The 70,520-nt window shown below is 44.9% G+C and overlaps 5 protein-coding genes and 2 long non-coding RNA genes across 9 annotated transcripts; 1 reads left to right on the forward strand and 6 right to left on the reverse strand.

Annotated features, from left to right (window-relative positions):
- Positions 1–5,616: 5,616 nt before the first annotated feature.
- Positions 5,617–11,570, reverse strand: LOC127302843 (F-box/LRR-repeat protein At3g48880). Its single transcript, XM_051333489.2, has 3 exons — positions 11,341–11,570; positions 6,915–7,282; positions 5,617–6,500 (listed from the first exon to the last, which is right to left on the reverse strand). The coding sequence occupies exons 1-3, from the start codon at positions 11,497–11,499 to the stop codon at positions 5,891–5,893; spliced, it is 1,137 nt and encodes a 378-aa protein (XP_051189449.1). The 5' UTR covers positions 11,500–11,570; the 3' UTR covers positions 5,617–5,890.
- A 2,338-nt stretch (positions 11,571–13,908) lies between these two features.
- On the forward strand, positions 13,909–18,275 carry LOC127302848 (uncharacterized). 3 transcript variants are annotated; one of them, XR_011742572.1, is made up of 5 exons: positions 13,909–14,380; positions 14,578–15,092; positions 15,162–16,403; positions 17,080–17,195; positions 17,871–18,275. It is a non-coding gene; the product is annotated as an uncharacterized lncRNA (long non-coding RNA). The 3 variants fall into 3 exon arrangements; XR_011742570.1 differs by having other exon boundaries at positions 14,578–16,403; XR_011742571.1 differs by having other exon boundaries at positions 14,578–16,403; positions 17,080–17,138.
- A 659-nt stretch (positions 18,276–18,934) lies between these two features.
- On the reverse strand, positions 18,935–19,533 carry LOC127302856 (uncharacterized). Its single transcript, XR_007853134.2, has 2 exons — positions 19,362–19,533; positions 18,935–19,251 (listed from the first exon to the last, which is right to left on the reverse strand). It is a non-coding gene; the product is annotated as an uncharacterized lncRNA (long non-coding RNA).
- A 1,012-nt stretch (positions 19,534–20,545) lies between these two features.
- On the reverse strand, positions 20,546–23,282 carry LOC127302851 (LIM domain-containing protein PLIM2b). The gene is made up of 7 exons (XM_051333535.2): positions 23,142–23,282; positions 22,979–23,063; positions 21,969–22,126; positions 21,792–21,891; positions 21,684–21,706; positions 21,219–21,308; positions 20,546–20,992 (listed from the first exon to the last, which is right to left on the reverse strand). The coding sequence occupies exons 2-7, from the start codon at positions 22,983–22,985 to the stop codon at positions 20,723–20,725; spliced, it is 648 nt and encodes a 215-aa protein (XP_051189495.1). The 5' UTR covers positions 22,986–23,063; positions 23,142–23,282; the 3' UTR covers positions 20,546–20,722.
- On the reverse strand, positions 23,260–29,102 carry LOC127302849 (folylpolyglutamate synthase). The gene is made up of 16 exons (XM_051333519.2): positions 28,821–29,102; positions 28,593–28,720; positions 28,439–28,504; positions 27,854–27,963; positions 27,588–27,648; positions 27,330–27,413; positions 26,849–26,905; positions 26,332–26,392; positions 26,197–26,243; positions 25,971–26,048; positions 25,686–25,850; positions 25,253–25,504; positions 25,091–25,169; positions 24,522–24,677; positions 24,317–24,426; positions 23,260–23,644 (listed from the first exon to the last, which is right to left on the reverse strand). Exons 1-16 carry the CDS (start codon positions 29,077–29,079, stop codon positions 23,585–23,587), a joined length of 1,773 nt encoding a protein of 590 aa, XP_051189479.1. The 5' UTR covers positions 29,080–29,102; the 3' UTR covers positions 23,260–23,584.
- Positions 29,103–35,806: 6,704 nt separating this feature from the next.
- Positions 35,807–37,662, reverse strand: LOC139829797 (benzyl alcohol O-benzoyltransferase-like). Its single transcript, XM_051333592.2, has 2 exons — positions 37,115–37,662; positions 35,807–37,037 (listed from the first exon to the last, which is right to left on the reverse strand). Exons 1-2 carry the CDS (start codon positions 37,559–37,561, stop codon positions 36,096–36,098), a joined length of 1,389 nt encoding a protein of 462 aa, XP_051189552.1. The 5' UTR covers positions 37,562–37,662; the 3' UTR covers positions 35,807–36,095.
- Positions 37,663–46,080: 8,418 nt separating this feature from the next.
- On the reverse strand, positions 46,081–47,960 carry LOC127302869 (benzyl alcohol O-benzoyltransferase). Its single transcript, XM_051333582.2, has 2 exons — positions 47,384–47,960; positions 46,081–47,273 (listed from the first exon to the last, which is right to left on the reverse strand). The coding sequence occupies exons 1-2, from the start codon at positions 47,828–47,830 to the stop codon at positions 46,332–46,334; spliced, it is 1,389 nt and encodes a 462-aa protein (XP_051189542.1). The 5' UTR covers positions 47,831–47,960; the 3' UTR covers positions 46,081–46,331.
- Between the last annotated feature and the right edge of the window lie 22,560 nt (positions 47,961–70,520).

A 70,520-nucleotide genomic window follows, 5' to 3' on the forward strand; every position in this document is an offset into this window, starting at 1 on the left:
GCCGCCTTGTGGGGAGGGGGCCCACAGCCCCCCTGGCCTCCTCTCCTTCGCGTACATCTTCGCCCCGAAAACCTAAGCTCCAGAGGATAGTCGCGAGGAGTCACAGCCGCCTCTGCGGGGCGGAAAACACCAGAGAGAAAAGAGCTCTCCAGCAGGCTGAGATCCGCCGGGGAAATTCCCTCCCGGAGGGGGAAATCGACGCCATCGTCACCGTCATCGAGCTGGACATCATCTCCATCTCCATCACCATCACCATCATCTCCATCATCATCACCGCCGTCTCCACCGCTGCACCTCGTCACCGCTGTAACAATTTGGGTTGGATCTTGATTGTTTGATAGGGGAAACTCTCCCGGTATTGATTTCTACTTGTTATTGATGCTATTGAGTGAAACCATTGAACCAAGGTTTATATTCAGATTGTTATTCATCATCATATCACCTCTGATCATGTTCCATATGATGTCTCGTGAGTAGTTCGTTTAGTTCTTAAGGACATGGGTGAAGTCTAAATGTTAGTAGTGAACTATGGTTGAGTAGTATTCAATGTTATGATATTTAAGTTGTGGTGTTATTCTTCTAGTGGTGTCATGTGAACGTCGACTACATGATACTTCACCTTTATGGGCCTAGGGGAATACATCTTGTACTCGTTTGCCAATTGCGGGGTTGCCGGAGTGACAGAAACCTAAACCCCCGTTGGTATATCGATGCAGGAGGGATAGCAGGATCTCATAGTTTAAGGTTGTGCTTAGATTTATCTTAATTACTTTCTTGTAGTTGCGGATGCTTGCAAGGGGTATAATCACAAGTATGTATTAGTCCTAGGAAGGGCGGTGCATTAGCATAGGTTCACCCACACAACACTTATCAAAACAATGAAGATTAATTAGCTATATGAAGCGAAAGCACTAGACTAAATTCCCGTGTGTCCTCAAGAACGTTTGGTCATTATAATTAAACAAACCGGCTTGTCCTTTGTGCTAAAAAGGATTGGGCCACTCGCTGAAATTATTTCTCTCGCACTTTATTTACTCGTACTTTATTCAACTGCTACATCAAAACCCCCTGAATACTTGTCTGTGAGCATTTACAGTGATTTCTACATCGAAACTGCTTGTCAACACCTTCTGCTCCTCGTTGGGTTTGACACTCTTACTTATTGAAAATACTACGATACACCCCTATACTTGTGGGTCATCATTGCCCCTAAAAGTGAAAAGAGCCATGGAGGCCACCAAAAAGAGAAAAAGAAAAGAAATAAAAAAATAGAAAAGAAAAAGAAAAAGAAAAAAAGGAGAATAAAGAAAAAGGGGGCAGCATTACTATATTTTATCCATACTTGTGCTCATGTTTTAGCACCTGCAGTATTCATAGTCATCATTTGTGCTCATGTTTAGCACCTATATTCCATATGAGAGAGTTTTCATATTTTTACTAGTATAACTATGTGGGGAATTTACACTATACAACTTGGGTTGTATATTCCAATGATGAGCTTCCTCAAAAGTGCTCTAGGTCTTCGTGAGCAACCAAGTTTGATGCACCCCCACTAGTTCCATTGGAGAGCTTTCATACACATATATAGCTCTATGTGCATCCGTTGCATGGCAATCACTACTCCTTGCATAACTTCGATTATAAGACTTCCTCTTGTCTAATAATCACTTATAGCTTTGTAAGACTTTCTTCCATTTGGCCTTCCAAACCCCCATTAACGTTTTTTATGCCATAACATCCTGGTGCTAATACCAAATGCTTGCGCTCACCGGTTGAGTAGACTTCGAAACAGTTGATTCATAACGTTCATGTTTATGTTTACTTGACTGAATCCTTCTTATGTTGTGAAAATTTACTTGATGCTAGGAATGAAGGATAGAACTTCTACGCTGAATACTTAACACATCTTTAATGAACTTTGTACGGTTTCATGTCTCTGAAGCAATAGTTCATGAAAACTTATAGCTTGTTTAACTCTTGCATTATCATCTCTTATATCAATATAGACATTTGCTTTGAGTGATTTGATCTCAGTTCATATGCTTTACATTATTATTGGATCGAGATTATGTTGGAAGCATGTCACTTCAGAAATTATCTTCGTTATCGTTTACCTACTCAAGGACGAGTAGGAACTAAGCTTGGGGATGCTGATACGTCTCCAACGTATCGATAATTTCTTATGTTCCATGCTTGTTTTATGACAATACCTATATGTTTTGTTCACACTTTATATCGTTTTGATGCATTTTCCGGAACTAACATATTGACGAGATGCCGAAGCGCCAGTTCCTGTTTTCTGCTGTTTTTGGTTTCAGAAATCCTAGTAAGGAAATATTCTCGGAATTGGACGAAATCAACGCCCAGCATCTTATAATTCCACGAAGCTTCCAGAACACCCGAGAGGGACCAGAGGAGAGCCACAGGCCCACCACACAGGTGGCCAGCGCGGCCCAGGGGGGCGCGCCCCCCTATTGTGTGGCGGCTCCGTAGCCCTTCCGACTCCGCCTCTTCGCCTATAAGAAGCCCCTGACCTAAATCTTCGATACGGAAAAGCCACGGTACGAGAAACCTTCCAGAGCCACCGCCATCGCGAAGCCAAGATCCGGGGGACAGAAGTCTCTGTTCCGGCACGCCGCCGGGACGGGGAAGTGCCCCCAGAAGGCATCTCCATCGACACCACCGCCATCTTCATCAACGCTGCTGTCTCCCATGAGGAGGGAGTAGTTCTCCATCGAGGCTAAGGGCTGTACTGGTAGCTATGTGGTTAATCTCTCTCCCATGTACTTCAATACAATGATCTCATGAGCTGCCTTACATGATTGAGATTCATATGAGCTTTGTATCACTATTAATCTATGTGCTACTCTAGTGATGTTATTAAAGTACTCTATTCCTCCTGCATGATGTAATGGTGACAGTGTGTGCATCATGTAGTACTTGGCGTAGTTTATGATTGTGATCTCTTGTAGATTATGAAGTTAACTATTACTATGATGGTATTGATGTGATCTATTCCTCCTTTCATAGTATGATGGTGACAGTGTGCATGCTATGTTAGTACTTGGTATAATTGCGTTGGTCTATCATGCACTCTAAGGTTATTTAAATATGAACATCGAATGTTGTGGAGCTTGTTAACTCCGGCATTGAGGTGCTCTTGTAGCCCTACATAATTAGTGGTGTTCATTATCCAACAAGAGAGTGTAGAGTGGTTTTATTATGTGATCAATGTTGAGAGTGTCCACTAGTGAAAGTATGATCCATAGGCCTTGTTTCCAAATACTGCAATCACTGCTTGTTTACTGTTTTACTGCATCTCTACTTCCTGCAATATCTCCCACGTCAACTGCACGCCAGCAAGTATTTTCTGGCGCCGTTACTACTGCTCATATTCATTCATACCACTTGTATTTCACTATCTCTCCGCCGAACTAGTGCACCTATACATCTGACAAGTGTATTGGGTGTGTTGGGGACACAAGAGACTTCTTGTATCGTGATTGCAGGGTTGTTTGAGAGGGATATCTTTGTCCTCTTCCTCCCTGAGTTCGATAAACCTTGGGTGATCCACTTAAGGGAAAACTTGCTGATGTTCTACAAACCTCTGCTCTTGGAGGCCCAACACTGTCTACAGGAAAAGAAACGTGAGTAGACATCACGGCCCGGGAGGAGGAAGCGGTGGAAGCAGAGGACGACGAGGCCCTCGACTGGTCCGACGACGGGCCTGACACGGAGGAGGGGCGACACAACAGAAGGCGACCCTCGAGTCCTTCGAGTCGTTTAAGAAGGTGGAGGATGACGCCCGTGCCCGCGAGGAGGACAACTAGGAACGGTGATGCCGCGTCGTTGACCTCTACATCGAGGCGGATTGTCGCTCTCGCCGAGCAGAAGCAACGGCTACTCGAGGACCGAGAGAGACGACCCGCGACGTATAAGAAGTGGGGGTGCGACAGGGCGGGGCCGTCCAACGCACCGCCGGATAGCTAGTAGGCTAGAAGTGTAGCAAACTTGTAATATATAACTAAAATGATTTTTTTATTTTAGCTACAAAAATATATCGGGCCGTTGTATTGGAAACACCGGTGTGGGAACCCGATCCCCAAGTGGAGGATTACGTGCATGCGTCTCGGATAGAGCTGTGTCGGCGCACCTGCCACCACCTATCCAGGGGACACCGGTGGAGATGCTCTTATGTATCAAGCGCTTTGTGCATTCCCTACCCCTCCCCCGTGAAGACCGATCTTGATTCTTGAGAGTAAATTCCATCGTGGCAAAGAAAACACCCGCTGGGACTGTAAGTTTTTTCCCATCCCAGTAGCGAAGAAGTGCTAGGATCTGTAAAAAAGAAGTTGGAAAATTCAACATGTACACCACGGTAAATTGTGCATTCATAATTTTTTTTTTGTAGCATGATGTGTTCAATTGTGTGCTTAACAACAAGAATGTAGTCAAAAGCAAGAATGTGAGGGAGAAAAAGCTTTTTGTTTCTTCGTGTGCCCCCTCTTACCATAAATCATCCGACTTACTCCTTCTATTTACAATGTAGTGCATAGTTTTCCTCTAACTCAAACTTTCTGAACTTTAACTGATTTTATACACAAAATATCACCATCTTTGACCATCATAAAATATATTTGTATAGTGTGCATATATATTTAATATGGTAGATAATGGTATTTTCTATACATTTATACACTTGATCAAACTTTACGAAGTTAAAAAGAACTAATATGCAATGTACAGTATTTTAAAGTACAAAAGTACCTGTTGTTTACATCGAAAATAATTGTTGCTATGTGGAGAAGAAATATGTTTCTTTTCAAATAGAAGGAGCACCTTCTATTTCTCTATGAGTGAATAATACTGAGATGAGCGCTTACGAAATAACAGGAAGACAAAAATCACGAGGGATTCTTAACTTTTTTACATAAACACTGAGTGTAACACGAAACCCTCACGATAGCATTCAGCATTGTACCTTCAGACTTGGTACTGACGGTGGCCAACGGCTGTGGTTAACAGAACCAATTAAAACTAGGTTACCCCCGCCAGTAGGTTCTCTCGCAGTGTTGTTCCTCCCTTTTCTCAATGACTATCAACCATGCTTTTGTGTGTTTTAAAGGAACTAGTGTACTTCCTCCATTCCACGAAGGTTGACTAAGATTTTTTTCAAAATCTGGATCTATCTAAACACTAAATAGCATCTAAATTTTGACAAATCTCAGACAACATTTATGGTACGGAGGGAGTACTTGTCGTAGTTGTAGTTTATTGATAGCGGTGGCCATTTTCTCATTTATTTATTTTCCGAAAGCAGGATGACATTTCATTAGCGTAAGATATCACAATTCAACAGCTCCATTGGCATAGCTTCGGACAGAAAGCAGGTAGAAAGATCACGACATGCTACCAGACAATAGGAATCTAGCTCAAACAATATAAAGAATCAGGAGAAAAATCTTCGACTCAACAAAGGCGCCAAAGGAAGTAGGACCAGTTGGAGCACATCTATTTCACAGGAATTTCTCAGGAAAAAAGACACATCTATCCCAGGGTTATTTTCCAACACAGCCCACCTGGGAATAAATAGCCAAAACCCCAAAAGCAACACCCTAAATCCACGTCCGACGCAAACATCAATTGAAAGCATATGGTTCTGAGTTTTACATTCTGGACCCCATAGAGATGCACAACACCTTCAAACAAAGACAGAATATCCATCAATTTACAAGATAAGCTACCCACACCACCATGCATGCACATTATTATTATGGAGTACCATTATTTCTCTACGGTTACAGCTTACCGATTCTTAGCTATATGATTGACTGGCTCGTCATCACAAGCGTCTAAAATGAGGAGGTAGGTTTTATTTCCCAATTAGCATCTAATCAACTGATGTCAACATCTCACACTGTGCACCAAACAGCCTCCCATAGTCCTTCAGATCAAGCGAGCTCACCTCATCCCGCCGCCAAAACCAATCCTCATATCTGTACCACCGCAAGATACCATCATCCAGCATCATCCGCTGACATGCGACGCATTGTCTGCTCTGGCAGTGGTGGAACTCTCGCAACTGGGAAGCTCTCTGAAGAGTGTTGTCATCTAGCTCATGAATCACTTGCCTCCGTCCATTCGTCGCGATCTCAAACAGCAGGCAGTGGGAAATATTGAGAACCTCAAGATGTTCCATCGAGTTAAGAACACATAGCAGGGCACCCATTGTCACTTTTGAGCAACGGAGGCTCAAGACTTTCAGCTTTGGAAGGTAGGTGGTAACTGCTGAAGCAAATAGGAGATCAAATGAACCCATGACCTTGAGTTCTTTAAAGTTCTTGCATTTCTTGGCTAACTCCTCCATGATATATGGAGGATAACCAATGCTAGGCATAGTTAAGGACTCTAGTTCCTCCCACCTTTGAATTGCCATGCATATTCCATCTTTTGAAATGCGGTTCCATGCTGGCATAACTAGTCGTTTTAGGTGAGGAGACCTGTTCATCACAGAGGACAATAACATCATAAAACGTAAGTGTCAAGACCATTGTCAAGATATGAGTAAAGATACCAAGAACAAGAATCCATTCAACTTAAAAAGTCTTCAAACAACATTCCTTGGACCTACAATAGATTGAACGGATTGAATGGCTATTATATAGCAGATATACTAGCGTGTAAAACTGATAGTGCATGGCATGCAGATTAAAAGTAATTTTTCCACCAACATAATGTCTTAAGGTTGCTTTAACTACAAAGGTCATTAAAAGCGACCGCTACAAGACATCTGCACGCAAAACCTTGACTAACGAGCTGAATGGCAGATTTAATACAGAGCTACATGTCATAAAACCATATGTACGAATACAGAAACAGAAGAGTCATAGGAGTAGCTAGCAAATAGTAGTTACCTTTGTGAGATGTAATTCAGGTGTTCATCTTTCATGTACAGATTGTAATGGAATATCATACAATTAACATTTCCACGGCTAATTGCCATTGCCAACCGTAGTATTTTTGAAAGTCTCTTGTCAGATCTATCATCAACCCAAATATATGGAGATGCTCTTGTTTGAATGAAGTTGGATATTAGCAGCCCAAAGTCAAGGGTGCCCCATATAAGTGGATCTGAACAGGCTAAACGCCATGAGCGACAAACTTGAGACACTGGTGATAGCTCAACCAAGTTTAGCTCCTTAAATATCTTCACGAGGACATCAGTTTCCATGTCCTCCCATATTTTTCCCATCGATTTGTTCTCTCCCATTATTATCAAATCCTGCAAGTTAACAAGAACACACCAGTTAGTGAAAAGCCAACTAACCAACTGGACTTCTGTAATACGAACACTTGAGCCCAACCATGAGTGTCCCTGAACAGTATGAATGAGTACACTCATGATGCAGCAAAATGAATTAGTTCACAAAAACCAACAGGAAATCGGTTTAATTAGGACATATGAATGAGTGAACTTAACTCGTTGCGATCGATGCAATAGCTAGTGAGCTGAAATATGGTGATCCTCAACATCCATACAAATATGGTCAAGTACTACATATAACGTGAGCCGACTAATTTATGACAAGCAATTGGCTCTCATTGTATCTCAGGTGTTGAATCCCTTCTAAAAACTACATGATAGATGTTAAAAAAAATCTACTAAAAATCCACAAAGATTACTACAGAGCTAAACCCCCAGTTGACGGATTACTTCTGATTCTGAGAAGACTCGGATACTTAGGTGTTTAACAGCAATAATCAGCTTCTCTGCCAAACCAAGTCTATTCTACTATTCCCAGGCCACTGCGACAACCCAACCGGTATGTTACTTCCAGGAAGGAGGGAACTACCTATTGCACTACTGGTAGATCCATACCATAATAGTTAGTGGAGTCATGACTTCAGTATCACCAACGAAACACGTCTAAGGTCCGTGTGAGATCTAATAAAAGGACCACCAGCCTAGATGTGAGGGAATGTGTTTTTTTTTTTTTGCCTTACCTGCATTTTTTTTTTTTGAGTTGTCTGATACCAATGTATGTATAGTTAGTGGAGCCGTGATATTCAAATAGGAACCCCCCACTACTTATTTCTCTCCACACATGCAGGCTATCCACGTCTGCACGTCTGCCACCTCGGTAAACATGTTCTGTCCGTGTTCGGTGCATTCGCTAACAAATCCACATGCAGGCTACAACCGTTCAAGTCAGGCCAAACTGCTGCATGGCAGTAGTACACCACGCGTATCTGCTAATTTGAGCCGGTGATCTGTGACTATATAGCTTCCCCTCCTAACTCTATTTGTGCCGCAAGGAACAAGCACTAAGCCCAAAACGCATCAACCCCAACTGACAATAAAGCACATCAACCCAGGGAAAATCTTCTTCCCAGAAACATAATTATGGAGGCATGTGAAAATTAATTTGGCCACCGCCATTGTTTCATGCTTCCCCTAATCCAAGTAAAGAAGGCGAAACAAAGGGAGCAGGGGCCTTTTAACTGGTGACCATGCGCCCAGTCGATTGGCTATTACAGTTGGCCCTTGGCCGGCTATTTATTATCCTCCATCTCCCCCTTTTTCCCACAAGTTCTTCTCCAGAGGACCACCGGTCCTGACTGATGAGGCGGGCGGTGGCAGTCACATGAAGGGGCGCGCAACTGGAATTGGCGGCTGATGGCGTCAGGGAAGGAGAAGCTCCCCGTGCATGACGGGCAAGGAGCAGATGACGACAACGGTGTATGGAGCGGTAAGCTCCCCTATCCTCTGTTCTCGACATAGCGATGCCAACGGCCACGGCTCGATGATGCAAGAGGGTTCAGGCGGCGGTTTTCTCGGTAATGAGATCGAAGCAGGCTGCGGGTGGGCATTCGTTCATGACCGATAATCGGTTTTTGTATTACGGTCTATTTAGAATTCGGTCATAAAAAAATGAAGACCGAAATATACTTGCTCATTTTACTACCCGACAAATTCGGGTACCTAATAATTCGGGTTCGGGTTCGGTCATGACCGAACATCATGGTCAATGTTTTCAACACAAATATTAGATATTATTTAGTAAAAGTTTAGCAACATTTTAGATCTATTTTGCACGTTTTTTCATTGCATATATTATTATCAGTTGACAGGAATAAACATTGAACAATTTAAACAAAAAATAAAAAATCCTACAGAAGTTTGATCAACATTCAAGAATACCACAACTCACGCACATCACACGATTCTAAAGATTGGGACAGTCTCACGTAAAATTCGGTCAGTTCGGTCTATTCGGTTACTTGGAATAAATAACCGAATTGACCAAACTAAATTCGGGCTATAAAATTTTCTACCCAATTTTTTATCGGTCATTTCGGTCTCGGTCTTTTCGGGTTCGGTCTCGGTCTTTTCGGTTTCGGTCTCGGTCTTTTCGGTTTCGGTCTTCGGTTATCGGTTTTTTTGCCCACCGTGAGAAGCAGCTACGATCGGGAGCAATCTTGGTAGCATTACTTGTATTGATTTCAACAACAAATGTGCTAAAACTGTGTTTGTCGTACTTTTGGTTTTGGTTACAGATTAGATTGAGGGGGCTTAGAAGGTTGCTTACTTTCAGGTATGAAAACTTGGTGTTGTCGGCCATGTCATCTGCCTCCCTTTTCCACCATAGGCAGCTAAGATTTATCTTTTTCCCCTTTATAGTACTCAATACTATACCTTTGTTTGAATGTTTCACTAATAGTGTTGAACCAGTAAAGCGTCTTTGGATTTGAGATTCGAGAGGTCAGAGGTAACATACTCCAGTTAGTTTTCTTTTGCACTGAATTTACCTTTTTAACATCTATTTCCTGATTTTTAAAGGTATATACATAATGGACTATGTACATAAGGAGATGGAAAAAAAAGTGAATGCTACAGATGATGACTCGATGAATACTTATTCAAGTTGGACTTTCCTATAGTCTTATAGGCATCAATTGACAAATTTTCAACCGACTCCACCCATCTTGATAGTATCTGTCTACCACATTGCTACAAACCTTACATATTTCTTTCAATAATTGGAAGTGTTCTGGATTTCAGGATTACCTAAGGCCAACCATTTGCTTCATAGAAATCCTGCAGCAATGTGCGGGGTATCCTCTAATTTCAGAAGTAACAGAGTTTGACATGGCATGAACAATTAAGGCATTCAGCTTATCAGCTATCCTAGATTCCAGACCATACTAGCCGACCAATATGAATCCAAAAGAAAACCTTAACTGAGCTCCCATCAATCAAATACGTCTAACCCAGTAGACTTTATTATGCAGTAGAACAAGTGTGTAGAGAGTAAGGAGAGAAGGTGCAGCTTTATTTACCAATCCTACAAACAAACCAAAAAAAAAATAACAAGAGAGATCCGCTCACAAGAGAATACAGCCTTTTCAATTAGCCAAACGGGAAATGTGCACTGAAGCAGCAAAGCACACAGCCAGCTTCAAGATCCCTCCACTAAATAACAGTGTTTGGCCGCGGAAACTGAAATGAAACAACAAAGCCGACAGCTCGAACTCATGCAGAAGCCTAGGAGCTGCCTCAAAGTCAGTGGCTACGGAAGGGGAAGGAAATGCACCCAGCTACAATTTCTTATTCATTCACAGCCGAGAAAAAGTAGTACAGGCTAAAAATGTCTTGAGAGAGAAGGGAGACAATTATTCCGAAAAGGTCGAATCTATCGCAAAGATCTCGTAGTAAGCCGCAATCAGTTTTGCAGCAACTGCAAAGCTTCTCTGGCAATGATCCCACAAAGTCCCCCTAGAGACAACACCCTATAAACGCAATACCTACTTAACATTCCGTGCGCTTGACAGGCTAGCCGCCCTAACTTAGGGTACAAAGCAGAGCAACCTAGCAATGGATGAATAAACCATGGTTTCCGATGAACATGCATAAAGAGAATTCCTACGGCGCGAGCAGGAATTACGAAAAAAAATACTAGGTGATAGTATCATTCTCCAGCGTTACATCCAACGGAAGGAGCAACGAACCGACAGGCGCCCAGCCGACAGGCATGAACATGAATCCCGAACAGTTCCGCTCCCCGTTCCAATATTCTCCAGAGACAATCCGTGACCACCAGACGACCACCACACCCGCGGGAACTCACGGGCACAGCCGTATCGGCCCCAAAATCGCGCGAGCAAACAGTAGCGAACTCATCTCACGGCTTGATCCAGCACCGGTAGTAACCGGACGCGGAGCCCTGCCCGCGACGCGCACGGCTCGGATCGGCTCCCCTAGGCGCGGATCAGCGGAGCGCGGACTCGATCGGGCCCAGGGACACCAAGGGAGGGAGGGGGAGAGAGAGATATCATTACCCGGACGGATCTCCTGGGGGAGGATGAACCCGGGGCGCCACCAGCTAGCGCGGCCGTCTCTGGCGGAGGAGGAGGAGGAGGAGGGGATCGAGGCGCGGAGCGAGCCGCCGGGCTGCTCCGGCGACGCGCGGGGTCGGGAATCGAGGGGGCGTCGGACATGGGCGCCTCGCACCCACCTCGACCGGGCGAAGTGGACGAAGAGGAGCCTAGTGCGTGCCGGTGGCGTCGTTAAGTACCGCCTCGGCGTGCTGCCTGCCTCGCTGGGAGGTTTAATTGGCCTGGGACTATTACGGGAAGGAAGTAATTGCTTAGGCGACGCTGCTAATGACATTCCCGTGATTAAATTTTTTGCGAATTTTTGTAAATTTAAACAGGTTTTCTGCAGGTTCGTGTCGTGGAGAGAGTCCACTCGCCACGTCTAGCAGGTCAACGGAGCCGGTGAACGAACGGATCGCCTGAACAAGGTTGCTGCACGCCACAGATAACCTCGACCGACAGGCAGCCAGAGACCCTGGGTTAATTAACCTTAATCTCCAACAGGCCTGGAACCCGTCTGAGACGATGCGAACCCCGGAAACTTTCCGGCGATCGTCGGAGCGTGCGGCGAACGCGGCTTTTTCCGGACGCCGACCGCGCTCCGGCAAGTGGGGGGTGGGGCGAATATGCCTCGCTGCTGCTTTTTCCCCCCTTTCTTTGCGCCCACGCGCGCGGCCGGCCGGCGAAAGGCTCACTATTCTTCTGCTCTCCGCAGAGAGCGAGTGCCCGCCTCAGCCGTCCCTCTCCGCGACGTCACCCTGCTGCCGTGTCTCCGAGCTCTCCGTCACGTCCGCTTTTCCGAGATCCTCCATAGATCTCATCTGCCTGACTGAGTGGCAGTGGTAACCCGTTTTTCCGAGCTTCTTTCTCTGCCAGATATCTGGTTGCTTCTGCGTGATGCGTTTGCTAACCTCGTACTCCCCTTCGTCTAGGCCAGCGTAGCTAGAACTGAATGGAAGGCTGGTTGCTTCTACTGTACGATTTTTAGAATATAGGAATAGAAAAATCTGCAGCATTAAAATGTAAATGTCGGGTTGAATTCTATAGGATTTGAAATCTATAGAAAGCTCCTTCAACTAGCTTTTGACTCCTAGAAAAAACAAAAGAATTGTAAATGAGGGTTGAGTGGAGGGAAATTTTCCTCCAAAACTCGGTGCAATACAATCCTATAGGAAAAAATCATATACATTTATAAGGATTTCAGTCCTACGAATCAAACAATACACATAAAAAAATATCTAAGGATGAAAATCCTACAACAAAAATTCTTTAGCATTCATTTGAATCAAACAAGCTTGAAAATCGTTCTTAGTTGTGTGTATGTGTTGAATATAATTGTCTAGTCTTCTTTCAATAGATCGATCTTTTGGTTGAACTGGCTAGAGCATGCAATTTCATATGGTATCAGAGCTACAAGGTCCTGAGTTTAAATCCTAGCCAACGCAGTATTTAAAATAAATATTTACGGTCTCCCTAAAAAAATCTAACGATACACGTCTAAAGCACGTGCGAGATGTAAAAAATGTCCCACCGGCCTAAACATGAGGGGACGTGTTGAATATAATTGCCTAATCTCTTCCAAGAGATCAGTCTTTTGGTTGAACTGGCTAGAGTATGCGATTCCACGGTACGAGTGTCCAACAAAATCTCCATCGACACGGTTAGACGCATGCCCAAACCAATGGGACAGGCTCCCTCATCAACACACGCCCAAATGTTGGTATATCAAGTCATCCTCCGAGTAGGAATCTTGGCTATAGTACTAACCATGTTGATACTCTAACAACTGTGCCCAACCGGTTAAATGTGGAAAATTCTTATATAGACTAAAACTTGGCATGATGTAACAATTTTGATTTTTGAGGTAAAATATATAGCACGGAATTTAAACCGGATAAGTAATATCACAAATATACAAACAAATAAGGGGTAGGAATTAGTTGTAAACTTTTTACCCGTTCTAGTCTCCTTGTTACATTTACAGCATGTCTTGTCACGCTCGGTGCTCCCAGGCTCTTTCGCTTGGTTGCACATGTCTTTACATATATATTTTTTATACAAGACATATTTTTTTTCATACGATATTAGTTTAGGTAACATTTTGCTGAGATTTCATATTACTTTGCCCGCAATTAATTGAGGTGACAGCATGTGCTTGAGCTCCAAGCAGAGTTTAAGTTCGATGAAACTAAAAAGACAATCAATATGTTTAAATTTCGTTTTCTGCTAGTACGTATATGTTTTCTTTAGTTTATCACTCCAAGCATGCTTTGCACGTGCACAATCAGTAGTCACTAGTTAAAAGACAACGCTTTCCTTTTTGGGAGGATAAGAGACAGCACTGTTCTAGTTTCAAAATGACAAGTAGGAGTCTATCAACCAATATTCCGATGAGAGGTTCGCAATGGTAGCATCCACACCCAACATATAAGTACTATATTAAACCTTAACAACTTCGTTTTTTCTTAATTTTCCTGATTTACTTTTTACCTATGTGATTTGCTGACACGTGTTTTGTTGTGCTATATTGATGTTTCGTGTGTATTTGTGGGGGTGCCTTTCCGTTTCAGTTTACTTTGACGTCACGTTGTTTTTCTCTCGTGTTTAATTCTGGGTGGACATAGTCTTTTCTTTGCTGCTGCCGCTGTTACATGGTTGGTCCCCACTGCATAGTAAAGCGGTGCGGTGGTGGGTTGTCGGCAGTCTTTTCTCGAGATTTCCTTTCCACCTCCGTCGTTTCCTTCCTTCTCTTCTTGGTTTCGGCCGCCAGCTCCTGTTCCAGCTCCTGTTCTTTGTTCGACTTCGATTTGTCTGTGATGGTGCCGGGATCAGCGCGTGGGTCTGCGCGGCCGTGCCTGTGCTCGAGTTCCTGCTGATTGAGGAGTCGTCGGTGGGAGGGCGCGTGCTGGTGGTTGAGGGGGTTGGCTGTGGGCGGGGCCTGTGGTGCGCTTTCTGCGCGCAGAGGCGGTGTTGATAGGCGACGCGGCGGCCAGTGCTTCTTCTGGTAATTTTATTTATTCTGCTGGTCTTATTTTGATTTCTTCTTCTTATTGTGTTGATTCTCGTGTTGCTCCCTTTTGGTTAAATTATTGATCTTCAGAGATTTGTCCCTTAGATTTCTCCTGTGGCCGGCGGAGATTGGTGCTGCCGTCTACATCCTCTTCTCCCTCACACTTTCGCCCTTCTCTTCGTCCCTGGCAGCCGGCGGCGCGGAGGAGCAGCTCGACTTTCCCGAGGCGACCCAGATCGCCGGCCTGTGCTACTTTCCCGACTGTTGCGACGGCCTCCCCGGGATTCCTCCAGCTCGGGCGCGTTCTCAAAAAAAAAATCTGATTATTTCAAGAGGCGTAACTCTCCTAGATGGGCACGCGGTCGATTCGGCTCGCCAGGCTGATGGTGGCGTGGTCGCAGATGAGCTAGGCCACCATGGGAAGGAAAAAAGAGGAGTCGCTGGCGGGCGGGGGCTTGGCCGATGGTGCCGGCTGCCGAAATCTACCGGAAGCCGGTCCCTGGATGGGAAGCCAAAAGCGGCAGGGCCTGCGAGGGGATTGCGACGTTGTTCCCGCTGGACGCTTCCTGCTGGTGTTTGCAGGGCTGGTGCTGGCGGGCACCATGCATGGTGTGCCTCGCGTTCGTCATGCCAGTCTTCCTGCTCTTCAGCCAGGTGCTGGTCCCGGTCACGCTCACCATTGGGATGGTCATGATGGGACTGACAGGTGAGAACTCCCTTTGGACACTGACAACTCCTTTCGCTAATGTCTTAAATCCATGTGCTGCTTCATCAGATTAGTTGCTGTTTGAGATCTGGATTTCCATGGCATCAGTATCATCTGGGATTTAGTATGGTTACAGTCTAAATTGGAGCTACTGAAATAAGGTCGTCTTGCTACTTTCTGTTTTTGGTTTGGTTCATCCAAATCCCTGTCATGTTAGATAAGTACTGGAGGACATGCTCTCTAAATTAAATTTATTTTTATCCTTTCTCTAAATTCCTACAGGTACATGATTTTATAATAGTGCACATTTTAAATCCTCGCTGCCTCCAGGTACCTGGGTGAGCTGGACCAATTACTCACACCACTCGCTTTCATAGGTTTACTTATTATTTTGTCCCGAAATATCTCATTTTTGTTTTGTTTTGATGCTAAAGCCTACAAGATATGTGATCAATGAATATTGTCTTTTGCATTATAGAGGAAAGTTGAACCACCAGGTCAAGCACTCATAAGGCAATGGTGGAACAAGCATTGTCTTACATGTTACACTGTTTGTGCAATAAGTTAGAAGTATCTCTTATTCTCAAATACTTTGATTGAGGGCTTATATTTTGTAAGAAATGAATCTTGAGATAAACAGTTAAAGGCGATTCTTACTGGAAATAGGTGGATCATTTCTTCTGGGTGTATTAATTCCATGTTTATTAAAAAATATTCCACTGTTGCCTCCGAGTGAAGTAAGACGCATTATGCATGCTTGACGAATTTACTCTTAAGGTTAAATTTAAACTCTTCCTGAGTAGAATTAAAGGCGAGTTCTCAACGGAGGTACATTTAGGATTTCTTTAAGGGCAAAAAGATCGGATGGTTCAGACTCTTTTGTTCTGCTATTTTTTCCCAATTCTGCTACCATGTATGAATTAAGCAAAGTTGCCACCAGGTCTTAGAACGGTTATGGAGAATTGTGGTGGTGGTGACTGAATTCCCTTGTTTTCCTTCCTTGCCATCGTGCCACTATTCTAAATATAGTTTTCGTGCTAGGTTAAAGCACACTGTGTCTAGCAAGTATTATGTATGCCACCATCATACATTTGTATCTCTCAACTGGATCTGCTGACTAAGTTGTGCACCTCCCATTTACTAACTTCTATCTGAGAAGTCTTTGTGGTGTTTTGTCTGCAGATATGTTATAGTGCTTATTTCTACTTCTTGCTGGTGATGTAATTAATTTCAAGAACGCCTCGATTGAGGAATTGACAATGTTACATTGCGCAAGAGCTAGGATCATCCACTTGCCGCTTTCTTCCAAAGGTAAAGATGAAAAGGATATTTCATTTCTATTCGTATGGCAAGCTCATAAGGTGAAGTAGTAATACATAATCTTCATGGGAAATTATATTTTCTTGCAAAGGTAACTTTTTTAGTCATTGCTTTGCAATAGATGTCCATTTTTTGTACTTCCTCTCTTACTTTTTGTAGGGTATTGAGGTGTTGAAACAGTAGCATATTGAGCTTCATAAGGGACTTATATCCAATGTTTGGTCGAATTTAAATTCCACAGCTTTACTAGGCTACTCATATGACATATTGTTTAGTAGTTGTATTTTTATATGTCCGGAACATTATCCATTATCAGCATTGGGTCTGCCTTCAGAATTGGCATGTTGAAGTTTTTCCATAGTATATAATCTTTCTTTCATTAGTTCAGAGTCATGAATAAGATTATCACATAGACAAAGGTTCAATATTGTCACAATCAAGCTCTCCTTAGAAGTGTGTTATCACATCCTTCTCTTTAAAAAATAGCTAATGAAGGATTTTGAGGGTTTGAGGGCCCAATATATCCTTTTCTCATTATTTCCAATTTGTGTTATATGTGACCCGAATTACTTATGTAGAATATGGTTTACGGTTAATTTTATTGGAGGGGTCCATACATAGATTTGCTGGTTAAACCCTGAATACATGCGTAATGGTTTTCCTTCAGGAAGCATGAAAAGGAGAAACACAGATACGAGTGTGCAGAGGGATGCGATGTATTGCACAGTACATTCCTTTTCTCATCAACTCTGTACTCTACATACATATAATACTTGCTTTCAGGTTCCTTGCACAGTCGACATTAATTAATTGAGATGCAAAATTATTTTGTAGTTCATTGAAGTAAAATTTGCCAACTCAGTTGTGCTAGCCCCCATATGATATCCTGTTACTCTGCCAGGTTGACATGTGTTGGCAATGTTTAGCTAAACAAGTTAGTAGTTCTCTTTGAGTGCTACAAAATAAATTAGCAATAGTCCTCTTCCAATGTCACAATTTTTTGTTATATTATACGCTACTCTGTTCGATGCATAGTAAGTGTCGTGGTTTTAGTTAAAAAAACGACCCAAGAATTTCCTCTCATGCACAGTATTCTATTCAGTGAAAGGTGACCAAGGAAAAGTGGTGTATTTCTGCACACGATTTGCAGAGAAATAGAAATAGTTAACCGAATGAAAGTGTCATATAAATTGTAAAGAACCCATTTTGAGATTTAAATGCTTATTTTAGAATTTTGGCTGTCATTCCTTCTCAGGTTTGCTGGTGATGCAGACCTATTCTACTCTTAGCGCATAGGCTGTATCTGGCAGCTACTCTTTCCTATAATAAAAGGAAAGTTGCAGGATACACCTATGAATGTTTTAAAATATACATGATTTGAGAAAAATAAATACTTAGACACTACTGCTTTTGCTTTGTGCCAATTTGATGATTTCTTTGTATGCAATATGATGATAGGCCCACAAACCCACAGAGACCACTTTGGATCACATTGAACGAATCAATGGCAAACTAAAGCATCGAAATTTCATGGAGAGCATTGATAAGATCGCCCACTTCATCAGTAAATATTACAGGATAAGGACCCAAGAAGATGAACCGGAACAAGCCAAGTGCACCACCGATGAGTCCATCCGGTCCGAACCTCTACAGTACCACCCAGGCAGCGACTGTGACGTTGCCTTCAGTTGTTTCTATGTACCGAAACTTACTATCCACAGTCAATGCCCTGCATATGCATATCAGTTGTACACATTGTATGAAAAAACAAAATGATCAGTTTCGTGCCTTAGATTTTCCCACAATACATAACAATGTATTTTTTAACGTATTGCTTATCGGCCATTTACTATTACACCTCCACATCACCATTGTATTTTAACAAGAAAACATCCTCCATTGTTCAACTCTTGGCTGGGCGCGGCGTGCCGCCGCGCCTGTCCTTGCTAGTCTGATACTACAAGGAACCCATCAGAGTGGAGTGCCAGTTTACATCTGTCGGTACGTGCAGCTCTCCTTTTTGTTCTGACTTTTGGAGATTGTTTCTTTGTCACTCATACGTTTTCCGACTCTTACTGGAAAGGAATAAAAAATGGGCACGTTACGATACTGCAGAAGAGCAGAGGATGGCGAATGTTCAGGACTTAAATTAGGCCAAACACGTGGAAATTCTGCTCTCATTCATGAGAAGATGGCGAAGGGAAACAAGATACATAAGGTTTCAAGCGGGGCGGGATGCGGCTGCTCGCTACAGAGCTCAGCGGGACAGCTCGTCGTGCGCGGGACAGCGCGGTGTGCCGCAAAAAACCGCTGCACCTAGCGCGGGACTGTACATATACGCAAATCATCCCGCAATATCCCGCTAGCTGCCTGATCGGCGTGATCGCTCGGCATACGAATCAGCGCGGGACTCGGCAGGGGATAGCTAGCTGCCTGATCGCTCTCATCGCTCGGAAGAGCTAGCTAGATAGCTGATTAGGAAGAACTAGTTAGCACTCTGATGTGTGCTTTGAATCATCAAGTTACAGAATTAAACAAAATGCTTAGCAGTACTTTACTACTGAATCATCAAGTTACAATTTAATTGATCAAACAAATGTTCAACTGAGACTCATGAAAAGCATCAGTATTACAGGCTGTAAGTTCACAACTGAATTTATTTGACCAAACAAATGTTCACAGATTGAAGGCACTCCAGAAGGTTGTCATCCATGGTTCTCTTCTTCAAGTTCCTGTCACCAATAACAAGGAACCTTAACTAGGGAGATAAAGAAAATTCCCCCCCTGTTCCAATTCCAGCCATTGAACCTTAACTAGGAAGTTGACGGTAATGAAACACCTGCTGCAGTTACATTGTCAATAACTTACACACAATAAGCTAAACAATATACTGAGATAATGGATCTCACAGCTATTTAAAAAATTGTACTGCATTGCATATAAGATAACCTTGAGTCTGAACATTGCCATCCTTAGAACATTTGCCGGGTGTCATGGTTGCTCCTTTCTTCCTTCCTTGCAGCGCACCCCCAACCCCACCTTGAGTCTGAACATTGCCATCTTCAGAAACCTCCTCCACCTTGACTCTTATAAGTCGATCTGTTGATCAATGTAGTAATTAGAAAAAATAACCAATTGACATCAAGAAATTATTAGCTCTAGTGGTGCATCAGTCTCCGTAGATATTACAAGTGGTAGGCTTGCATCAAAGCATCACATGTATTACAAGTTGTATATATATTACTGAACATAATCCCTAAATGATAACAAATGAGACTTGGTCCTCTATGCTCTCTATGCTTTCTACCTGTGAAGATAACTCAAAGATTTTACCCTTGTTTCCTTGTAATAATAATAACCACAGATATATCATCTAGAATAGGCTGCCATTGCTAAAATTTCTTCAATCCTTCAATTATGCACTTCGTATCATGTAAGCATTTATTAATATCAAACTGAACTACACATCAATTGACTCTCACTGAAGCTCCGAGGAACCGGTTACAAGCCAAATCCATCGAACAGGTCATCAGATCTTGATCAAACATCGAACAGTGGAGGATCTTGTGTCACATATCTTGGAGTTGGAGATGGTCTTGGGCACTGATTTGTACAGAGGACGGCAACAAAACGCCAGTTGCTGTTGGTGACGGAGGACCGTCAGGCGGAGGAGGAAAAGCTTCTCCGTCCACGATTCCAGCAGGGCGGTCTGGATGTGAAGATGGCGGCGGCGCCGCCGTCGACCCCACCATCAGAAAGTGCGAGGTTGGGGCATCGGGAACGAGGGAGGGGAGGGCGGCGGCTGGGGGAGAGGGACGTTCGGCGGCGGCCGAGGAGATGGAGGTGCGGCGGCGTCCGGGGAGAGGGAGGTGCGGCGGCGGGAGGGCGGGGACGGGGGAGCGACTGGGACTCTGACTGGCTTCGACCGAAGGGCATCTCGCGGGCGGTAGCGGGCTGAGCGGGCTTTCAGCGGGCCGAGCGGGTTTTACCGCTCCATCCTGCACATACTTAGCGGGGCGGGATGCGACGCCGCGCGGGCGTTATTTTGCGGGGCGGGCTAGCGGACTGGCGGGATATCCCGCCCCGCTTGAAACCTGAAAGATACAGAACTTCCCCGCAAAAAGAAAGAGAGATACAGAATCCAGGATTGCAATAGCCAAGACGAAAAGACGTGTACCATCACTGCGTGTCTCGATGAGATGAAACAAAAAAAGATGGACAGCAACAGCAATACACAAGAGTAACAGCAACATGGGGACTGGGGAACATCAACGTGTAGGTTCATGTAACTGTTCACGTGTAAGTTCTTCTTAAGAGTGCTCCTGATCCGCTACGGCTTCCGGCGCCTGCTCCTCCAGCGACACCTCTTCCTTGGTGGCCTCCGGTTCGTCGTTGTTCTTGGCCGAGGCGGCAGGCTTGAGCAAGTTGTCGTAGCTGCCCGTCTCCTTGAACAGCTGCCAGAAGTGGTGCTGGCAGTACAGGATCCCGTTGAGGGACGCGTAGGAGGCGGTCGTCAGGAGGCAGCCGCCGTGGGCGCACTTGAAGCAGGTCTTGTGGTAGGGCTCGCCCTCCAAGGTCATCTGCAAATGGATTTTGGAATTGTCAGACATGCTTTCTATCGCATCTGGAAATCAAGGAAAATAATACATGCATGTGGTAATTTCATCAACAACTGGAATGGTACGTACACACATTGCATATGCATTCTATTGGTACTCGAGTTTTGTTAGTCAAAAGTAGGAATATGAACAAGTCAATCAATTGCCCTTCCCACTGCTTGATAGTTGGAGAAAGGGAATTGTTTACCTTCTCCAATGGGTACACAGTCTTCTTGCAGGCAGCACACTTGTCCTGAGTTCCACAGAACACAGAAGATAACTTGTTTGGTACCTTAGACTGTAGAACATAAAAAAAAACGATTTATGATCTGCAATCTGTGACAAATTCGGGAAGCATGGTCTTGCTTATTGTACTGCATGAAACATTTAAGCAATAGCAAGGATAACCTATCAGGCAACAATATACATTACAGGTACCAGGAAGCCCATTTTTTCATAATCTTTTCACCACAAATATAAGCGTGGCCCACAGAATATCTAGAAAAACCACTCCTCTTCCAAAATATAATACATCTTTGGACTTCCATTTTATGCGTTTAAACTGAACTACCAAAACTTCTTATATTTTAGGAAGGCAGGAGTACTTTTATAGAGAAAAGGCTAAAAAACTATGAAGATTAATTGAATAAAATAGATGGCGAGAATGCAGTACCTGCTCATTGTTTGCCTTGGCACCTGAAAAAAAAACAAGTATACTGTAATGAGATTCCTGTTGCGATTGCAAAAACAACAGAGGAAGAACGATGCGGGACAAACTTACATGTGGGGAAGTTTTTGTTGAAGGTGCCTGTTTCCTTGAAAAGCTGCTCAAAATGGGTCTTGCAGTAAAGAACTCCATCCATGGAGGAGTAGCTGCACATCTGTAAGTTCAAATCATAGAGCAATGGGTGTGAGAAACTGATGAATCTGAGTGTGAACATCGACGAGAGGGCATTACCGAAAGGGTGCCTTTGCAATGGCTACATTTGAAGCAGGACTTGTGGTAGGGAATGCTATCCACGGTAAGGAGGTCAATGAAATGAACGGTCTTGTCACAAGCCTTGCACTTGTCCTGTGTGCCAGAGAATGTCATCTTGATATTCTTGGGGGTAAAGCCTAGCAAAATATGCCACTCAGTTGCTATTAAGAGTTGTCTGGCGCAAGCCTTCTAATGCTCTCAAGATCACCTGTCTTCGGCTCTCGATCTGCAACCAAATAGAAGCAGATGAAAGCCAAAGAGGGTGCGATCAAGACGCACTCGAAGGCTTTAAATGCAATGCCTGAAACCGGATTTGGGAGAGGCAGAAGGTTCGGGATACGAAAAAAAGGCTAGGCACCAGCACCAAGCCAGAGGAAAAGGTCAGAGATGTGAATGGATATGCCACGTCATAATGCTAACTTTGGAGATTACTCCTCGCATGGTTCTAAAATTTGTGGTTATTCTCCAATACAAAGTGTTCAGCTATATTTAGCTTCCAATGATAACTACTGTAATTACTAACAATAGTCTTAGACATCTGCAGAAGTCTCACGAAATTAAAAGGTGGTGTTATCTGCAGAAGACACCTGCTCATTGTTTCTTGGAGGAAGAAACTGATCAATCTATTCTTAGTGCACCCAAAAGGACCCACATGCATTCTTGACACACTCACAAAATACATGCTCATTTACAACATAGATGATGAATATTAAATAACGTGCACTTCAATATACAATGAATAAAAGCAACGACCTTGTTTGGCCTTGAAGTGTGACCTTGAACACAAGCAGCTTTTCACAAACAATGGAAGGATGAAACGAGAAGCTTATATAACAAATTTAAGGCACAAGAACAAAATTGGCTCCTGGAACAATCTAAACAGCTTAAACTGCTAGTAACTATAGTAGTCTATGAACTGGGAAACAGGAGAAACAATGTTGAAACAACCACGTAGAATTCACATTATGTACCTACTTTTGATCTCTCACCTGACATGAAATCCCTGTTTCCTCAGATCGACGAGTCCGGCAATCAGGATTACCTTTAATCTAGCTTCAGTGCCAAGAATTTGTTCTGCAAAAGAGTGACCTGTCAGTCCTGCTTCAGTGAAAAGTAACACTATGATGATTGATGGATGTGCAGGATAACTACCTGAAAATTTGTCAATCTATTTCTCTATCTTCCAACAAGGGATGCCAATATGAAGGGTATTCAGAATTGCCACAACACTTTTGAAAAATAAATAGGTTGGATTTTTTGTCATTCCAAGTTTGAAAAATGGCAAGGTTCATATCATTTCCTGTTTGTACATTCCAAAATTGGGTGACAACAACTCAACATGTGAACAAAAGTAGGCTACAGTGGCATACAATTGCCTAAGACAGAAACACAAAATGAAGCAGTACAACATGTTTGCACTAGTCCATATCTAAGAAGACCCTTCAAGTATCCCATTCAGATGTCAATTATAAATAACGATAGGCTTCAGTGTATGATGCTGTAGTAAGCAGACACTTCAGTCTGAACTATGTATTCCAACTAAATTTACTTCTTGAGCAATTTTTTAAGACACCACCAACGAGCTGCAGGGAGAATCAGGTCTTGATCAATCTTAAGACATCACCAACAAGATGCAGGGAGCCAGTAACCAAGACCTGATTCAAAGTACAAACAAATGTATAAGTCTTGAGTAGGAAAGCAGTTGCAACTTGCAGAAGAAGAAATATAATAAGCATAACAAATATCCTTAGTCATGGATTACCAGAATAGAAAAAATATAAAGCAAACCAAAGCATAAAGTGGAAAGTGGAAAGACATATCATGGAATAGCAGAGCCAGAGGAAACAAGCAAACAAATGAACGTGAATTGAAAAGGTGGAAGAATTATACTCACTCCTTCCAAATCTGTAAGGCCCACACGTATTTATAGGTCCTCAATTTGACCAACAAAAAAGATTTATATGCCACACAAAATGTACCTAGAAACTTCTTTAGAATGAGAACCCAGTGATATATGTTGTGGCATATCACACACATTTCATTGGTCAAATTGAGAATCTAAAAATACGAGGGGGGCTTATAAATTTGGAAGGACGGAGTATATGACAAAAAAGACATAATGATTTAAAAGGTACTCCCTCTGTCCAATATTAGGTGTCGTTGATTTAGTACAGTATGTAATAACTATGGATCCTACAATTCCCACAGGAGGGTAGCAAGTTATGGATGGCAGGATGGGTGAAATATTCAAAGTCACATGATATGATGTAGTACTGCTATGAAGCATTTCAGAGAACATTACTGAAAAAAATATCCAAAGTTTTCACCTGGCATGAAGTAGATTGGTTTTCTCGAGAAGTTTTCCTTAGCCATTTAATTGCCGATGGAAGGGATTCAAAAACTAAACTAGTCCCGCTTGAGCTTGGGCCATTTAGACCTGCATCGTTCCCATTCGAGTGCATCAATCATCCACAATTCAATGGTCATCTTGACAGTATAACTCAGAACTGAGTGTGATGAATTCTAGAATACCTTTCTCTCCATGAAGTAGGTTCTCCCAAACCGTTTGGAGCGACAATTGCCATGACAAATCAATCTGCTCTCGCCCTGAAGGTGGTGATGCATGGGAACCAACCTTGGCGTACTGCGATTGGTTTGGCACAAATAAGGCCTGATCAAAGTGAAGGCCTGTGCAGAATAACTGATCATTACAGAAGAGCAATGAAATGGTCTACAATACAAATAGTCAAATGTATTATTAATTTTGAACTTAAAAAATGCAAGCGGCATAAGAGTCCTCAACTGGATGCTGGTTCATTCAACCATTCAAGCCATTAACGAAATGCATAACACGAAAATGAACAACTTATGTTTGAGATGAAATGCAGGCACTCTACCCAGTTAATTAATTCCAAGATAACAAATGCAAGGCTGTTTAGCCGTAACTAAAACAATTGTTCTAGTAGAAGCCGGAAATCGAAGCGAACAATTGTTCTAGGAGAAATTTGTTTCCTCCAAACATGATGAGTAACTACAAAATGAAATCATTACATTGTTCAAGATCATTATCAACACATCAACAGAGAATTCGATTGGCATACCTTTTTGAGCACATGTATCTAGAAGACGTGGAAGCAATCTCTGAGGATCTCTTACAGACATGCAATTGAACAGGAGAATCTAGAAGGATCAAGAGAATGTGAATAAGAGATAGAGTCAATTTAATTTAAACCGAAAGGCTACCACTGCAAGGGATAACATACCTTCTTAGAATTGCCGCTACTGCGAGGCTGCTCTAAAGGACCTGGTTGTGTTATATCCTTTTCTGTAACATGGGTAAACCACTTTGCGCATATTTCCATACTTTCTGGGCTATGTGCCCCATCCAAATAGAAAACTAGGGGACATCTGGTATCCTTATATTCTGAGTTCACTTGTGGATCCGGGACAATCTGTGCTCTGCCGTGCAGACAAGCAATTGATAGCCCTTTTATGAACTGATCTGGCAAGGTACCCTGCACTCCATAGTAAAATTATAACTGATCCTAACATTCGTTTTGTGGAAATAGATAGTACTCCTTCCAACCCAAATTAATTGACACAACTCAAGAGTAAACTTGTACTGGACATAGTATATGGCTGCACCCAATTAATTTGGGCCCGAGGGAGTAGTACAAGACAGTTTGGAGTACTTACATGATCTTTGACATGTATTCTGTCCAAATGTCCTTGCCTCTCAAGCCAGGTATTAGCCAGTGCAACTGCAAGGCCTGCATTCATGTATTGGTGCTCACCATGCAGTCCAAGAGGTTGATCTTCTAATTGTCGTGGGTCCAAAGGTGGGACTACTCGGATAGAAACCTTTAATAGATAAAGTTTCATAAATTAAAAACTGGACCAATTTCTAGTGAAGTTCATTAAAACTAGAGTGCGCGAGGCAAGGTGGCGACCAAAAAAAGTGTAGCACGGAGTATAACATACACCCAATTCAGAAGCTCTCTGCTTCAGTACAGACATTGCCTCTGCTGGTTGTGGAACTGTATAGGCTGGAATTCCTTTCTGTGTTCACGAATAAAGCCAGGCGGGAACAAAACGACAGTCAAATTTAGTTACAGCTGTTGTCAGCTGAATGATATTGGAGCAAAGCAAACATGGTACGCTTTTCTAACAACTATTTTGAAGGAAAAAAAATAGGTCGAAAAGAAACCTTCAATATTCCAGCCTTCTCCCTAGCAATTTCTCCAAGTGTATTTCCTGCGCATGGACCACACAACAAGCAAGCATGCATGACACAAGTTCACATGGGTGCAAAGGTATATCTTCTTTCAGTTTCATGACTAACCAAGAATTTCCATGTGATCATATCCAAGGGAAGATATCCCACAAACTACAGGGGCTTTCACCTGCAATTTTTCAATTTTCACATGTTATGCTCCTAAGTCTTTTAAAGTCAAGATGTTGGCGATGAACTTGGTGGGCTGAAGTTGAAAGAGACATAAGTTCAGAATGCACCCCAAACAGATTCTAAATAGCTTAGAGATTTAGTAGGTAGCTAGATGAACGAACTATGGTACAGTCACTCTACCATAGTTTGCACCTGTGATCTCAGCCCAGCCTTTATGCCACTAAAGTATAAACACAGACACTTAGTATCCAAATCAGAACGTCAAGATGGCATTGTTGTGTTAAAAAAAAGATGACATTGCGTAAAAAGAAGGGTCAAGATGACATATTTATATCAAAAGGACAACTTATGCTGGTGCATGAGCTTACTTTTTGATTGCCAATTATGTCATACAAACACTTCCATACAAATGTGCATTATTTGAATACAAAATGGTAATAGAAATGTCACACACCACATTCGTTGCATCGTATTTCCCTCCCAAACCCACTTCGAGCACAGCTACATCCACCTGCTTAAACACACACAATGAGTAGGTTATATAAAAGCATCACATATGCAGCCCTGATAATTGAGAAGTACACCACATGCTCATCTACCTAAACAATAACGATGCTTCTAAATAAACTTACCCACCCTTTCATAGTTCAAATTACCATGCATATCACATATCTGCCAGTAGCATAGGCTGCAGATAATTCGAGTGAAGCTGATAACAAAATTTACTATGGAGGTGGGCAGTGGCAGACTGTTAGATTGAATGAAGATAAGCGCCTTTTCTTTCATAAACGTACAGATTAATCTGATATAGAATGAGTGCACGTCCACAGTTATCTACTTTTTAGATCTGTGAAAATCTTCAAAATCAACACACAAGAAAAAACCGACACAAGAGTGAAAGGTTATCGATAGTGAAGTATTCACAGAGTATTAACCTGCTCATCAGAAAAAATCTTGAATGCTAACAGTGCAAGGAACCTAAAGTATGCTGGCATTGGAATATCATCACCAGTCTTGACCTGGAAGATAAACAAAATTCACCACATCAATGGGTGTTTTAGGGAAATCATTAAGTATATACTACTACGTACATAGAAGGAAATGATGCAGATTCCAGAAGTGTTTATTTCAGTCTCACTTCAAAGTGATGCAGCCGCAATGCCACCATATGAAACAAAACAGGTGACATTTACCTTCAATTTGTTCCAACACCACCAGAAATACCTAATAAACTTTTCTTCTGAAATGTCCAGCCTATAACCTCACCAGAAAGAAAATACAATAGGTAAGCACAATGATGCATAGTGATAGGACGAATTAAATAAGTTCAATCAACTGAACAGCAGAAATCTCCTCGAGTCTAAAATAGGGTAAGATAGCATTATGATAAGCAAATAAATAGTTTCATTCAAAAATAAATAAATAAACAAATGCAGCAGCATAGCGAAGAGAAAAGTACCCATCAAGCCGAAACCGCTCACGGACATCAATCAAGTGCGGAGAGGTGAACAGTCCAGTGCGGAAACCACATGACCGAAGGATTGACTCAGCAAATGTGCATGTCGAACCCTAACAGATAGAAAAAGGTCATAGCTGTCAACACCAGCTCTGCTGCAAATATCTTCTTTGCAAGAATATCACAAAGGATTTGACTCAGAAAGTGTTGTTCTGTTTACATTGGTCAGATATTGCTAAGTCACAACTATTATTAGAAACTAAAAAAACATTATACACATTCCAAAAACTACAGGCACTAAACTTCAGTAATAATCAAAGGCCTCAGGAAAAGGCACCACTCCCCATTTCTCGCCAAACGAACCCGCACATGAAGACAAAAGGAATTCCAATGTTCCATGTGGAAATGAAGTTGAAATGGAAACAGCGGCTAAATTGCTCCATCCTGTTGTGATTATCAGTTTATCACTGAGCTTGGTAGCCGATAAATATGTTACTGAAACCGCACGCTTAACTCATATCCAAATAAGTTCAGATGGGTGTAATGCAGCACTAGTATCCCTGAGACAGCGCCCAGCTGCACACTCACCTTCCCTTTGGTCCCCGCGACGTGAACCACCTTCAGCCGCGCGATCGGTTCCTCTAGCTCTAGTATCTGGCGGAACAACCAACCCCGAATTAGGAACAACTAAGCAAACCACAGACCAATCGAACAGTCACCGTCGCAGCAACAGCAACAGCACCTGGAGGTACTTGGCCATGAGCTCCCACTGGTTGCCGCGGTTGCCGGTGTCCGCGCGCACCTTCTGCGTGATGAGCGACGAGAGGCACCGAAGCACCTCCTCGTACTCCGCCGACCCCGTCGCCACACCTGCGCCCACCCACCACGCACGAAGGAATCATTCGCCACACCCAAACGCTGCTGCAGAGAGAAGGTCCCGGTTTCGTTTCGGTTCGGTTCGCGAGCTTACCTGCGTGTGCGGCGCCGGCCATGGCGCGGGGGAGGGGGAGGGGGAGCGGGCGGACGGGGCTGGGGGCGAGCGGGTGGGGAGGCGGGGAGCGGAGGGAGAGGAGGCGGCGGAGGTGGGCGAGGCGAGGGGGCGGCATGGCGAGGGAGGAGGAGGAGGCGCGCACTGGTAGTTTGGTGGCGGTGCTGGTGGTGGTGGTGGTCGGAGAGGCGGAGCGCTTGGGTGGTGCGGGTCGTGGGCTCGCGCCGCCGCTCGCGCGCATCGCTCGCTCACCAATCGTGTGATGTGGAGCGCTCAGCTTGTTTTATCGTTGCTTTGTGTTGGGGTTCTAGGCTAGCCGTATGCGGGAGAGACGGGCCTCGTATCTCTGTATTTTATTGGGCTTTACGGGTTACGAGGCAGGTTGGCCTGTTTGCAGTTTGGAGCGTTCTGCCGCGAGCAATAACAGTAGAGCTTTTTTTTTTTTTTTGCGATCTAACGGTAGAGCCTTCTGCTTCCTATAAAACATGCCATATTACGGAAACTCAAAACTGATATGTACTATAAAGAAGTATTTCGAAATTTTAAGAAATTTATAAATAAATTTGCATATGGAGGGATACATTTTGTGTGCGGACATAAAGTTTCACATAAAACCGGTACTTTTTATCTTTTTACACTCGCATAAAACATGTCAGTTTTTGTTGAAACAACTTTATGTAACCTGTGAAGATATATACGAGATTTTTCCTTTTATTTTTTTGAAATTTCTATATATATATATATATATATATATATATAATGTATTTCAAATAAAGGGACCATGTTTGCCATATTATCGTATAGTTAACTCTATAGCTAATATGTACAACAATTAGTTATAAGAGTGTATTATCTTATGAAACAATGGCATAAAGTGACTAGGAGCACGTAGAGCTAGCTCTTGCATGAGAGTTCACCTCTCTTTTTTCCCTTCTTTCTGTCTCATCCAATTTATAAATATATTATTTTTTATCCTTATAGACTACTTAAATTATCTTATTGTACTTGCTCTTATGATAGCAGCTTGGCCCGTTATTATTGTTCAAGCGGCAAGCCGACAACGGTATGTTCAAAAACAAGTTGAGCATTTTTTTCTTTGAAAAAACTTTTAGTTCAACTGGCTGAACAAGCGGCTGGTCTTGGTCTTCTCCACCGCACATTTCTTCCCATAGTAGTCTCCTCTTTAACCCCTGCAAATCGCACGGATTATTTCGCCCCTCTAGCTGATGTTGCTCGTTGGGGCAGCTCCTCACCACCCCACCCTTGGAGTTCCTCCGCTCGCCGGCCCTCGCTCCTCCATGCGTAGCCCGCCACACCCTTCTGCTCTGATGTCGTCGGCGTGTGCTCGTGCGGGCTAGTGGTATCTGATCCCGAGTAAGCTTGATTCTGTTTGGGAGTAGAAGGGGCAAGGTGTACTCGTGGGAGGTTGTGAAATCCAAGCGGAACTGGGGGGTGCCCCTCTGTATTGCATCAGGGCGAGGGTACACGCGAAGCAGGCTTGGTATTTGCTTCGGTTGCCAAGCCGCAATACCAAGCACATCTAAATGGTGGAATTCGGGCATCCAAATACCAAACGGAAAATTCCAAGCTGGATATCATACATCCAAATGCAGAGTATAGTTTTTTCTCATGTTGTTCTTGCTCATAGTCAGCTTGTTCTTCCAGTAGTTCATCTAATTCGTGTGCATCCAGGCTCGAGGTGCAAACGCGGAGGAGAAGGATCGGATTGCTTTTCCACTAATGCTACTATGGTCCATCTTGTAAAGTGTCAGGGATATGTTAGAATTTTCTTTCTTTACGGCCCTCTCTATATTTGTAACCCCTCCGATGCTAAACTCAAGATGTTTACGGGGCTCTTCATTGTTCAAAAAAAAGGAAAATTAATATACTGGATCATACTATCTCATGTTGTCCTTTTGTACGTCGATGTCTCGTTCATCATCTATCCTTCAAATCTTTTAGGATTCATGCTTATTTGACAATAAGCCTCTTAAACTATATGCAATCCATATCATGAGGTCCTTTCAAATTTGCATAACACAAGTACACAAACCTTCCTCTGATCTCCTGATTGCCAACTATGTACCTATAGATCATAGTTTAAAATAACTCTTTGACATTTTCAGAAGGTAAGAAAGGCTATAGCATACCTATCGTGCTAATTCATTTAGGGTTCTTTCAAACATAAGGAAAATTCAGTCTCATATTGCCAAAAAAGGAGGAAAACTATGATTCAAACATTATTAAAGCTACAACTCATACAACTATTCAACGCAAATAAGTGTTCAACTATTTAAATCACAAGTTTTATCGAATAAGATTGAACAGAAATTAAAAAAACATGAAATAATAATAATAATAATAATAATAATAATAATAATAATAATAATAATAATAATAATAAACATGAGGAAGAAGGGGAGGAGGAGATAATTCATAAAATATGAAGTACATGAGCTAAATTACAGGCTAATTAGGTGTTAAATAGTGTTATAGCCCAGATAGCATATTTATAAATGGCATAGTCGATTCACCATATCCTTGTGGACGAAACACCTATATGGTTGCTGGAGAAATTGAATAGTTTGATCCGGGCTTTCTTCTGGGTAGGCAAAAAGGAGGTGCTTGCTGGGCAGTGTCTAGTTGTCTAGGAGAACATATGTAAGCCGATGTGTTTTGTGAAAGCTACTATTAAGAGTTGCTGCTACTCACTCTTTGCACTTGGACACACACACTCTCAACTCAAATTGAAAGTGGACACAAGTAGCTTGGTGCAGCTCTAGACTGCTACATTTTTCTCTCTCTATTGCTTCACATAGGGTGCCTCTTATATAGAGGTTTTTAGGTCGGTGCTACAGTGACCGACCTAGTACAGTAACTAACCTGCTACAGTGACCGACCTGCTACAGTGGCCGACCTGCTACAGTGGCCGACCAAGTACAGCTAATGTCTAGATGGCGTTTTGCTGCTACAAGCAAAACCCAAACTGAACTAGTGCTGCTAGCTTAACTACTAAGCAACTACAAGATTATTTCCAACAATCACCCCCCTAATCTTGTCATCTTCTTCCTCGTCTTCATCTTGAGACGCGCACTTGGCTGCTTGATCCGCACATACCGGCCGCACGCACAACACGCTCCAACGCGCACAACGCCGCAGGCCTTCAACAGATCACCAACGCTCTCTGACGCACGACAAGCTGGGCACTCCTGCCACGGCCACGCACAACCTAGACGCGCACGAACACGCTGGTCGTCGACACCGCACGAAGTCACAACCTAGTACAACGACGGCTCGCAGTCGACGTTGGCGAGAAACGCCTTCTCCTTCCTGGGCTCGGGGCAGTCACGGGAAAAGTGGCCGCGAACGCCACAGTTCCAGCACTTGCCGCGCCGTCCCCTCGCGCCTGAGTCCACGCTGCTCCTGATGTCGTTGTGGTTGTGGCCACGGCCGTGCTGACGTCGTCGTGCCTCCCATTGAGCGGCCGTGAGCAGCAGCTGGTCGCCACGACGCTCTCCGCCAACAGCCGCCTTGCGCCGCTCCGTCCGCTCCTGGAACGCCTTGAGACGCCCGAGCACGTCGTCGAAGCAGATGGTCTCGACGTCGCAGACCGCTCGATGCCGGCCACCGCCGCGAGCAGCGAGTCCGGAACGGTGTCGAGCAGCTTCTTCACCATCTGGGCGTCGCTCAGCGTCCCGCCGAGGCTTGCAAACTTGGTGGCCATGCAGCCGATCTTGCCAGCGTAGATGTCTAGCTCCTCGCCGTCCGCCATGATCAGCCGATCGAACTCGCCGCGGAGCGTCGACAGCCGAGCTGCCTTGACGCGATCCGCGCCGACGAACCGCGCCTTGAGGCACTCCCAGATCGCCGCCGCCATCTTCTTCGACGACACCTGCAGGAGAATGTCCTCCGAGAGCGCGCCGAGCAGGTATGCCCTCGCCCTCTTGTTCTTCTCCGGATCGACCGCCACCGTCGAGTCTTCCGGAACCACCGCCTCCCAGACGCCCTGCACGTCGAGGTTGGCCTCGACCTTGATCGCCCAGACAGTGTAGTTGTCGCGGGTGAGTATCGGACAGAAGAGCGGCATCGCGCTCCCCCCGGCGCCACCACCGTGCGGAACCAACGCCATCGCCGTGGCTCTGATACCAAATGAAAGCTACTATTAAGAGTTGCTGCTACTCACTCTTTGCACTTGGACACACACACTCTCAACTCAAATTGAAAGTGGACACAAGTAGCTTGGTGCAGCTCTAGACTGCTACATTTTTCTCTCTCTATTGCTTCACATAGGGTGCCTCTTATATAGAGGTTTTTAGGTCGGTGCTACAGTGACCGACCTAGTACAGTAACTAACCTGCTACAGTGACCGACCTGCTACAGTGGCCGACCTGCTACAGTGGCCGACCAAGTACAGCTAATGTCTAGATGGCGTTTTGCTGCTACAAGCAAAACCCAAACTGAACTAGTGCTGCTAGCTTAACTACTAAGCAACTACAAGATTATTTCCAACATTTTGGAGGGTTGAGGATCAAAAACCTCAAACTGCAAGGCCTGGCCCTGAGAGCCCGTTGGGCATGGTTGCAGCGCATAGACCCGGTTGGCCTTGGCAAGGGTTGAAACCTGCAATTGACAACGAAGTTGAGCAGGTTTTCCAGAGTTTTACTGAAATGAAAGTTGGAGAGGGGACAAAGGTGTTATTTTGGAAAGATAAATGGATTGACGGCCGCTCGGTGTTGGACATTGCTCTAGGGGTACACACCCTAGTGCCCACAAGACGTAAGAACACCAGATCAGTTGCTAACGCCCTTCTAAATCATTATTGTGTCTCGGATGTTTTGGGCAGCGTTGGTGAGGAGGTGGCGAGATAGTGTGTTATGCTATTGTTGGAGATCAGGAGATTGTCTCAGGATGGCACGTCACCTGATAGCTTCACCTGGACAGGAGCAAGATCAGGGATTTACTCGGCTAAAGACACCTATATTGTTGTGTCAAGGCGACTGTCGATTCGGCCTGCAAAAGCTCATTTGGGGATCGTTTGCACCTCTGAAATGCAGGTTGTTTTGTTGGCTGGCAGCAAGGAAGCGTCTATGCACGTCGGATCGCAGGTTTAGGCACGGTCTGCAGGATCAACCGAGCTCTTGCTTCACATGCTTACAGGAAGAAGACAATGTCGATCACATCATCTGCCCGTGCGTTTACGCGAGGCAAGTGCGACATAAGTGCTTGTAGACGGCCGGTCTAGAGTTGCAGGGGCCGCAGCAGGATAGTTCCCTGGTGGCTGCACACAAGAGAGCGGGTTAGTAGCAGGGATAGGAGGAAGTTTGACACTATGGTCATCTTGGTGGCGCGGTCACTTTGGAAGCAGAGGAATGCGCGAGTATTGGCCAACGTGCATGAGCAGCTAGGGGTGCTCCAACTGGTTGATCGCATTAGAGAGGAGTTTGCCCTTTGGGAGAGGGCTCGGAGTGGAGGGAGTGCTGTCATAGGGAGAGAGTAGGCTTAGAGGGCGTAGGTGTGGAGTTGGTTGAGGTGGTGTATGTGATTTTTGGTTGAGCTGCTCTTTTTTTGTTCGCAATTAAGACGATCTCTTGTATATGTGCTTTTCTACCTTCTATAAAGATAAGGTACATCTTTAATGTGCTCTTGAAAAAAATGGCATAGCCTTGGCAGGAGGTCTCTCAAAAGACTACAATCAAAATATAGCCGGCTTTTTGGGCATCTCCAACAGGGCGACGCATTTCAGAGGCTCAAACGGACGCGTTTGCATCGGCCAAAATGGTCGAAATCGTCCGCGCGTCCGTTTGCGGCGGGGGTGGTTCCAGCGGAACGACGCATAATTTTTTTTCCCATTCATAAAGTCATAGTTTACATTAATAAAAACATAAAAAGGCCATAAAGGCGTGGTAAACCTAGGTACTACCTACTGGTCGTCGTCGCTGACGAGGTCGATGAACTCCGGCGTCGGCCATGGAAGCTGGTACGACGGCGGTGGAGGAGGTAGGGTAGGCTGCGGCAATTGCGGCCAGGCCATCGCCGTGGTCGTACTCTACGCGCTCCACCTGCTCGTCCTCGTCCTCGTGATCATCCGCGTCCTCCTGATCGTTCTCCTCTTCTTCTGTGTTGATCTCGCGATCGAAGTACTCGAGGTCCCCGAGGTAGCCAGTGCGGCGGCGCGCGTCGAACTCCCACGTTCCGAACGAGATCCAGTTGTAGGAGTTGAGCGTGTACGCCGGATCTTGTTGGAGATCCGGCGGCAAGATCGCTCGGCGGCGGCGCACCTCGTCCCGGCACTCTCGGCCCTCGCGCGACACTGGGGGTACCGGCACGCGCCTGGAGTTGAGGTACCAGCCTCCTCTAGGCAGGTTTGCGTCCGACATGGCACCGGCCGGTTTTCCTTCGAAAGGCGGCGGCGCGCGAACTCGATGCGGACGTACCGCCCGATCCGTGGCTTCTTGCCGGACCGCGAGCCGCTAGCCTCGTGGTCGTTCTTGGTCTTGTGGAATGGCCATCATTTCTTCCCGATGGTGTCGGTCGGGTGGATAGTGTGGGCTCTGGCAATGGTGTGGTCGAGGAAAAGGGCGCCGACAGCGTCTCTTTAAGAGGCCCGGACGTCATCTCGCCTTCAATGTCCGGCCACTTCAACGCCGCCCAGGCACGCTTGCGGAAGCCGAGGTGCGCCATTAACGTGGCCTGGAAAGGCTGCAGCGCGCCACCCGTAAGTAATGCCGCGGAAGACGAAACAGTTGTGCCCCTGCTAGGCGGGCCGTTGCGAGGGCCGGGCAGACGACCACTGCGTCCACGCAGACGCAAACCTGGGCCACGTTTGCGTCGCTGCGGACGGCCTCGTCACTATGCGTCGTCCCGCTAGAGGTGGTACTAGATGCATTTTTGGGCCGGGAGATGGCCTTAGAACTTTGATACGGACCTATATTCCAGAAATCAACCTCACTCCACCTCAAATCAACACCTCAAATCTGTTGATTGCTTACATATTTGCATATAAACACACCATTACACTGCATGGCTTTTACAGTTTTACATTATTACATACACATACAATCCGTTGCATCCTTCACTTCGCTCTATCACAAAAGCACAGCATAGAGCAACACAGCTCCCACCACACACCAACTGCAGATTAAATTTGACCACTGACTAACTACTACTCCAACTTCACTAACCAAGAACCACGCGACGCAATTGCGGATAGCGAAACGGACAGGCGACGGGACAGCGCACGCACGCAAGCTAGCTGATTCAGAGCGCAGATTTGATCATGGCGGGGAACGTATCGGCGACGTCGACGGCCGGGCGTAGCAGCTTTCCCATCTCCTCCACGAACTTGTCCATGGCGGGGCCGGGCAGGCACATGGGGATCACGATGCCGTCCTCGCCCTTGGCGTTTTTGAACGGGATGAGGAAGCTGGCAACGCCGGGGATGGCGCCCACGCCGCCCTTCGCCGGACCTCCGTACACGGCCCTCCCCCACCCGAAGTCCAGGTCGCCGAAGCCGGCCTTGGTCACGTCCGACGCCAGGTACGCGCGCACCACCGTGAAGTGCGGCCGCCCGCGCTGCACCATCAGGTCCGCCACCGACCGCATGTACTCGCCGTCCACCTCCCCCTTGGCCTCCTTCACCAGCCGCACGGCGTAGCTCAGGGGCCTCGCGCACAGCTCGCCCGCGGCCGAAACGGCCACCGGGAAGGCGAACGCGTTGCCGTAGTAGCCGCTCGGGATGGCGCTCTGCTTGCCCTTGCCGCCGCGGGCGTTGACGATGCAGATCATCCGCATCTCCTCGTCGGCGTCGGGGGCCAGCGCCACGGTGCGGCACTTCCATAGGCAGCCAGTGAGGACCTCGAATGTGGTGGCGCGCTTCCGGAGGCCCGGCGCCAGGTGGGACCGGATGGCGGCGACCTCCTTGGCCCCGAAGAAGAAGGAGCGGTGCGCCATGTCGTCGAGCGGAATGATGGTCCCATTGGTGTCCGGCACCTCGTCGTACTCCCGGTGAGCGAAGCCAGGGCGCGGCGGGTTCCGCGCCTCCAGCAGCTCTCGCCTCCACACCGGGAGCACGGACGGCACCGCGGCGCCCCGGGCAAGTTCTGCCACTGCGGCCAGAAATTGCACCAGCCCCTGCGCGTCTGACATCGTGTGCATCAGCCGCACCGCCAGGATGAAGCCTCCGCACGACAGCCGGGTCACCTGCACGCACGTACCACAGTGAGCCACGCATGCATCGAAAATGCTTCCACGTACACGCAAACTGCAAGGAAATTTACCTGGAAGAGGAGGAGCGGGGTGCCAAGGACTTCGGACGAGCCGGGGACGTCGAAGACGAGCTCCTCGAGTCCCGGGAAGGGCGGCTGCAGGGCGTCACCGAAGTGCTCGAGGCGGACGTCGGCGTCGGCCTCGATGAACAGCACGCCCTCGCCGGTGCAGTCGACGGCGAGCTTGCGGCCCTCGAGCTCCCTCAGCCGGCCGGCGAACGGGTAGTAGTGCACGAGCGCCCTGGCCACGGCGTCCCGGACCACTGCCGCGGGGTCCCTGCCGCTCATGAACGCGTTGCGGCGGTAGAACTGGATGACAGGGATGTGGAACCGCAGACCGTCCTGGTCGTCGATGTCGGAGAGCCGCTTCAGCTCCCGCGGCGTCGGCCCCGCCGGCGCCACCAGCTCCGCCGCCTTCCTCCGCACCGTGAACTTCAACGACGCTGCCGAGCCCGCCATGAGCACTGCCTCAGCTATTGCACGAGTGGAAGGATGAGCTAGGATAGAGGTGATCGAGGGTGCGGGGGCGAGCTCGTGTGTTTGTGGAGAAATGGAGGGGTAGGGCACTATATATACACCCGCAGCTACTCTGGAAGTGACACTGACAGTGAGATAGTATACTCCAATGTACTCACTTTGTATGTGTTAGCAATTGGGTTGAAATTAGCGGGCAGTTCACTGACACTGATTTTTTTTTTCTTACTATGATTTGCTAGTGTGGACGAGCAACGGGGGGCATCACATCGATGACTGACTTGACCACGGCCAACGCGGTGGGTCGGGGGCGCGTGCTGCGGAAGTCGCCATTCATTTGTGAGCAAGCGGGACTCCGGCTCCATCGACCGCTCAACGTCCAGCAGTGCCGTTTGACTTTGAATTGGATGGCCCAGATTGAGAGATGGGGATGGGCAGAACGATTTCGGGGGAACATGAATACTCCCTCCAATTCATCTTAGTTGTTTCTAATGTAGATGTATATAGATATATATTAGTTTTAGATACATCCATACTAGTGTCAAGTAATATGAATCCGAGGGTGTATTAGAATTTCCTTACAAATAAAAGCGGTCTGGGATTTTTTTTCATGCAAGCGGCCATAAAATTCACCCAAGATATTGTAGAGCTGATCAAACGTGAACCGAATCACGACGGCCGATCTAAGCCTCATGGAGAATGCAACAAGAAATTGGTATGAGAAGATCATTTCTCGCCATTTTATATGTTCGTACGAACTATGGTTGATTTGTGGTTGTTTTGGTACTTTCATACTAGGCGCCAGGTTATTAAATTTGAAACCATACATTTCATTTGGTTAATTATTTATTTGTGTAAATTGTATTTAAATTTAGCAAATAGTGTTGTGTATATTTATAAAGAGAATCAAAATAATAAAAAATATTCCTAAGGTGGACACAGACTATCCGTTTGGGGGGCCTGTTGGATGCAGAGGCGGATAGACCACGGACAAGACTGCTTTGCCCTTCCAAAACGGACAAATGCGGAGTGGCCGCAGACTAAATTGGAAGATATGATACCACACTAAATTGAAGATACTCTGATGCCCAAACGGAATAACAAGAAGCAGATATGACACCACACTGTAGTTTCATGCAAGGTGCAGCCCATTGCTGGCCAGTCGTTCATATTTTCCAATTACTGGAGCAGACAATGGGTAACCGACCAACTCTATTATCTTGTACTCCCTAATGTAACATTATTAGTTTTTAGTATATTTAAATTTTAGATTTGATACTTTGATGCCTCATAAAGATGGAATATTTTTCAGTGGGACCGTGCTTGGAAAACACGTGCAAACTACCTAAGCTTGCATAGTTAGCAGTAGCAGAGCGTACGGTTTCTTTCTTCTCTTTACTGATCGATGTGGAAATAACCTGCCAACTGCCCAGTCATGAGAACGGAAAGGAAAGACCTACGGAGTAGTAACCAGTCATTTGTTCGTGAGACCAAGTATATTGTATGGAAAACACTAGCGGTTGCCCCCATATTGTATTGTAGTGCTCAAGTAGACAAGGAAGTGGTCTGACTAGCCCAAGTCGTTATAAATATATCAGTCATGTCACTGGCTGAAACGAAACTGATGCCACTTTCAACCACCCTGGAATAACATAAACGAGAATAAGTTGAGGACTAGACTAGGTTGCTTTGGATACTGACAACGTTACTATACTGTGTGGGACTTGACCTCCTTTTATGTAGACGTGGGGAAAGACTTGTGACCAAAAGACCAGACGAACTAGATACATACTTTCACAAGAAAAGGAAGACATCATTCTCGAAGTTCCGTGTGCTTTTCGAAGGGGAATTTGCACTGATTTTATAGATGAAACTTCCGCATATTTTCTATGTACAGTAGTTTGTTTCAACTATTTTTTTAATCCTCCCTTCAGCCTAAACACCTGTCACAGATTTACACAAATATAGACTAAAATCTGTCTAGATTCGCAAACCTGTACTTAGAGCCAGGGGAAGTATACAATTGAAGAGTACCCCCTCCTAGCTTATGCACATGAAGTTACACACAACCTAGTTAGTACAATGTTTTTCTTGAAGCAAGGCAAACTATTTGCCATTTTTATTAAATAATATGAAGCTTAGAGGTTTCACACAAATGCCTAGGCCAAGTCTAAGACTTCAGCTACTCTCCTAATATAGCATTACACACAAATTTTGCCAGCCCCACAAGGTACTCTCTTCTTTGATCTTAATGATAAGCATCGTCGTCGATGATGCGCGGTTGTGGAAGACCCTAGAATTTCTCTCTTTCCAGACTTCCAAAGACACAAGTATGAGTATTGAAGCCATGGATTTCCTAATGCCTTCTTGTTCCAAAGCCAACTTCTCACATCAATCTTTCACGCAATCTTCATTTTCCAGTAATGTTGTATATATGTCTTGTCAACCAAACCAAGGAAAGAGAGCATTTCAAATGTGAATGGTGCACCGAAATTTGCAGAAAAAGTACGATACAAATTCTTGCACTTGATTGCAAAGTGGGCAATTGCCACAATTTGACTATTTTCTTTTAACCAGTCTATCCGCCATCCAAATTTTGTTTTGCAGGAACAACCATGCAAAGAATTTGCATTTAGGTGGGGCCTAAACCTTCCATATCATGCCTTCAAGCATTGAGTGAATTAAGTTTTCAAATTTCTTTGTGTTAGCCCGTAAAGCAGAGTAGTGCCCATCATTGGTGAATTTCCATGTTATAGCGTCTTTAATATCCATAGTGAGCTCGATGTTGCCGACCATCTCCCAAAAAGTGATAAATTGTTGGATGTGATAAAAAAGATGGCCATGTGAGAAAATCAACTTGACTAGCCCACACCTTGTTCTTTGAGAGCCTTCTTAACCGTGGAGTTATTTTTTCTTTGATATCTCAAAGATTTTTGGTGTGGCATCTTTGGTCTAAGGACATCAAGCCATGCGGAGAATTTTCTTTCTCTCAATATCCCACTTTCAAAATTGTAGTCGTGTCAAAGATATATCTATCTTGATTTTTTTGCATGAGTTCCCAAGCCTAATCCAAACCTTTGATTTGTCCGTACATTCGAGCCATAGCCACCAAAGTGGAAGAGCAGTTGCAAACTTTTCAAGGTTCAAAATGAAAAGACTGCCAAGTTTTGTTGGGCGGAAAACAATCTCACCTTGCACTTCCCCTAGAAGCCTTATCACAATAGGCCAACAAGTATGCACGAAGGAGGCTTTTAATATTTTTGGGGACCTTCACCGCAAGGTCTAGGGAGATGATGTGGTAGATGGCTTGCAAAGGGAGGATGGCATAGACAAACACATGACAACCAGCTATAGTCACATTTTTCCAACTTAACAAAGCAAGCTTGCTGGCAATTTTATCCTCAAGATGTTGTACATCAACCATGGGGGGGGGGGGGGGGGGTAGATGGATAGAGGAAGCCCTAAATATCACAAAGGGAAAGTTCCCAAGTGGCTGGGAAGTATTGTAGGATGTCATCGAGATCAATATCCTCACAGCTAATAGGTGCAACAAGGCTCTTTTGGTAGTTGGTGCTTAAGCCGACAGCGTCTCAAAACGAAGCAAGAGTGTTCACAAGAAATCAAATATCCTCTTTGATAGGTGCAACAAACACGACCACATCATTGACATAGAATGTTCAAGTATCTAAGTCTTGAAAAGGAAAACCAACATGTGGCAAAACATCATATGTGAAACATTTTCTTGTTGCTCCCGCGAGTGGCAATCAGGCTCCTGCCTCAGCTGCAAGGTGGTTCCCATGCCCTCCGCTAGCCGCCACGGCGTGCTGCGGGTGTGAGAACCTCGAATTGGATAACCGGTCCACGTAGGGTCTTCGAGTTCTTTGTATTTGGTGTAGGAGTATCAGAGGCGATGAGAATAAAGGTTCTTCAGTTCGCCCCAGATTGGTGTTCTTCCTCGAAAGAGCACCGACGGGCTGGTGTTTGGAGTCGATCATCGGGCATTAGGCCTGACATGGTAAAATTTTGTCTATGGCTGCGACGTTAAGTGGAGTGATGTCGCGGCGTATTGGTGTCCTCAAGTTTCGCCTCCGTGTGATGAAGCTCAGCCAGGTACGGCTTCGTCGGTGATCTTGCAAGGTTGGAGTCCCCCATCTCCGTTTGGCTGGAGCTAGGATGATCCCTAGGCCCTTCTCAGCACTAGCTTCTCTGGGACGATGGTCTTTGGAGATCCTGGTTGGCAACATCTTTTGGACGAATTCCCGACCGATGGTTCTACAAGCGGCTGGGTTTCTTCAAGCTTTCTACGACACGAGCTTTGCTATGCAAGAGGCCAAGAGGCGGCATCAAGTTTTGCTGGAGCGGCGTCGAGGGATGCATAAGGAAGAGTTCTTGTAAGGATGTTTTTGTATGAAATGGTTTCGGATAATATATGATGACTTTTTTCAAAAAAGGTCTTAAAAAGGAAAATAAAGAAGGATCAAGATACATTGACTTAACTAAAAAATACCATTTTTCTGGGGGAGCCCTTTACAGTTGTCTTGTTCCTCGTTCAGCACCACCCAACATGCATATCTTTCAACTTGTACAAAAACCAAGCAGTTTCACCAAATAACTTCAGATCACTCTGGCGGGACCCTTCTTTTAAGTATATTGGTTGTGTGTATTCGTAATGTGTTTTGGGTATTTGGTTGATGCAGACGCCGAGTGTAATTGATATCACAGTGGCATTAATATATTCTCTTTGCAAAAAAATACTTCAGCTACTTTAATATCAACAATTTTGTAAATTATTTTTCTTTAATTCCAAAAATAGTACATGTTTTTAAATATTTCAAAAATAATAAGGTAACGGTTTCCTCAAAGCTCATAGGGACTACTTGGTTTCCTCGAAGCAGACTAGATTGCTTGGTTTCCTCCAAGCCAAGGCTGCATGCTCCCACCAATTGCGTGGTAGGGTGGTCAATCCGTCATTTTCTACGGCCCTTTCTCCTGGCATTTCTCTCGCGCCGTACTCCTGCCATTGTTCCGGCCCCTCTCCCTCACCAATTATTTCACGCCATAATTTGCCAACATCTTTTCTTGTTGCCCTTTCTATAAAACGACCCACCGACGTGCTTAATGTATCTTGCGAAGGTGGAGGAGGTGGAGGATTTTGCGGTGTTGGTACCTACGCAAAATTGCTGCACCAACACATATTCGCTCTCACCCCCGAGGGCGACATTGCATCCTTCATCTTCGTCGGCCTAAATACATGGTCCGAGCAAGACACACTCATGGCGGCAAATGGTTGAAGGGAGGAAGAAGAGGGAGAGGAACACTGATACATCAAAATAAATCGTTGGGAGTATTATAGAAGGACGATGAGAAAAGATAGCGGCAAATAGTTGAGAGGAGAGGGGGGGAAACAATGCTGGGAGAAAGGACAGGACGGATCGGACACCCTACCACGTAAATGCTAGGAGTATATAGCCTTGGTTTGGACTTTCGAGGAAACCAAGCAGTCCAGTCGTCTTCATGGAAACCAATTAACGCAGCTTCGAGAAAACCAATTGGTTCCTATTAGCTCCGAGGAAACCGAGGTCGTAATAGTTTTGAAATATTTCAAAATCACGTATTATTTCTAGAAGTAAGGAAATAATAGTTAAAAATTAGCTTAATATCGACAATCTAGCTACTGTGAGGTCATTCGTATTTCTTTTTTAGACGGAAGGCTCGAGTAGAGCCCGGCTTTAAATTATGGCAGAGTACATAGCCAACAACAACACAGTTTTACAACACACTAACATAGACAACAACCGGGCAAGAAACCGCCCCAGAACTGAAGCACAAACACACACACACACAAGGCCAGAGGGTGCCCCAACACCACCGAAGCCTACCACCGGAGATACAGATCCACCAGAGAGGGGTCGCTAGTCGCTGTCGCGCTCTCTGATGGATGAATGGAGAGTGCGGATCCGGGTGACCGCCCACTCCACCGCCTTGCGGTCCTTCTTCCTAGCCACTAGCTTCCACACCTGCAAGTACATAGAAATTTTGTAAAGGGCATCAGCAGGTTGGCGGGGGAAAACCCCGTTGATCGAGAATTTGTTCCTAAGGTTCCATAGCATCCATAGCAAAGCAGCGCACGCCATCCAAAGAACCCGTTTGGATTGTCCCTGTTGAGCGTGGAGGATCCTAAACATATCCGCGAAACAAGAGGGGTTCCAAGGGCGGCCGAGCAGTTCCCTAACTGCACTCCACAGGAACCGAGCAAGGGGAAGATTGTAAGAGCAAAATCTATATCCCTTGTTTTGTGTGTTTGATAACAACACTCGAATAATTCTAACCGTGCATAAAGATTGTCCTTGATAGGTTTGCAAGGTGTACGGTGCCCTCGTCGGACACATTTTGATCAGAAGACTGACGCGTAGTTCTTAGGCTTTCTAGTTTTGTGTGTGTGTCGCGAGGTAACATGGTAGGAGAGTAAAAGAGGAAAAAGTTGTTTTAGCCATAGCGGTACTACCGGTACCAGGAGCGGTAGTACCGCTACCCCTACTGGTACCGCTCTGAGGTACCGCTCTGAGGATTGCACACGATATTGTCTCACAGTACAAGTGGCGGTACCTTTGCGGTACCATGAGCGGTAGTACCGCTCGCTAGCGGTAGTACCGCCCACGGTACCGCTCAAGTACCGTAACTCGTTACGGTAGTACCGCTTCGGTACCGCTCTGGTACCGCCTTGAGTCCAGTAAGGTCTGGACCCTATTGCGGTACCTCAAGCGGTACCGCGAGCGGTAGTACCGCTCTGTGTCCACGTGGACAAGTTCTGTGGGGATTCGAACTCAGAGCGGTAGTACCGCTTCCCAAAAGCGGTAGTACCGCTTAGGCCAAAACAGCACATAGCGGTTGGATTTGAGGGGACCTATAAAAAGGCCCCTTCTTCCCCAGCTCGTTTTTAGCTCTTCTCTCTCTCTCCTCCATTGTTGCTGAGCTCAAACTGAGGGGATTTCCCCAACCATCCAACCAATCTTGCTCATACTTTGAGGAGTGGTGGAGGAAACCCCGATCTATCGTTCTACCGAGAGAAAGTTCACCAATTCGTGGTAGTCCTTAGTGGATCTTGGTGGTAGAGTTCCTATTGTGAAATCTTGGAAGAAGTGGACCTATGGAGGCTAGCTTGGTGATGTACTAGCCCCGTAGGTCGTTGGGAGCCTCCTTGGTGTGGAGCACGCCCCAACCTTGTGAAGGAATCACCGCCTCGACCGGTGCCTTAGTGGAGAAGGGGGAGCACCTTTGTGGAGCTCTCTCGAGGAAGAAGGTGAGGCCTTCCTTCGTGGTGTGGCCGTCTAGTCTCTTGTGTGAGACTAGCACCTCCTCAACGCAGACGTACTTCCTATTGTGGAAGGAACTGCGGGAGACAAACCTCGCCTCGTCTCCGTGCCCTCCGGTTGTCTCGCTCGTTACTCTTACTATCTTGTTGATTCCTTTGCTTGTTGCACTTGTCCTAGGATCATTGTAGGAACACCACTATCGCTAAAGCTATCACCTTTACCTTCCGTTGCACTAAAAATTGAAAAAGGCTAAAACTTGTCGTAGCGCCATTCACCCCCCCCCCCCCCCCCCTCTTGTTCGCTACGATCCATTCAACAGTCGAAGAAGATGTGATTTTTACCTTCAACCTCCCCACATAAGGCACAAAGACCCAAGGACGGCCCCCTACACCGCCGGATATTCTCATTAGACGGAAGGCGTTTCCTTGCTAGCTGCCAAAGGAAGATCCGAACCTTTAAGGGGATCGAGAGCTTCCAGAGGTCACTAAAGTATTTCGAGGGGGTTCCTTGGCAAAGCCTAAGGTACAGCGAGCGCACGGAGAATCTCCCCGAAGATTCTAAGACCCAAGATACCTAGTCAGGCAAGGTCGAGGGATGAGGCACCCGAACCTCCCTCAGAAGAGTGGCCCAGGCCACCAGGTCTCTCCGGCCAAGCTCACGGCGGAGCGGGAGATGCCAGGTGCTGCCAATGCGGGCAGCGGCAACCGAGAGGTTTTGGTCCATGGCAACGGCGAAAATCGAGGGGAAGCGGTCGCATAGGGGTCCCGACCCCTGCCACCAGTCTCGCCAGAAACTCGTCGACTTGCCATCATGAACACAGTGTTTAGCTCCCAAGTGAAACATGTGCTTAAGTTTTTGGATGGCATTCCAGAACTGGGATCCTGGACGGTGATCATCCAACATCAAATCCTTATATTTGAGGTACTTACTCCTCAGAATATCCGCCCAAAGGCCCTGCTCCCCAGAGTAGATCATCCAGATCCACTTGACCAATAGACAGGCGTTCATAAGGCGCGAGTCTATAATGCCCAGCCCCCCTAGGCTTTTTGGCTTGCAAATCGCCGACCACCTCACCCAGTGGTACTTGCGTTTAGCACTAGGTCATTCATATTTCGCATACCACAACCCTACCTCGGATCTCTTGGTTGCCAACGTATTTGCATAAACCTCATTCCCCCCCAAATCTGCTGATTGCTTGCATAAATATTTGCATATAAACACACCATTACAGTGCAAGGGTTTTACAATTCGTTGCATCCGACGAGCATTCTTCACTTCGCTCTATACTGAGCAACACAGCTCCCACCACACACCAACTACAGATAAAATTTGACCACTGACTAACTACTACTCCAACTTCACTAACCAAGAACCACGCGACGCAATTGCGGATAGCGAAACGGACAGGCGACGGGACAGCGCACGCACGCAAGCTAGCTGATTCAGAGCGCAGATTTGATCATGGCGGGGAACGTATCGGCGACGTCGACGGCCGGGCATAGCAGCTTGCCCATCTCCTCCACGAACTTGTCCATGGCGGGGCCGGGCAGGCACATGGGGATCACGATGCCGTCCTCGCCCTTTGCGTTTTTGAACGGGATGAGGAAGCTGGCAACGCCGGGGATGGCGCCCACGCCGCCCTTGGCCGGACCTCCGTACACGGGCCTCCCCCACCCGAAGTCCAGGTCGCCGAAGCCGGCCTTGGTCACGTCCGACGCCAGGTACGCGCGCACCACCGTGAAGTGCGGCCGCCCGCGCTGCACCATCAGGTCCGCCACCGACCGCATATACTCGCCGTCCACCTCCCCCTTGGCCTCCTTCACCAGCCGCACGGCGTAGCTCAGGGGCCTCGCGCACAGCTCGCCCGCGGCCGACACGGCCACCGGGAACGCGAACGCGTTGCCGTAGTACCCGCTCGGGATGGCGCTCTGCTTGCCCTTGCCGCCGCGGGCGTTGACGATGCAGATCATCCGCATCTCCTCGTCGGCGTCGGGGTCGAGCGACACGGTGCGGCACTTCCACAGGCAGCCCGTGAGGACTTCGAAAGTGGTGGCGCGCTTCCGGAGGCCCGGCGCCAGGTGGGACCGGATGGCGGCGACCTCCTTGGCCCCGAAGAAGAAGGAGCGGTGCGCCATGTCGTCGAGCGGAATGATGGTCCCATTGGTGTCCGGCACCTCGTCGTACTCCCGGTGAGCGAAGCCAGGGCGCGGCGGGTTCCGCGCCTCCAGCAGCTCTCGCCTCCACACCGGGAGCACGGACGGCACCGTGGCGCCCCGCGCCAGCTCCGCCACGGCGGCCAGAAATTGCACCAGCCCCTGCGCGTCTGACATCGTGTGCATCAGCCGCACCGCCAGGATGAAGCCTCCGCACGACAGCCGTGTCACCTGCAAGAACGTACCACAGTGAGCCACGCATGCACCGAAAATGCTTGTACGTTCACGTGAACGTAGGTGACCGTGTGAGCTAGTGTTCCATGACAATGAAACTTAATTACCTGGAAGAGGAGGAGTGGCGTGCCCAGGACCTCGGACGAGCCGGGGACGTCGAAGACGAGCTCCTCGAGCCCCGGGAAGGGCGGCTGCAGGGCGTCGCCGAAGTGCTCGAGGCGGACGTCGGCGTCAGCCTCGATGAACAGCACGCCCTCGCCGGTGCAGTCGACGGCGAGCTTGCGGCCCTCAAGCTCCCTCAGCCGGCCGGCGAACGGGTAGTAGTGCACGAGCGCCCTGGCCACGGCGTCCCGGACCACCGCCGCGGGATCCCTGCCGCTCATGAACGCGTTGCGGCGGTAGAACTGGATGACAGGGATGTGGAAACGCAGACCGTCCTGGTCGTCGATGTCGGAGAGCCGCTTCAGCTCCCGCGGCGTCGGCTGCGCCGGCGGCACCAGCTCCGCCGCCTTCCTCCGCACCGTGAACTTCAACGACGCCGCCGAGCCCGCCATCAGCACTTTCTCAGGATGATTCTCAGCTAGTGCACGAGGAGGAGGAGGAGGAGGTTGAGCTAGGATATATAGAGGTGATCGATCGATGGTGCAGGCGTGAGCTCTTGTGTTTGCTGCTGCTGCTGCTAGCCTGCTAGGTTTGTGGAGAAATGGAGTGGCACTAGGACGCTATATATACACGCGCGGCTTCACTCTGGCAGCGACACACTGACAGTGAGATATATGTGTTAGCAGTTGGGTTGAAATTAGTGGGCAGTTTACTGACACTGATTTGTGCAAACAATAATACAGTGTGGACGAGGCAAGGGGGAACATCACATCACATCGATGACTGACTTGACGAAGGCCGACGCGGTGGGTCGGGGGGTGCGTGCTCTGCGGAGTCGCCATTCATGTGTGAGCAAGCGGGACTCCGGCTACATCCACCGCTCAAGCAGGGTCGTTTGACTTTGAATTGGATGGCTCAGATCAAGAGATGGAGATGGGAGAAACATGTTAACCCGAATATTCACATCCGAACCTGCTGCTGCTCAAATATTAAAATTGAAAACACAGGAAACGAAATCTGATTTTTTTTTACAACAAACATGGAAACTTTTTCTAACTGCATGCAATATTTTTCAGAAAAATAACATGAGAATGTGTTCTAACTGCATTGTCGAGGCTATAAGGGCGGTAGAGAAAGAGCAAAGCAGTCCCGGGAATGGTTCAACCATCATTGAAATGGGGAAGATGAATCCAACATTAGGGATTTCTGTTTATGAAAGTAACTCCAACATTAGGGACTTCCTATCCAAAATCTTCTTAGTTTTTTAATTAAGAAGCTCGCACTTTCAATTGTGGAAGGTGTAAGCTTTGCAACCAAATCCAAGAATTCGCTTCCCACATACTTTTCAAATGTCGACCCACCATCCGTATGTGGTCAAATGGAAAGAACTGGTTAGGACTTCATGATGTTGATCCAAATAGTTGGCATACCAGGAGTTCCGTCAAAGAGTGGTGAAATGAGGAGATCCACAAGCATGAACAAGTAAGGACGGGTATGGCTTCACTTGGAATGTTCATGTTTTGAAAATTTGGAAGAAATTAAAATGTGCGCGTCTCCGAAACAACGCATCGACCACGAGCATTCTTATTACAAGAAACAAAGAAGAAGTGGCGATGTGGAACAGGGGGCGGGGGGGGGGGGGGGGGGGTTGAGCAATGTAATGGCGCAAGAGTTGGCTTATTTTTTGGCTTGACCTTTGGTTCAAGCTTGGGCTTGTAAAACCTCTCCTTAGTTAATAAAATTGGCAAATATTTTGCCTTGTTTCAAAAAAAAAAATACAAAACAATACAAAGGTACATATTATTATATCTCGAGGAATTTCCAGGTACCCAGCGAAAACTACAGTTTCGAAGCAACTATTACAAAGGACTAAGAGAACAACATAAAGATCATGCTGATTTAGCTATAGCTTGATCGAGCTCCATGGGGTTAGTTCATTTTATACGAGCCGAGATTTTGTTTTTTTCCCCAAAACAAAAATGCAAAGCCTCAGCCTCTATATCCATTGATGCACGCAGTCCCACTAGACGATTTATTTGGTGGAATTATACGGTGCGTCAGGAAAAATAACATCCTGTCACTTATGCCCAAAACAATCAGCAGATATCAGAAACAAGGAAATGTACCGGCTAAGGATATCAGAATAACAAGATGCATATATGATTGAGTGTAGTTTCGGTGTAGTAAGGTGCAAAACTCATTCTGCTGATTGCCGGCTATTTATTCTGATTTTCAGTCCAGTTGCAGGAGCACACAATGGGTGACCGACCAACTCTGTTCTGTATATCTGCTCGGAAAGCGCCTACTCCTACCAGTTCACAGCCTATATCTGATGTTTTCTTGCTTGGAAACCACCACCGTTTGTAGATCGACTAGCAGCATCTTTGCAATTTCCGGTGAAGTCTCTTGTTCTTCTGCTAGTGCGGCCGTGCTTGGAAAAAACCCACAAATTACCTAAAGCTTGCATGTAGACTCAGCAGTAGCAGAACGTACGATTTCGTTCTTCTCTGTACTGATATGGAAAGAGCCCGCCAACTGCCCAGTTATGAGAACGGAAAGAAAAGACCTACAGAGTAGTAGTCACCAGTCATTCAGTCGTCAGACAAAGTATAGTAGTGCTCAAGTAGGAAAGCACGGGGTCTGACCAGCCCAAGTCGTTATAAATATATCAGCCATGTTACTGGTTGGAACGCTTTCAACCACCCTGAAAGAACATGTAACCAGACCAAGTAGAGGACTATAGAAGTTTCGAAGTCTTTCCTAGCTAGATTGCTTTGGAGACTGACAACGTTAGTCTAATGTGTGGGACTTGACCTCATTTTGTGTAGACGTGGGAAAGACTTGTGTGACCAAAAGACTAGATATACTTTGACAAGAAAAGGAAGTCATCATTCTCCAAGTTAACAGAGTGCTCTTCAAAAAGGGAATTTGCCAGATAGAAGGGAAGCACGGCGAGAAAAAAACTGTTCGCTCGCTCGCCCCCCCGACGGGCGACGGGCGAACCCTAGCCGCCGCCAACTCCCAGTCCTCCTCCCCTTCCTCTCCCCGGCCGTCGCCACTGGCGTGGGCCGCCGGGCGTTGCCCGCGCGGTGCCGGTGGCGGCGGGGCTGACTCTACCCGTGGTGCGGCGGGGGCGCGGGGGCTCCTTGGCGGCGCGGTGTCGCTCGGCCGGCGGCGGTCCGGCGCGGCGGCGTGAGACCCGCGCGCTAGGTGGGAGGAGGGACGGCGGCGCGGCGCTGGCGGCGGAGTTGCGAAGGCGGGCGGCGTGGGCGGTTCTGCTCGGCCCAGATCTGGCCCAGGCGGGGCCCAGATGGGCTCGGCGGGCTGCCTGCGTCTACGGCGCGCCGGCGGTGCTCCCTGGCGGCGGAGATGGTGTGGCGGCGGCGGATGGCTGGTGACGGCGCTGCGGCCGGCCTGCTGCAGCTTGGCAGCAAGGCTTTACGGGCCAGTTTGGGCCCGGCCGGGCCAGTTCGGGCCTGGTGTGCCCTCGTTGCCATGTCCGGCCGGCGACCGCGAAAGCGGTGGAGGTAGTTCCTGTTGGAGATATGCCCAAGAGGCAATAATAAAATGGTTATTATATATCTTTGAGTTTATGATAATGTTTACATACCATGCTATAATTGTATTAACCGAAACATTATTACATGTGTGTTATGTGAACAACAAAGAGTCCCTAGTAAAGCCTCTTGTATATACTAGCTTGTTGATTAATAGATGATCATGGTTTCGTGATCATGAACATTGGATGTTATTAATAACAAGGTTATGTCATTATATGAATGATGTAATGGACACATCCAATTAAGCGTAGCATAAGATCACGTCATTAAGTTATTTGCTATAAGCTTTCGATACATAGTTACCTAGTCCTTATGACCATGAGATCATATAAATCACTTATACCGGAAAGGTACTTTGATTACATCAAACGCCACTGCATAAATGGGTGGTTATAAAGGTGGGATTAAGTATCCGGAAAGTATGAGTTGAGGCATATGGATCAACAGTGGGATTTGTCCATCCCGATGACGGATAGATATACTCTGGGCCCTCTCGGTGGAATGTCGTCTAATGTCTTGCAAGCATATGAATAAGTTCATAAGAGACCACATACCACGGAACGAGTAAAGAGTACTTATCAGGAGACGAGGTTGAACAAGGTATAGAGTGATACCGATGATCAAACCTCGGACAAGTAAAATATCGCGTGACAAAGGGAATTGGTATCGTATGTGAATGGTTCATTCGATCACTAAGTTATCGTTGAATATGTGGGAGCCATTATGGATCTCCAGATCCCACTATTGGTTATTGGTCGGAGAAAAGTCTCAACCATGTCTACATAGTTCACGAACCGTAGGGTGACACACTTAAGGTTTGATGTCGTTTAAGTAGATATGGAATATGGAATGGAGTTCGAAGTTTTGTTCGGAGTCTCGGATGGGATCCAGGACATCGCGAGGAGTTCCGGAATAGTCCGGAGAATAAGATTCATATATAGGAAGTCATATTCCAAGTTTGGAAATGATCCGGTGCATTTATGGCAGGTTCTAGAAGGTTCTAGAAAAGTCCGGAAGAAATCACCATGGAAAGTGGAGTCCTGGAGGGACTCCACCTTGCATGGCTAGCCAACCCTAAAGGAGAGGAGTCCAAGATGGACTCCCCAAGGGTGGCCGGCCAACCCCCCAAGGAAGGGGTGGGAGTCCCACCTTGAGTGGGATTTCCCCCCTTGAGTAGGTTTCCCACCTATGGGAGGTTTTGTTGTTGGGGTCTTATTCGTAGACTTGGATACCAACACTTGGGGATTTCCACCTATATAATGAGGAGGAGAGGGAGGGGGCTGCCCACTCTTGGCCGCACCACCTAGGGCTGCCCATGGCCGGCGCCCTAGCCACCCCCTCTCCCCAAACCCTAGCCTCTCCTCCTCCACATAATACTCCCGCAGCGCATAGGCGAAGCCCTGCCGGAGTTCTCCACCACCACCGTCACCACGCCGTCGTGCTGCCGGGATTCCGAGGAGGATCTACTACTTCCGCTGCCCGCTGGAACGGGGAGAAGGACGTCGTCATCAACACCGAACGTGTGACCGAGTACGGAGGTGCTGCCCGATTGTGGCACCGTCAAGATCTTCTACGCGCTTTTGAAAGCGGCAAGTGATCGTCTACCGCAGCAACGAGAGCCTACTCTCGTAGGCTTTGGAACTCTTCAAGGGTTAGTCTCGTTCATCCCCTCGTTGCTACCATCTTCTAGATTGCATCTTGGATTGGATTGCGTTCTTGCGGTAGGAAATTTTTTGTTTTCTATGCTACGAATCCCTACAGTGGTATCAGAGCCGTGTCTATGCATAGATGGTTGCACGAGTAGAACACAATGGTTTTGTGGGCGTTGATGCTCTTGTTGTCTTTAGTTTGAGTACTTTGAATCTTTGTGGCATAGTGGGATGAAGCGGCCCGGACTAACTTTACATGACCGCGTTCATGAGACTTGTTCCTCGTTCGACATGCAACTTGTATTGCATAAGAGGCTTTGCGGGTGTCTGTCTCTCCTACTATAGTGAAGATTCAATTTACTCTTCTATTGACAACATTAGTATCACCGTTGTGGTTCATGTTCGTAGGTAGATTAGATCTCTCTCGAAAACCCTAAACCACGTAAAATATGCAAACCAAATTAGAGACGTCTAACTTGTTTTTGCAGGGTTTGGTGATGTGATATGGCCATAATATGATGATGAATATGTATGAGATGATCATTATTGTATTGTGGCAACCGGCAGGAGCCTTATGGTTGTCTTTAATTTTCATGTTGAGTAGTATTTCAAAGTAGTTGTAATAGTTGCTACATGAGGTGAACAACCATGAAGACGGCGCCATGGACCTTGACGATACGCCGACGATGATGGAGATCATGCCCGTTGATGATGGAGATCATGTTCGTGCTTTGGAGATGAAGCTCAAAGGCGCAAAGACAAAAGGGCCATATCATATCACATATGAATTGCATGTGATGTTAATCCTTTATGCATCTTATTTTGCTTAGAACGCGACGGTAGCATTATAAGATGATCCCTCACATTAATATCAAGATAATAAAGTGTTCTCCCCTCGTATGCACCGTTGTACAGTTCATCGTTTCGAAGCATCTCGTGATGATCGGATGTGATAGATTCAACGTTCATATACAACGGGTGTAAGCCATGTTGCACACGCGGAATACTTGGGTTTGCTTGACGAGCCTAGCATGTACAGACATGGCCTCGGGACAACGGAAACCGAAAGGTTGAACACGAGTCATATGGATTATATGATCAACATGATTGATGTTCACCATTGAAGTTACATCATCTCACGTGATGATCGGTTTTGGTGTAGTGGATGTGGATCGTGTACCACTTAACAACTATGAGGGATGTTGTATTAAGTGGGAGTTCATTAGTAATTAGATTAAAACATGAAATAATTATCATAAACATAGTCTGAGTAGTATTTTGAATTAATTTTGTAGTATTGGCATCCGTTTTCTACCATGCGCTAGTCTTGTTATTGAGATAGAAATACTGTTAAAATCTGACAAGAAACTTTACGGATTGGTACCGTATTGTTAAAGAATCAAGAATTGATTAAGTCCTATTGCAAATTTTTAGTAAACCTCACATTGTTGATTCAAAGAGCTATGGTTTCAATTAGTACCTAAAGTCATCTTGTCTCCGTGAAACTTGAAGTTCAAATCTGTTTGAAAAGTAAGGAGCTGAAAATTTAGTTTTCAGAAATAATCAAGGTATGAGATATATGTGATATCTAAGACCTTATTGCAAGATGATAGAATATAATTTGGTGAGACTACATAAACTCATAAGTTTTATGGGAAAGTACGAAGGTTGAAGACGCAAGGCGTCCCAATCCTCCAACTATTGGGGCACTAACAATATTCGCATATCCATAAAGTAATCATCCTTAGTATGCACCGTTACTATGACTCGTAGTTTCGAAGCATCACGTGATGATCGGGTGTTATAGATTCTACGTGTGCATACAACGGGTGCAAGCCAGATTTGCATATGCGAATACTAAGGTTAAAACTTTACGAGCCTAGCATGTACAGACATGGTCTCAGAAAGTCATCATGATACAATGGATAAAATTATGAGTGAAATTATTCATCATATTACAAGGTTACTAATAGTGAAATCCGGAACACTTGACATATGATGATCAACTTCAAAGAACCTCAAGGTTATTGGTATTTGACCAACAAACCAAGAAGTTATTGAAGTTGATGTGTTTTTCTGAATAATGAGGAAAGCTAAAAGAGAAACTACAAAAGATTATTGGCAGAAAGAAACAAAAGACTAGAAAGTCTAGCTCAGGTGTATATAAATGATATACATGTTATGGATGTATTCCTCGTTTGGTCACACAATGAAATTCTTGGGTATTTGTACCATATTGGTTGGTATGAAGTGTCATACAAAACAACGCAATACAAGAATACAATGGCCTAAGTGACTGACAAGGAATATGATAGGAATGCACGTCTGGAACAAAAATAAAGTGTTATTATGTTCATCGTTGGCATTCTACCTAGCCCTTAGAATTTATAAGAGAACTTAATAATTGTTATTTTGCTCTGGTCAAATAAAAACAATGAGTTGTTCAAATTATGACATTACTCCATGTACGATGGATAAGTTATTATAAATCTTAATGGTGAATCACACACACATAATACTGACGCTAAAATGCCATAGGAAAATGATTTGAATTCCACTTATTTGTGGAACCGCCATTTAGGTCATGTTAGAAAGGAACGCATGAAGGAACTCCATGCAAATGGATTTTTGGAGTCATTTGATTTTTTGAATCATTTGGCGCTTGCAAATCTTTTCTAAAGAGCATAACTAAAATACCGTTCATAGGCCAAGAGTTGAACGGGCAACTAACTTAGTGAAAAATACATGATGATGTATGTGGTTCACTGGACATAGTTGTGTGCGGGAGATTCTTCTACTTCATGAAAACTTCCAACAATGAATTGAGTATATATATGTGGATATATTTGATAAGGAAGAAGTTTGAAACATTTGAATAGATTCAAATAAATTTCAGCATGAAGTGGAAATCATCGTAATAGAAAAGTCAAATATCTATGATTGGATCATAGTGGAAATATTTGAATTACGAGTTTTAGCGAACATCTAAGAGAGTTATGAAATTGTTCTACAACTCACATTTCTTGAAGTATCATAGTGATGATGAAGTATCCAAGAGATGTATCCAAACCTTGTTGGGTCAATGATGAGATAAAATATTAATGCCATTATAAATTTTGTGGATTATGCTTTAGAAACTACCGCTTTTACACTAAATAGATCATCATCATGATCCGTTGAAATGACACCATACAAGTTATGGCATGGGTATAAACCCTAATAGTCCTTTCTTTAAATTTTGGTCTAAGAGTTTACAACCAAAAACGGATAAAAGTCTTTGTTGGTTATCCCAAAGAATTGATTGGGAATTCTTTCCACTATGAAATAAAAGACAAAAGTGTTTGTCAATGTTTCTTATTTCCAAGAAATTGTTTTCTAGCGAAGTATTTGAGTGGGAGGACAATAGAACTTGATATGGTTTATGAACCTGAGCATAATGATCAGAGTAGCGCAGCATCGGAAATCGGTTCCGGAAGCGACCACGACGATCATGGCTCCCATGACTACAAAGTGTTTTAGCCATGGAGATCGAAGTACATATTGAACCTTGTAGGTATGGTTTACTTTGTGATCAAATAAATGATTTGTGGACAAAGGATTGATTTTGAACAATGATAAACATACTACAAACAAAGAAGTTATGATGGGTCCTGACTCCGTTAAAATGGCTATTGAAAGATCGAGATGTCGCCTAGAGGGGGGGTTGAATAGGCAATTACAAACTCTTGCGGATTTGTCTTGTATGAATGCGGAATTAAACTATCGTTTAGTTTACAAGCACAAACCCTAAATATGCTAAGCTCAACTAAGTGTAACAATAGCAACTAGAGCTAAGCAAGATAGGCACAAGATATATGTAGCACAAGTAATAGCAAGATATATGTACTTCAAGCACGATGGCTATCACAAGGAAAGAGAGCTCGGGTATAGAAATAACCGAGGCACACGGAGACGAGGATGTATTCCCGTGTTCCCTTGCTTTGCAACAAGGTACGTCACGTTTGGAGGAGTGGGGGTCCCACGAAGGATTCCCCGCGCCACGAAGGCTCACCCTATTCTCCGAACCACACCCACGAAGGATAATGGCCCTTTCCTTATAGTTAGCTTTTCCTCCGCTCTGGAGATGGCAAGCTCCACAACCACTTCACAAGCTCCACGAAGGAGAAGCCCGGGCCTCTTCACAATCTTCTTGAAGAGATCACCGGAGCACCAATCACCAAGCCAACTAGGAGGTCACCCTCCAAGAGTAACAAGCTCACGGTCTCTCACTCGAACAAATCGTGGTGGAGAGCTCAACACTATGCAATGATGCAAAGCAAGAACACCGGAGGTGTTCAAGTCCTTCACACTCAAATCCCACCAAAGCAACGAATGCTAGGATGAGATTGGAGAGGAAGAACAAGGGGGAAAGTCAACCAAAGACTCCAAGATCTAGATCCCAAGAGATTTCCTCACTTAGAGAAGAAATGGTTTGGTGGAAGTGTAGATTTAGATCTCCTCTCTCAAATCCTCAAATACGAGCAAGAATGGTTGGAGGAATCAAGGGGGAAAGCAAGTTCTTCAAATAGCAACAATGGAGGTGAGAGAATGGGAAGAACTTTTTGTCTCAAGGTGGAAGAAGGGCTATTTATATCATGGGAGAAAATATAACCGTTGGGGAAAAAGAATCATTAAAAACGCAGGAAAAACGCCCCGAAAAATGGCCCAGCCGGCTGCCAGGCCGGCCGGCCGGATTTGGCGCTGAGGAGCCCAGCAGGGGGTCTGGCCGGACCGGCCCAGCAACCGGGCGTGGGCGGCAGGTAAGGAAAGGAGCTGGGCGCGCGGTCCGGTGGAGAATCCGGCTGGGCCGGCCTGGCAGCCGAGCGGCCCGGTGGCAAACCGGCGCCAGGCCGGGAGGAGCTGCCAGGCCCACTTTGGATCCCGCCCCGGATGGCATCAGCTCCGGGCCGGATTCGGCCGGGTGGGCCGGCGCGGGGCCCGGCAGGCCGGCCGACCGGCCGGCTGCTCCTCCTCCTTTTTTTCTTTTCTTTTTACTTCTTTTTCTTCTTTTCTCCTTTTTCCTTTTTCTTTAATAACTAGTGCTCCCGAACTTCGATTCGCATGAAACCAATTTTGTTGGAAAGATAACGAAGAATAGAACCCCAACAAAAACTGGAAATATGGAGACTCCTCACATAACATTTTTAGATGATTTTAGAGAGGGAGTCTCCCACCGTCAAGAAACGGTGAAGACGTCCAAACTCGAAAACGCAATAGAAGATGCATGCGGATTCCGTTTTCGATGAACTTGGGCTTGTTGTAAAGCTAGCAACAAGCTCAAGAACCTCACACAGAGAAACACTAAGAAGCAATAAGAATATGCAATGTATGCAAAGGATTGAGCTCCCTAAGACGATGTGATCAAGTTACCCAACCGAAAGCCCCTCTTGATAGTGCGGCTATCTATCCTATAATCCGGTCTCCCAACATCCACCTTGAGACCGGTAAAAGGAAAACCTAGCAAGGCCATACCTTTGCCTTGCGCATCCCGCTTGATCTTGATGATAACTCTTCAAGCTTCACTCAAGCCGGAATGCCTCACTTGATCAATGTTGCTTCGGGAAGACTCACAAATGCTCCCCCATACACTATGATGGGAAAGCCCCATTGATGCACATCTTCACATGTCCATTATCACCAAATAGACGACAAGCTTCAAGCATGTGATCCACTCAAGATACTCATCTTGAACTTGCCCAACTCAACCTTGTATCTTCTCATACTCACATAAGATAGAGCATGACTAATATTGAGTTCCACATAAGAACTCCATCTTCATTTCTTCTTCTTGATCATATCACATATATATCTTCATACCGATGATCTTGATGCCAATACACAAGGTATACCTTTATCTTCATGGCATCCATACTTGAATCCAACACATGGAATACAAGTAGTACCTATGGAATATTCCTTCATATAAACTCAATGAAAACATTAGTCCATATGGGTTGTCATTGATTACCAAAACCACACATAGGGGCAATATACCCTTACAATCTCCCCCATTTTGGTAATTGATGACAACCACAATAAGAGGGTTTATATAATGAATATTAGGAACAAGTACGCAACTTATCCGAGAATAAGTTGTATACAAGAGGTTGTATTTATATGGTCGAGTAACACAAAGCTACTAGCCCATAACAAAACCGGCTCTATTCACACAACTACAACAAATGCAATGGATGTGAGTAGAACCAATATATATAGAGAAAACTCCCCCACAATGTATGCACGTGTGATGAACATGAATTCATTGCATATATTGTCAAGATTAACCTTTGGGATAGTTTCCACTATATATATACAACCATGCAAGACATATAAATATGGAATGCATGAGAGGCAAAACACTTAAGCACAAACCAAGCTTAAGTATAAAACCATTCCCTTAAACCCTCTAAACTTCTCCCCCACTGGCATCGATTGTCAAAATGGGTGAAAAATTTAGAAGGCCAATATAATGTGAGTTCCTCCGCAAAGTGTGCACTTCTCATAGTTTGAGTGGAATCAAGTGCACATATCCAATGATGAATACTTGAAGGAAATCAAACTATATTGAGGATCAAAAGATTGCATAAAGATAACATGGTGAGGTGAGCTTCAACAAATAAAGCAAGCAATCAAAGATCCAATTGGACAAACAAAGATATCATGATAAGAGAGATATAGTGCTCTAAAAATAAGAAAGCTCCCCAAGGTTCGTGCACAATTTATAATGTTTGCATTTGAATACAATATGCACAAACATGGAATCCTCACTCCCTATATATCATTTAGAACACAACAAAGATAAAGAGAATATGCTTATCAAGAACAACTTGAGTCCAACAATTACGAGATATGAGTGCATGAAGAAAAACAAATAAACCAAGCACTCATAAATCTTCTTTACCAATAACACTAAAATCAAAAGGATAAGGAGATGGTTGGCAAAGAACAAGGATATCAAGGTGATGGATTAGCGCTCTTATGTATATGAGTTTCTAAAGTGGACAAAGTGATCCATAAAGAAACATGCACACACAAGAGGTTAATAAAGTAAATAAGACAAGATATCCAAGATGAAGTCATAGAATATACCAAAGGATGTTTGCTTAAAAGCCAAGTAAAATCTCAAAAACATCACAACCATCAATGAGGGAAGTAAAGCTAGTTGGAAAGTTTCGAGAAAGGCAACAAGTGTCATAAATACGGATTTATTTCGCAATTTCATCAATATTGCACATAAGAGTTCTTTGAGGAATTGATATGCAATAAATTGCTAGAGGGCATATTTGGGATAAGTGAATCATAAACATGATATATATATATATATATATCCCCATCATATGCATCTTCTCAAATTACTCAAGTGTACAATAAGAAGTTTTCTTTAAAAGGATTTTTCAAGAACCTCAATATTTTTGAAATAAAGAATTTCATGCCAAGATGCAACCTACAAGAGGTTGGATGCTATATGAGAATGCATGAATAAGATACTTGTTACCGAGATAGCAATGGCTTGATGTAGTAGATAAGAGTTCATCGATCATCCTAGCTTGACTCCAATTCTCATATGGTGACAGCACCTTCCTTATAGATGAGACAAGCTTCCATTGCATCTCCAATGTACCTAAAACATCATTCAAGTACATCTTGGTCCCCAAACTTATTGGGTCCAATATGGTTAGACTAACCACAATATATAGGACACACTCCATATAAACATGTGCATATTTAGATGAAATTTGAATTTCATGCACATCTTAGCCATTTAGGATTTGATGGAGTATATCCTACATAATGGATCAAAAGAAAGCAAGCATGCTATAAGTATAAACAAATTACATATAAGCATGCACCAAAACTTTTAAAGATCCAAGAAAGATATACTTTGGACAAAACACCAAAATAATTAAATAAGGCATAGAGGTGTTTACAAAACAAATTTGTTGTCCAAATTATATCTAAGAAGCAAATCTCAAAAGATTTGTTCAACAAAGTTCAACAAATGAACTAAGAAGAAACCATTGAGCATAAACGATGAAATAAAGCAAACATGCTCAAAGATATATCTCATTCAAGCAAATAGAATATGTAAGAAGGAATGAGATAGCAAACTCCCCAAAAGAGCAAGGTTCAAACAAATAAACCAAACCCTCTACACTTTTCACAATGGCACAATGTACCGTAAGGAAAAGGTTTGTCTTTCAAAACAAACACTTGATATGAATCAAGAGAATTTATCAAAAGGTTTTTCAAAGGGACAAGGAAGACACATGGGAGCAAGAAAGATTTCTTGGAAATAAAGTAAGGAAATAGGAAGCAATCCAAGATGAAGACGATCCATAAATTCAACCACATACAAGGTTATCAATTGTCAAAGACAATGAGAATATTGGAATTAACTTCCGGTGGTATATAACAAGGATAGTAAGGATCAACTTCACAATAAAAGGCATAGGATAAGTATATAGAATTAAGCACTATGCATGGATGAAGATTCTTGATAGCTTCAATTAGTCAAACAATCACGCACGGCAATGATTAGAATAACTTGAAGCAAATGGTGTCCCAAATAAGATATAGAGATATGTATTTGAGGAAAACCGTACCAAGAATCTCTTACTCAAACAAGAACCAAAAGATGAGCAATAAAAGCTTTTTTACTACAAGTGGAGCTTGTTTGAGCAAACATGCCACCTAGGAGCAAGATAATTAAGAGCATCAACTCTAAGTGGCAAAACCTCATATGTTCACATTTTCTAGGCTTGCGATATGTACAAAACATATTACTCCCCCATAATGTGATAAAACATTTCTTCTAAACACGAGTCAACTAAAAATCGATTAGAGATGATTAATGGACATTTAGAATTTGAATTTCTCATGAGTATGACACACCACATAGTGACTAGATAATCTTGCAATATCAATACTAAGTGGTGCTACCCATATACACACATTTTATAGAAAGAGAGATGCACAAAGCATATCACTCCCCCAAAATGGGATGCTCCATTAATCACTCAAAGAGAGCCAAATAAGATATCATCAAGATGCATTAGGCTCAAAACAATACATAAGTATATGATGAGTCAAACAAACATACTTGAATACACAAGATAAGCAAGTAAGACACAACACATACATACACATATTTGGTACAAAACCAAACATGCAAAGGGGCAAGTAACTTACAATAAACATGAAGAGTTGAAGTATAAGTTACCGCAAAGAGGAACATTGGATATAAGATATAGATGATAATCCATACGACTTGACTTGGTAAAAATACAATATATGAAGATCCCTTAATTCTTCATGAAGTAGCCAAATCTCCAATGCCCTCCACTTGTACCTATTGATCAAGTTTGAGATTGTTGGTCCCCAACCAAGTTGGGTCCTAAGAGATTAGTCACAATAGGCTTGGCAACCCAAATGGTTATTTTCTTGAAACCACTTTGAGTTCCAACAAACTTGGCAAACACATTGCCATCCTTATCCTTCCCTAGAGAATAATCATTATCAACAATTATAGGGTTAGATAAGGTACCACCTAAGCAAGAAGAAGCAAAGTGCCCCTTCTCATGACATAAGTAGCAAGTGTTCCCCTTTCTCTTCTTTATTGATTTCTTCTCTTGGGGAACAATATCTTGATTCTTCTTGGGAAGTGCCCTATCTTCAACTTGAGGTCGAGCATGAGCTTGACCTTGACCTTGTGGCCGTTTCCCTTGTTGTTTCTCACTCAAGTGCTTCTTCTTCTTCAATGGGCATGATCTAACATGATGCCCTTCAACCTTGCACTTGAAGCAAACCAACTTGGCCGGATCCTTGACTTTGTCTTGGCCCTTCTTCTTGTTGCTCTTGCTCTTGGACTTGTTCTTGTTATTAGAGTTGAATCCAAGTCCACTTTTGTCATTGGGGGATTGTTGCACACTTAGCATCTTGTCAAGTGCGGATTTCCCTTCATGACGCTTTTCCAAGTCTTTCTTCAAAGAAAGGACTTGAGCCTCGAGCTCTTTTATTTCCTCTACATGGTTAGTAGAAATACAAGTACTAGAGGAAGTAGAAGCTTCATTGTTAGAGCAACAAGGCAAAGTGAGTAATCCAACACAAGGTGTATCACTAGTTTGACTAGATGGATTACAAGGGCTAGCACATGGCAATGTAACATTTGTAGTATAGATTGTGCTAACATCCATATGAGGCTCACAAGATGTTACCTTAGTGATACTTGCCTCATGAGCTAACTTTAGCCCATCATAGGAAATTAGAAGATCATCATGAGAGCTTGAGAGCTTTTTATGACTTTCTTCCAATTCCCTATAATTGCTAGTTAGCAACTCAAGTTGAGCCCTTAGCTCAACATTCTCCTTTAAGGTCGATGCTTCACAAGAATTAGAGTTAGTAGCACAAGCATCAACAATAGTTTTCTCATTTTCATGCATATAGGATTCAATTTTTTGTGTAAGCATGAAATTAGCATGCTTCTCATCTTTTAGCTCATGCTTGAGGAGAGTGAATCTCATCCCCATTTTCAACATGGGACTCCAACTCCACTATGGTTTCCCTATATTTATTCAAGGTATCCATAGAGTGTTCGAGATAAGCACGAGCTTCTTTATTACCACGAAGAGAAGCATATACCATTGCCATATCATGCACCAAGATATTATGTTCTTCATCATTATCATCATCATCACTCTCATCATTAGAGGATGTGTTAGGAGTCAAAGTAGGAGATACCTTTGGTCCATTTGCCATAAGGCACATGTGCATACCGGAGGATGAAGATGAAGATATTCTTGAATCCTCATTTGAAATCATGTCTTGATCCATAGAGTGTTCGGTTTCCTCTACAATGTTAGTCAACAAGCAACTAGAGGAAATAGAAACATTTTGATTATGGGAGCAAGACAAGGCAAGCATATCCTCATGAGATCTATGTAAGCAATTTGCACATGATATGCAAGGACTATCAACACAAGCATGTAGATTATTTTCAATGCAAGATGTGTTTAAGTCCAAAGAGGAAACATTGCAATGAGATAGAGATGAAGAGTCATCACTATTGAGCACAATATCAACATTGCAATTTCCCTCACCACTCACCATATCATTACCTTGTGTCTTGCAACACGTTGGTGAAGTGGAAGAAGATGATGACTCATCACGGCCGGAGGTGGAAGCAACTTGGAGCTCTTCATGATGTGAAGAAGAAGAGAGCTCCTCGGAGTCACCACCGACCAAATGAGAAGTGGATCCACCAAACATTTCCTTAAGCTTGATCCACATCTCATGAGACGACTTTCGCTTTATATATATCAAGAACCTACGAAAATCGGGTCTCAAGGAGAATAAAAGCTCATTAGATACTTGAGCTTCAAGATGTAAGTTTTTCTCATCCTCTAAAGATAGATTTTGAGGATCCATCGGAGGAGAAAAACCTACATCTAGAAATTGCTCAATGTTTGGACACAAGGTCCGAAGTTTACAAAGCAAGCAATTTCGCCACAAATGATAATTTGTGCCAACAAAGATAATTGTGTCATTGTGCACTAAATTACTAGCCGACATCTTTACTCTCAAGGCGGTGAAGCCTAAAACAAGGAGAGACCTTGCTCTGATACCAATTGAAAGATTGAGATGTCGCCTAGAGGGGGGGTTGAATAGGCAATTACAAACTCTTGCGGATTTGTCTTGTATGAATGCGGAATTAAACTATCGTTTAGTTTACAAGCACAAACCCTAAATATGCTAAGCTCAACTAAGTGTAACAATAGCAACTAGAGCTAAGCAAGATAGGCACAAGATATATGTAGCACAAGTAATAGCAAGATATATGTACTTCAAGCACGATGGCTATCACAAGGAAAGAAAGCTCGGGTATAGAAATAACCGAGGCACGCGGAGACGAGGATGTATTCCCGTGTTCCCTTGCTTTGCAACAAGGTACGTCACGTTTGGAGGAGTGGAGGTCCCACGAAGGATTCCCCGCGCCACGAAGGCTCACCCTATTCTCCGAACCACACCCACGAAGGATAATGACCCTTTCCTTATGGTTAGCTTTTCCTCCGCTCCGGAGATGGCAAGCTCCACAACCACTTCACAAGCTCCACGAAGGAGAAGCCCGGGCCTCTTCACAATCTTCTTGAAGAGATCACAGGAGCACCAATCACCAAGCCAACTAGGAGGTCACCCTCCAAGAGTAACAAGCTCACGGTCTCTCACTCGAACAAATCGTGGTGGAGAGCTCAACACTATGCAATGATGCAAAGCAAGAACACCGGAGGTGTTCAAGTCCTTCACACTCAAATCCCACCGAAGCAACGAATGCTAGGATGAGATTGGAGAGGAAGAACAAGGGGGAAAGTCAACCAAAGACTCCAAGATCTAGATCCCAAGAGATTCCCTCACTTAGAGAAGAAATGGTTTGGTGGAAGTGTAGATTTAGATCTCCTCTCTCAAATCCTCAAATATGAGCAAGAATGATTGGAGGAATCAAGGGGGAGGGCAAGTTCTTCAAATAGCAACAATGGAGGTGAGAGAATGGGAAGAACTTTTAGTCTCAAGGTGGAAGAAGGGCTATTTATATCATGGGAGAAAATATAACCGTTGGGGAAAAAGAATCATTAAAAACGCAGGAAAAACGCCCCGAAAAATGGCCCAGCCGGCTGCCAGGCCGGCCGGCCGGATTTGGCGCTGAGGAGCCCAGCAGGGGGTCCGGCCGGACCGGCCCAGCAACCGGGCGTGGGCGGCAGGTAAGGAAAGGAGCTGGGCGCGCGGTCCGGTGGAGAATCCGGCTGGGCCGGCCTGGCAGCCGAGCGGCCCGGTGGCAAACCGGCGCCTAGGCCGGAGGGAGCTGCCAGGCCCACTGGATCCCGCCCCCGGATGGCATCAGCTCCCGGGCCGGATTCGGCCGGGTGGGCTGGCGCGGGGCCCGGCAGGCCGGCCGACCGGCCAGCTGCTCCTCCTCCTTTTTTTCTTTTCTTTTTACTTCTTTTTCTTCTTTTCTCCTTTTTCCTTTTTCTTTAATAACTAGTGCTCCCGAACTTCGATTCGCATGAAACCAATTTTGTTGGAAAGATAACGAAGAATAGAACCCCAACAAAAACTGGAAATATGGAGACTCCTCACATAACATTTTTAGATGATTTTAGAGAGGGAGTCTCCCACCGTCAAGAAACGGTGAAGACGTCCAAACTCGAAAACGCAATAGAAGATGCATGCGGATTCCGTTTTCGATGAACTTGGGCTTGTTGTAAAGCTAGCAACAAGCTCAAGAACCTCACACAGAGAAACACCAAGAAGCAATAAGAATATGCAATGTATGCAAAGGATTGAGCTCCCTAAGACGATGTGATCAAGTTACCCAACCGAAAGCCCCTCTTGATAGTGTGGCTATCTATCCTATAATCCGGTCTCCCAACATCCACCTTGAGACCGGTAAAAGGAAAACCTAGCAAGGCCATACCTTTGCCTTGCGCATCCCGCTTGATCTTGATGATAACTCTTCAAGCTTCACTCAAGCCGGAATGCCTCACTTGATCAATGTTGCTTCGTGAAGACTCACAAATGCTCCCCCATACACTATGATGGGAAAGCCCCATTGATGCACATCTTCACATGTCCATTATCACCAAATAGACGACAAGCTTCAAGCATGTGATCCACTCAAGATACTCATCTTGAACTTGCCCAACTCAACCTTGTATCTTCTCATACTCACATAAGATAGAGCATGACTAATATTGAGTTCCACATAAGAACTCCATCTTCATTTCTTCTTCTTGATCATATCACATATATATCTTCATACCGATGATCTTGATGCCAATACACAAGGTATACCTTTATCTTCATGGCATCCATACTTGAATCCAACACATGGAATACAAGTAGTACCTATGGAATATTCCTTCATATAAACTCAATGAAAACATTAGTCCATAGGGGTTGTCATTGATTACCAAAACCACACATAGGGGCAATATACCCTTACAGCTATACGCCATGAAATCCAAGATAGATGAATACTTTTTGAAAGTAAATGGATCTATAAAATTGATGGACTTGGATGAAATATCCTTGAAGAAGCTTGACTTGTCGAAAAGTTGTTTACGACAAGGTTCAAAGAGTTGACTACGACAAGATTAGATCTTCCATAGCAATGCTTATAGTCTATATGGATTATTCTAGTAATCAGTACATATTTCTTTTATGAGATATGTTAGTAGGATGGCAAAATACATTACTTATCAGAAGTATGTATTAAAGGTGTATACAAGATACAACCAAGAGTTTTGCTGGTCCGTGAAATACTAGATAGGTATACAAACTTCAATTGGATGAATTGAGTATCATGGAGTTGGAATCTTCACCAGATGAAATAGTCAAAGAGTTTTTGATTTCATCAGAGACGATGAAGAGGCTTGCATTTGCAAGAAATTAAGTGGGAGCGTTGAGACATATTTATAATACTTATGTAGATGACATATAGTTGGTTATAAATGATGTAATTATATACTTGATTAAAAGGTTTCATTGAGAAATTAACTTCAATGAAAGGATATAGACAGAAACAAATTTTGTGTCAAGATCTATGAAGATAGATTGAAACACATAATATGTTTAAGTCAAAGTACATAGAATAGATATTGAAATAGTTCAATATAGAAATATTAAGAAAATATTCTTGTCATGTTAAGTTTTAACAAGACTTGAGTGTATCTGACACTCAATGAGTAAAAACACATGAGTGATTATAGATCACGAATAATATGTACACAATCAGATGTCCTGTGCTATAAAGTGTTATGAGCATATACCAGAATGATTCATATGATGATCATTGGACGACAGTAAGAATATCCTTGAGTACTTTAGAAGAACTAAGGATATATATATATATATAGTTTTGTATGGGGTAATGACATACAAATCGCAGTAAAGTGTTGCACCGATATTAGTTTGATCACATATAAAAATAAAATTTAAATCTCAAATTAGGCTAAGTGTTGTTTAAAAGGTAGCACAATGAGATAGAAGTTGTCTATGCTAGATTTAGAAGAGTTCTAAATATTGTGACGGATTCTACAAAAGAAGGCAGAGTATGTCATTGTTTTGACAATGACAAAGGATGTTAAGTCAAGAGGTTCTTTGAGAACTTGGTGTAGTTCCGACAGAGTCAGAACTTTGAAGCTATATTGTGTGTGACAATATTAGTGACATATTTTAGACCGCGGAATTAAGGTTCCACCAGAAGACCAAACATATTTAAATGCCGACTCATTTGGAAATGAGTGATGCGTTGAGACGCAAATGAATTACAAAATACATACGGTTCTGAGCATGTCAGATCCGTTGACTAAAACCTCTCCTGTGAGCAAAACATGATAAAGCACCGGAATGCCAAGGTGTTATATCTTTACAAATGTAAACTAGATTATTGACTCTAGTGCAAGTGGGAGACTGTTGGAGATATGCCCAAGAGGCAATAATAAAATGGTTATTATATATCTTTGAGTTTATGATAATGTTTACATACCATGCTATAATTGTATTAACCGAAACATTGTTACATGTGTGTTATGTGAACAACAAAGAGTCCCTAGTAAAGCCTCTTGTATATACTAGCTTGTTGATTAATAGATGATCATGGTTTCGTGATCATGAAATTGGATGTTATTAATAACAAGGTTATATCATTATATGAATGATGTAATGGACACACCCAATTAAGCGTAGCATAATATCACGTCATTAAGTTATTTGCTATAAGCTTTCGATACATAGTTACCTAGTCCTTATGACCATGAGATCATATAAATCACTTATACCGGAAAGGTACTTTGATTACATCAAACGCCACTGCGTAAATGGGTGGTTATAAAGGTGGGATTAAGTATCCGGAAAGTATGAGTTGAGGCATATGGATCAACAGTGGGATTTGTCCATCCCGATGACGGATAGATATACTCTGGGCCCTCTTGGTGGAATGTCGTCTAATGTCTTGCAAGCATATAAATAAGTTCATAAGAGACCACATACCACGGTACGAGTAAAGAGTACTTGTCAGGAGACGAGGTTGAACAAGGTATATAGTGATACCGATGATCAAACCTCGGACAAGTAAAATATCGCGTGACAAAGGGAATTGGTATCGTATGTGAATGGTTCATTCGATCACTAAGTTATCGTTGAATATGTGGGAGCCATTATGGATCTCCAGATCCCGCTATTGGTTATTGGTCGGAGAAAAGTCTCAACCATGTCTACATAGTTCACGAACCGTAGGGTGACACACTTAAGGTTTGATGTCGTTTAAGTAGATATGGAATATGGAATGGAGTTCGAAGTTTTGTTCGGAGTCTCGGATGGGATCCAGGACATCACGAGGAGTTCCGGAATAGTCCGGAGAATAAGATTCATATATAGGAAGTCATATTCCAAGTTTGGAAATGATCTGGTGCATTTATGGCAGGTTCTAGAAGGTTCTAGAAAAGTCCGGAAGAAATCACCATGGAAAGTGGAGTCCTGGAGGGACTCCACCTTGCATGGCTAGCCAACCCTAAAGGGGAGGAGTCCAAGATGGACTCCCCAAGGGTGGCCGGCCAACCCCCAAGGAAGGGGTGGGAGTCCCACCTTGAGTGGGATTTCCCCCCTTGAGTAGGTTTCCCACCTATGGGAGGTTTTGTTGTTGGGGTCTTATTCGAAGACTTGGATACCAACACTTGGGGATTTCCACCTATATAATGAGGAGGAGAGGGAGTGGGCTGCCCACTCTTGGCCGCACCACCTAGGACTGCCCATGGCCGGCGCCCTAGCCACCCCCTCTCCCCAAACCCTAGCCTCTCCTCCTCCACATAATACTCCCGCAGCGCATAGGCGAAGCCCTGCCGGAGTTCTCCACCACCACCGTCACCACGCCGTCGTGCTGCCGGGATTTCGAGGAGGATCTACTACTTCCGCTGCCCGCTGGAACGGGGAGAAGGATGTTGTCATCAACACCGAACGTGTGACCGAGTACGGAGGTGCTGCCCGATTGTGGCACCGTCAAGATCTTCTACGCGCTTTTGAAAGCGGCAAGTGATCGTCTACCGCAGCAACGAGAGCCTACTCTCGTAGGCTTTGGAACTCTTCAAGGGTTAGTCTCGTTCATCCCTTCGTTGCTACCATCTTCTAGATTGCATCTTGGCTTGGATTGCGTTCTTGCGGTAGGAAATTTTTTGTTTTCTATGCTACGAATCCCTACAGTTCCCTCCCGCCCGGTTGCGGTACCGTTACCCCCGTCCCTGCTGCTTGTCGTCTCTTCCTCGAGGCCCTGTCCCGGTGACCACAGTGCGACGGCGAGGGTGACTACAAGACCGTGGTGGCGTGTGCTGGTTGGTGGCTTGTTTGGTGGAGCACGTCGGGCGTTCAGGGTGGTGGGTTTGGTGGTCAGGAGAAATCCGTGTCGGCATGCCCGACTCCGGCGCGGCGACGCCTGCGGGTGCCGCCTTCCTTCCTGAAGGGCGTCGGATGTATCCCTCCCCAATCCCTTCCGCGTACCGGGGGAAACCCTAGGCCTAGTCCAGGCAGCAGCGACGTCGTCGTCGTTCCCTTGTTGAAGGTGCTGCTTGGTATGTGGCGTCTCGGCGTGCTAGGAGCGTGGTGGTACTTCTCCGGAGGGCGCAGCGGTTGCGGAGTCATCCCCGTTTTCGTCAATCCGCCGGTGTCGGCATTAGTTTCTTTTTCTTTTCTTTTTCGTTTGGGTTCTGTTGTGCTGCGGCCCCAGCTGTCTCGTTGTATCGATCGGTTGCTATATTAATATAGCGGGGCGAAAGCCTATTTCGAGGAAAAAGGGAATTTGCTCTGATTTTACATAGTAAACTTCCGCATCTTTTCTCTGCAGTTTGTTTCAT

The sequence above is a fragment of the Lolium perenne genome, chromosome 1 (assembly GCF_019359855.2).
Source record: "Lolium perenne isolate Kyuss_39 chromosome 1, Kyuss_2.0, whole genome shotgun sequence".
Lineage (NCBI taxonomy): Eukaryota > Viridiplantae > Streptophyta > Magnoliopsida > Poales > Poaceae > Lolium > Lolium perenne.

What these genes read in the sequence shown, in the direction of transcription:
- LOC127302843 (XM_051333489.2), bottom strand. Translation starts at nt 11,499, where the DNA reads ATGTCCGACGCCCCCTCGATTCCCGACCCCGCGCGTCGCCGGAGCAGC. An exon ending in CCCCCAGGAGATCCGTCCGG is followed by an intron (nt 7,283 to 11,340) that starts GTAATGATATCT and finishes GTTAACTTGCAG; the next exon opens with GATTTGATAATAATGGGAGA. An exon ending in CTGAATTACATCTCACAAAG is followed by an intron (nt 6,501 to 6,914) that starts GTAACTACTATT and finishes TGTGATGAACAG; the next exon opens with GTCTCCTCACCTAAAACGAC.
- LOC127302849 (XM_051333519.2), bottom strand. Translation starts at nt 29,079, where the DNA reads ATGCGCGCGAGCGGCGGCGCGAGCCCACGACCCGCACCACCCAAGCGC. An exon ending in AGATTTTTTCTGATGAGCAG is followed by an intron (nt 26,906 to 27,329) that starts GTTAATACTCTG and finishes GTGTTTAAGCAG; the next exon opens with GTGGATGTAGCTGTGCTCGA. An exon ending in AGAGAGCTTCTGAATTGGGT is followed by an intron (nt 25,851 to 25,970) that starts GTATGTTATACT and finishes TATCTATTAAAG; the next exon opens with GTTTCTATCCGAGTAGTCCC.
- LOC139829797 (XM_051333592.2), bottom strand. Translation starts at nt 37,561, where the DNA reads ATGGCGGGCTCGGCAGCGTCGTTGAAGTTCACGGTGCGGAGGAAGGCG. An exon ending in CCCCGCTCCTCCTCTTCCAG is followed by an intron (nt 37,038 to 37,114) that starts GTAAATTTCCTT and finishes ACGTGCGTGCAG; the next exon opens with GTGACCCGGCTGTCGTGCGG.
- LOC127302869 (XM_051333582.2), bottom strand. Translation starts at nt 47,830, where the DNA reads ATGGCGGGCTCGGCGGCGTCGTTGAAGTTCACGGTGCGGAGGAAGGCG. An exon ending in CGCCACTCCTCCTCTTCCAG is followed by an intron (nt 47,274 to 47,383) that starts GTAATTAAGTTT and finishes ACGTTCTTGCAG; the next exon opens with GTGACACGGCTGTCGTGCGG.
- LOC127302851 (XM_051333535.2), bottom strand. An exon ending in CCAAGGCAAACAATGAGCAG is followed by an intron (nt 21,309 to 21,683) that starts GTACTGCATTCT and finishes TATGTTCTACAG; the next exon opens with TCTAAGGTACCAAACAAGTT. An exon ending in CTGTGTACCCATTGGAGAAG is followed by an intron (nt 20,993 to 21,218) that starts GTAAACAATTCC and finishes ATCCATTTGCAG; the next exon opens with ATGACCTTGGAGGGCGAGCC.